The sequence below is a fragment of the Podarcis cretensis genome (genome assembly GCF_951804945.1).
Source record: "Podarcis cretensis genome assembly, chromosome: 7".
Taxonomy (NCBI): domain Eukaryota; kingdom Metazoa; phylum Chordata; class Lepidosauria; order Squamata; family Lacertidae; genus Podarcis; species Podarcis cretensis.
The window spans coordinates 54,061,607-54,133,695 of NC_137176.1; the positions used below are offsets into that span (position 1 = coordinate 54,061,607).

Genomic DNA, 72,089 nt, shown 5'->3' on the forward strand with positions numbered 1-72,089 from the left:
TAAAAATGTATTGAATAATAGACTTAATTTTCTTTGTGGAGGCTTTTAATAAATAAATAAGAAACACAAGCAATCCAAGCATGATGAGGGTTCTATGAGTTTGGGGGTGGGTTGTCAAGCTAGACATGCTGCTAATTGCCTCATTACTTACATGCATCCTAAGGATGAAGATTTCCTGTAGAAAAGAAAAAACAGAAGATAATGCAACAGGAAAAGACTCCTAGGGTGACCAAGTATAGATGGCTATATGCTGTACTGACAAATGGGAAGCAGAGGTTTAGGATGAGAAGCTCATCTGCTAAGCACAATAGGCAATGGCAGACATTGGGCTTTAAAATTTCAGCGATGCTCTGTGTGCCATCAAAATTCACACACACTCACCTCTCATCTTCCATTGTTCATCATTGTTGCAGCGCCCCCTCTCGGCTTGTGGGTGGACCAGTCACTCTCACCTAAATCTGCCTCTGCAAAAGGAAAAAGATGATATTCAGGTTTCCCCCTTCTGTTAGTGTTAATCTCAACTAGCCAAGAAGGGGGTAGATGGAGGTGTTGCTTAACTACCAAGCACAGTGGCATGACCTTCATGTAGGCAGCATGTCCTCTGATTAGCTGTGTCGTTTTGGGAGAGTTTTCTTCTGCATGTTTAGTTTTATTTCTTCCTGCTGGGAACAACACCTGTTCCTTTCGCCCCAAATTATACACAGTTTTTGTTCAGATTATTCAGTGAGGTGTTCTCAAGACTTGTCTCTCTGGACTTGGCTTGTGCTATTTATGCAACTTCATTAACAGGCCCTGAACCCCCCCCCCCCCCCCGCAGCTACTTTTCTTTAAAACTGTGACGTTAATTGCCTACATGAAATTAACATCACACCTAAATTGCTACGATGACACTGCTGTCATGATTTATGTTAATGGAAATGTGTGCTTCAAAGATAAGCACATATACACAGCAAACAAATATATGGAGACTTTGGCACCATTTCTTTAATTGCATTGTGGTATTGGCACCAAATTGTATCTTTGGCTTGTGGAAATAATAATTGAAGTAATGGATTGAGCTTTGGAGAAACTACCTGGGGGATTGCCTGTATCAGAAGAATGCAATATTTCTTATTTATTACTATAATTCATCACTATCTACACAGTAGACCATGCCAAAGGAAACATAGATAAAACAGAATTTTTAAAATGCAGATAGAATGCAAAGACTAGTTCAGGATGTGGGCTGTCTATGTAGGAGTAGGGGCATGTATTGCTGTTGTGGGGAGTTTTGCTTCTCTTTTAAACTTTCATACTTGAGGAAGCTACATCTGGGGGGGATGACCATCTGAAAGCCTACTGGTCATGTTCCTTCATCCTGGGAGAAGCTCAGAGAAAGAGAGTGCACATCGATGGCAGGTTGAGGACAAAATATGTCCACTCTGGCCCTCCCAATTCCTGGTTCCTATAGCATCCTATATAAATGCATGCTGTAGAACCAAACTGGGGAACTGCATAGGATGTTGGACTCCAAGTCCCATCAGCCACTGCCAGCCTGGCCAATATTCAGGAACGGTGCATGTTGTGGTTCACCAACATCTGGAGGTCTGTAAGTTCTCTGCCCTTGATCTAGGATACAGGGCTGTGACTTTGAAAGAAAGGGGGCCCCAGAGAAAGCAAAGACCAGAAAAGTCTGATAGCTAAAGTATGGGAGTGTGCAGTTGAACTGTGTCAAACTTCACATTTTCAGTAGCTAATAGTGTCTATGAAACTATCATCATAGTGGGGGACTGTGGGGATAAATTGACTAATAAATTGACTAATTGACTAATTGATCCTTTTAGATTTGTCAGCAGCCTTTGACATGGTCGATCATGATCTTCTGGACCACCGACTCACAGACGTGAGGATGCAGGGCATAGCCCGTAACTGGTTGTGCTCTTTTATCTCTGGTCGGGGACAGAGGGTGGCACTAGGGAGGGAAATGTCGTCGTGCCACTCCTTGGTGTGTGGAGTGCCACAGGGCGCAATTCTCTCCCCGATGCTTTTTAACATCTTTATGCGCCCCCTTGCCCAGATTATACGGAGCTTTGGGCTGGGCTGTCACCAATATGCTGATGACACTCAGCTCTATCTGCTGATGGATGGCCACACCGACTCGACCCCGAACACACTGACCAGATGCTTGGAAGCTGTGGCTGGATGGTTTCGTGGGAGCCGATTGAAACTAAATCCTTCAAAGACAGAGGTCCTATGGCTAGGTCGGGATGGTATGGGGGTGAGGGACCAACTGCCTTCTCTTGCGGGGGCCCATTTAGTGCCATTGCCTTCCGTTAAGAGTTTGGGTGTAATCCTTGATGCCTCCCTTTCCATGGAGGCGCAGGTTACAGCAACAGCTAAGGCGACATTTTTCCACCTTCGCCGCATCAAGCAGTTGGTCCCTTACCTTTCCCGCCCCGACTTGGCCACAGTGATCCATGCGACGGTCATCTCCAGGCTTGACTACTGTAATTCGCTCTACGCGGGGCTGCCCTTGAAGCTGTCCCAGAAACTCCAGCGGGTACAGAATGCTGCAGCGAGGCTCCTCACGGGGTCTCTGCCATGGGAGCATATTCACCCACTGCTTTTCAAGCTGCACTGGCTCCCAGTGGAGTACAGGGTCAGATTTAAGGTGCTGCTTTTGACCTTTAAAGCCCTTCACGGCCTAGGACCCTTGTACCTACGGGACCGCCTCTCCTGGTATGCCCCACGGAGAGCCTCAAGGTCCATAAATAACAACACCCTAGTGGTCTCTGGCCCTAAGGAAGTTAGATTGGCTTCAACCAGAGCCAGGACCTTTTCAACTCTGGCTCCGGCCTGGTGGAACGCTCTGCCTCATGAGACCAGGGTCCTGCAGGATCTGATTTCTTTCTGCAGGGCCTGTAAGACAGAGTTGTTCTGCCTGGCCTTTGGCTTAGAGCCAATTTGATTCCCTCCCTCCCTCTCTTTTTTTTTTCCCTTCTCCTGCGATGAGGCTACATTTTAATATTTTAATGTTCCATTATTTTAATGTTGTATTTTATTTTTGTTTTTAAGTTGTAATCATTCATCTTGTTTTTATTATTGCTTGTAAGCCGCTCTGAGCCCGGCCTAGGCTGGGGAGGGCGGGGTATAAATAAAAAAATATAATCATTATTATTATTAATAGACTTACAGGCAATAGCAGTGTTTAGCAGCTCATAAAATGGACCCAAAGGGTCATCTAATCCAACCCCTTACAGTGGAGGAATCCTAGCTAAATATTCCCTTACAGATGGCCATGCAACCTCTGATTAAAAACCTCCAATCAAGAAATGTTTTTCACCTTTTGAGGTAGTCTGTTCCACTGTCAAATAGCTCATACTTTTGGAAAGTTCTTCCTGATGTTTAGTCAGAATCTCCTTTATTGCAACTTGAAGCCATTGGTTTGAGTTCTACCCTCCAGAGCAGGAGAAAACTTCCTCCATCTTCCATGAGACAGCCCTTAAGATATCTGTAGATGGCTATCATATGACTTCTCGGTCTTCTCTTCACCTGGCTAAACATACCTAGCTCCCTCAACCGTTTGTTTTTGACACTTATACCCATCTTTCCTCCAAGGATCTCAAGGCAATGTACATGGATCCCCTCTCCAGTTTTATCCTCTCAACAACTCTGTAAGGAAGGTTCAACAAAGAAATGGTTTTTGGCCCAAGACCACACAGTGAAATACATCTGAAGACTTTGTAACTATGAGTGAATGTTGTATGCTTCTGCTTTAAAAAAATATTGTTTCAGCTGGAAGGAAATTAATTCCATATTGTGTTAAGCAGGTGCTTCTCAGGCTTTTGTTAAGAGTTTGAGTAACACAAACCCATTGATTAAATTCAAGATCCAGTGTAGATTGTGTCACCCATGCACATTTGTTTGTTTTCTTTCCAGATATACTGTGTAGATTTTATTTGCAGCCCCAAAGATCAAAATGCCACAAAATGCAAACATTCTGATCTCCCGTCTGTTAATGTCACTCTCTAAGCCTACTGCAAATAGTGGCTTTAAAGTTCAGTTTATAAAGAGTTTATAAAGACGGTCAACAGGCAGCCTGGGATTAGCAGTGCTTTTGTAGAATATCTTTGGCTCCAGGGAGATTAAAGTTCACCGAACACCATCAACAAAACTTATAGTAAAGAGATCCCCATCTTTTCTGGGGGGCTACTTTGATGTTTGTGTGTGAGAGAGAGGCATCTAATATCCTTTCTCCCTCGTTACAAGCTTGCAAAAAAAAATTTTTTTCAGCAAACACACACCACCATACAGAGCATATTCAAACACCACTGCACAGAGGGATCAATATAACACTCCCCACAAGATGTAGCAGTTATGGCCATCAACTCGGGTATCTTTAAAAGAGGATTGGGGATAAGTATGAAGAACAGGGCTATCTGTGACACCCAGAGCAAAACTCTTTTTGAGTTTTGAATTGGGTTTATCCTCTCTATGGTTGTTGCTGTTGTTGTTTAGTCATGTCTGACTCTTCGTGACCCCATGGACCAGAGCCCACCAGGCTCTATGGTTAGTTAGGAGCTAATCCAAATTCTTTCAGCACAAGTTAAAATCATACAGGTTAATCAACTGCTTCTGTTTCTGATCATACGAGTAGTCTTGTTAACAAAAGGAGATGCCCGTGGTGTCGTATACACAATTAGGCTCCAACGAGAAAAATTCTATCCGTGGCTTCATGCCAATAAATTTTCTTCCCTGAAAAGCTTAAATTAAGAAGCCAGCACCTTATTACTTTTTGTATTTGCTTTCTGAACTTTCTGTTTGTCTTTTATGAAAAGAATCCTGCAGATATGAACTTCTTAGAGCTAGTCATAGAAAGCTGAACTTCATTTTATTGTGTGGGACAGGAAGACGGGCAAAAACTTTGAGAGGAGTAGAAATGAAACTCACTCATCTTTATTATTGCCTGGTCCAATTTTCCTGTCAAAATGAGAAAGAAATTTACCTTGGAGAAATCAAATATCATTTGCCATGGTTCCCTGTAAGAAAGAAAAATTATTGTTCATGCCATACAATTCCTGAAAAGTTCAGCAACATAATTAATGTTTAATTTAGCTTCACAGCTATCCTTTAATTATACTTTTGAAAGGGATATTGGTTTGGACACTTGGTGGCTTTTGAGATCTCATATTATTCTGCACAGTGCTATTTCATACTTTGACAAGATACTATGTAATGTATTCTAAACATATATTGTCCCAAAAATGCAAGCAGTGCTATTCGTAAGGAAAATCAAAGTATGCACCTCTTTCAATGGGGGGGGGGGGATTGTACTGGGTTGATATACACCTTCCAGGATTATTAAATTAACATCTAAAAAGAGAGATGGACGTATCTACTAATTTTGGTTCTATCAGTTTCTCTTTCCCCCCTCAAAGTTAAATTTAGTTTTCCACAGTTCTGCAACAATTTGTGTGAGTGTGTGCTTTAAAAAAAATCCCATGAAAATTCACCAGAAAATTCACTTATAAATACATTTTGGTATAGCTTTGACTAATTTACACATTCTTGAAAAAAGTAACAGAATATAATGCATTTTGGTATGTTATTTTCACTAATATATCCATTTTTATGCACACTTTCCTTAATATATGTCTTTTTGCAAACACTATTTGGTTGGAGAATTGTATTGCAAAATTTGGATAAGTATGAATTTCAAAGGATAGCTATGTTTTATTTATCTATAGAAACATTTATAGAAATGTTTTATTTATTTATAGCAACATATAACACTATGTCATTTACAGTATATCCAGTTTACAGCAATAAAAACATTGAAAACAGTTAAAACTGTTTTGGTTTGCACATTGTTTTTGGAAAGTGAAAATCTGACAGATTCACCTGAATTGGATTTCTCTTCCATCCCTATCTAGAAGAAGAAGAAGGCATATGTGAAGTGCAAAAGAGCAGCAGTTTGATAATGGCATCTTGTAGCTGTCCCATAAAAAGGAAATGACCAAAGGACGGAGATTCCAGAGTAAACACCTAGAGCTGTATTCTTCTGGTGCCCCTCTGTGTAGATGGAAAGGTCTACAATCCAGCAGAACCTTCTATTGCTGGACCATGGATCTAGCAACCTTAGGCAATTCCTCTTCACCCAGGCACACTCCAAAACCACTTGCCATGTTGTTCCAAAGTATCCTTCACCCCACCAGAACAGCTCTGGGACTGAAGGCGAGAGAAGGAATTGCTGGAGATCATCTCAGGCCACTGACAGAAGGTTCTGCTGGATCAGAGGCCCTCCATCTGCCAAGGCACACCAATCGGGTACTAACACTTAGTGTTGAACCTACCTTGACTAGGTTATGGATCGGGATATAAGCAGCAAAAGAGCATGTCTATGGATCATTATCATAATATGGTTGACTTACGACAGGGGTTGCGTACTACAACCTCCACCATTCCTGACTGCATATGCTGTCAGGTGCTGACGGCAGCTGTAGTCTGCAATATCTGTAGGACACATGTTGACTACCCTGCCTTTTGAACCCCGTTTTGGTTTGATAACATGTTTTAATTAAGTATCCTATACCTTTCCAGCTACCTCGAAAAGCAGCCTGGAGGTTTCATTGATCTTCTTTCAGCAGTACATAAATGTCAGATGAAGGTTTGCTGAGACTGAATCATCTCTTCTTTAAGCTTTTAGCTATCAAATTTGGTGTTAAAAGCAATTAGCTGAAGGCAAAAAACGAAATGAAAAAGGGAGCTGAGGGCTGGATTTTTAGCAGTGCTTCACAGGAGAGGGAACACCATTATCTAATAGATTGAGATTGCTTAGGTTTCCAGACTAACACACATATAATTAAACAAGGAAAATAAATGTCATGTAAGTTGTAAAGTAACAAGTCGCAAATTAGAGATCCAATCTACAGGAACGAAACTCCCACTGATTTTAATGTGGCTGGATTGCCAAGAATTCAAAAATGAGCAAAAGCTCTTTTAGAACTATTCCCAGCAAACCGGGAGAGGGCAAGTCATAGGAAAAAGAGGCTGCTATGGCAGGGTGGATGGGCAGCAGAACAGTCTAGTGTTTGTAGATGAAGGCTGTTTCTCAGGGTCTCTTATTTTGTATGATATGGCAATATCCCAGCAAAGAAGAGGACATCATATATGGCCATTGTGGTGTGATGGTTGCATACAGGCCACTTGAAATCCAATGTGTTACAGATGTTGGAGACTGGCTAGAATTGAATGGATGGAGCTCCCATCCTTAAAGGACACCCAAAATAGGACTGAGTTGAAGTTTTATGGGCAGATGCTTTTGGTGCGATAGGCTGGAGAGGAAGGGGCAAGATCTTTTCCAAAGGACACGCCCCACCTTGCATTTTTTTCCTCATTGGTTTGCTGCATTTTGCAGCTGCTTACTGCTCTTATCACCAGCTGCTTCTGTGCATTTTTTCTTTTTCCTTTTTCCAATAAGGGACTATATAGCCAGTATGAGGTTGTTGCAACACCATGTAGCCAAGCAGATTTGACTATCACAGAAAACACATCTGAGTGAAAGCAATTCTTTCTCTCATGACTCTGGGAGAACATTTCCACCTTGTTCGGAAGGTTTGCAACCGTTTTGGATTACAACCACGTCAAACCTGGAAGTGCATGTCCCTTTTTTTTTATTATAACCCATTTTTTTGGGGGGGGGGGAGGCCCCGTTGGCGAAAGCACACCTTGGGTTCCAACCTGTTTTGGTTTACAACCAGACCTCTGAAATGGATTATGGTTGTAAACCAAGGTACCACTGTATATGCAATATACTTTATGGCTATGTAACACCTTAAGCCATAAGCAAGGAGCTCTCTCTCACACACACATGAAGCAAGCAGGATCAATCTTCCTTCACAGGAGCCAGTGGTGGGGTGGCAGAGGATTGGGCTCACACACTTCTGCAAGCAGGTGGGCAGAAGCAGGGGGCATTCTTCTTCCCCACCCAATTGCTGCCACTGCTCTTTCCCTACCCACCAGAAGTGTGCAAACTGCTTCAAACAGCCCTTTTGAGCAGGATTTAAATGTTGCTCATCAGATGGTGAGTAGAGATTAAATTCTGCTCCCTTGGCAACACAATCCTGCTCCCTTGTAAGAATGGTGCAGGCTGCCAAGGCAAGATTAAATCAAGCCCTGTCCTTCCACCCAGCAGCTGACATTACCAGTGATGTCAGCTGATGGGCATGTGAGCCTGCTTTGGAGGAAAGGCATGGTTGGCCAGATTGTACCCCACCGGGGGGCCAAGATTGGTCCATGGCTTGAAGGTCCCACCCCCCTGTGTTAGATGAGCAGTGTGTTCTCTATGGCTCCACACCTGGTTCTTACCCAGGTGCTGGGATTTTTTTCTTCAAGCATTTGAAACTTACTCCAGCTGCTATATCAGTGAAATTCAAAGCACTGCTCCACACACATTTCTGCTTTGCTCCTTCGCCCACAAACAGGGCCTCATCTGCCTTCTTGTATTTCAGCAATTATGATTAATGCATCAAAATTGTTGGTCAGGGAAATGTCACATACCTCCAATTAACCTGAGGATTCATCTCCAGGTTCAGCTAGAACAGCAGCCTCCATCTTACCTAAAATAGATATGCTAAGATTAAACACTACAATATTTTATTTTATATTATTTTTAAAGAAATCTGAATTAAAATGACATTTTGAAGAAGGGGAGAGGTTGCTGGTTTTAATCTGTCTCAGGTTTGAAAAGAATATCCATGTAACTGGGTGGTAAAAATACCAGAAAATATCACTTCCATAAATTACAGGTTGTATTGAGGAAAAGGTTGATGGAGATATTCTTACATTTTTGTGTGGGTGCTAAGAAGGATGGTTTTAATGTGCCGTGTCCCTTCCCCCAGCAAATTCATTTTTCAACAGCTTGAAGTGTCACAAATGTTTCTTATGTAGATATGATGAATGTAAGGGGGGGATCTATATATTCAAAAACATGGGTAAGTGTAATGGTTATGGGTGGGTTACTCGTGTGTAAACTGCCTCCACTTCAGTTAGATCGTTTGCTCAACCATGTTTAGGGTTAGAGCTCGCCCTCCGTGACCTGTTAGTCACTTGCAGAATCCGTCAGTGGGCGTTTCTTGAATCTCTTCCAGCATAAAAGCTGTTTGACCCCAAGTCTCCGCCTATGTTCCCTGCGTGGAACGCTTCTGCACAAGTAAGGGGACGGCAAGGGCGTGCCAGCGCTCTCTCCGCTGGCCTCGGTTGAAGGGTCTTGGAGCCCTGACACCGATTCCTCCATCTCCCTCTCCTCTCTATTGGTGTCACACCGAATTCCTTCCCCCCGACTGGTTCCCTCTCCGGCATCGCTCTGGAGCCCTGCCTCCGCTTTTCTCTCTGATGTCAGTTCCCTGACAGTAAGCTTGAAACATATAAGGGAAATAAGAAACAGCCTTACAAGAGTCAGGGATGGATGGCCTATGGGAATCCAACCTCTACCACCCTGCAAGCAAATTGTTCTGGTCCCCAAAGACCCCACCTATTTGGCAGTGGTGTCAAAAATATAACAAAACAGACACACTGCTGATGTTGGCAATGGATGTCCTGTGTGGTGCATGAAATGGGTACGGGTCCTTCGGCCAAAAAGGTGAGCAATCCCTGATCTCCAGTGACTGGCATCAGTTCTCCAATGTTTCAGAAGGAGCCTTTCTTGGATACGCCAGGGATTTAAGCTGCAGCCTATGTCACTAAGCTTTGGCCCACTGGCCCATTATTCTCGGTTTATGTGTGGTAGCTGCCACTGAATCTGCAATGTATACTTCAAGAAGCGAATCCCAGAATCAATTGCACCAGAATCTCTTGGAGCCAGAATCTCTAGAAACCAAATCCTAGGAGGAATGGTGTTATGGCTTGGTCTCTCCCACAAATGTGAGACGACTCTGGCTGTTAATTATTTCAGATTTATTGCTAAAACAACAAACTAGGATGGAGCTCCTCTACTCATTGTCCTCCCCAGAAGCTGGAGTTGTCTGGACTGAGCTCCTCCCCCTTCCTCAGCACGGAAGCCCCCACCTTCTCTTCGGTATCTTTCCCTTGTCTCGGCCACTTTTGATTTGGGAGAGAATGCTTCCTGCATTCCAATGTCTGACTCACTATTGGAGCTTTCACCCAACTGCCTGTCACTCTGGCCCTGTCTTTCTTCTCCCCTTTGTTCAGAGCTCAGATTACAGCTGCTGTCCCCCTCCTCTTTGACTTCCGCTGCTAACTGTCCTCTCCCTATGCCTGCTTCTTCTCCACCTGTCAGCATCTGAGCTTCGCTGACAAATGTATGTGTAGCCTGGAAAAGAGAAGCCGATGGGGCTACACCATAGTGGCCTTCAGCTATCCAAAAATGGAAGATGGTAAAGATTTGTTCTCTGTTGCTGCAGAGGGCAGGGCTACACAAAAGGCGGCTCCAGACAGTGAGGAGGCAGCTTTCAGGTGAACATTCTGCTAAACTTTAGGAGAAACATCCTGATGGCAAGAGCTGTGGGATCTCCTTTGCTTGAGATATTTAAGGAGAGCATGGAGGACCACCTGGCAGCAGTGTCATAGCTGCATCTTGCATTGCAGTTCTTGCACTGAGCAGATGGATAGAGCAGATGACTTCCAAGTCCTCTTCCAACTCCATGATTGTATGTGACTTGTGACAATGTAAATGCTCTTTTTGTTTATTCACCGCTTTTAAATCCTGCCTTTCCTCCAAGGAGCTGAAGGTGGCATACTGTATATAGTTCTCTCCCCCCCCATACTTTTTTTATTCTTAGCCCTATGAGGTAGGTTAGGCTGTGAATGAGTGATTGGCCCAATATCATTCAGTGGGCTTCATGGCTGAGCAATGAGCTGAACCTGGGTCTCCCCAGTTCTTGGCAGGCACTCTGACCACTATCCATAGAACCTCATAGGTAAATAGTTTCTACTGACTCTGGAAGTAAGGTACTTTCCTTTAAAATGTGGAGCATTCACCTTGAGTTTTTTGTCCAGCTCATGACAAGAAGTGCTATAATTTCTAGCATGACACACAGCATTGTAAATCCAGAATTCTTGGTTCTGCTGCAGATTGAAAGATTCATAGATGGAGCGTAAATCCCCTGTCAATATACTTGAAATGGATATTTTTCTTCTTCTGATTTATCTAACTACAGTATTATTGGGTTCACGGTGAGCCCCATAATTTATTCGTAAGAAGATACAGAAAATCTGTTTGACACAAGAGGTAATCCATCAGTCACTGAACCATCCATCTATAGCCACACTTTGTAGGTTAACATTCTGGCAGGAGACCTGAACCCCAAGAAATGTCAAATCAATGACAGATGGCCTGAACTTTACAGTGTCCTGATGGTGTATACCCCCTTAAAGTGAAAAGTTCTCATACTATCACAGGGTTTCAGGATCACAGCCAAAACAGTGTTCCATGTTACCATTTCTGAGGTGCTCCAATGATCAAAGGCATCTCTGCACTGCAAAATGCCCTAACCAGAATTTGTGTAGTCTTACAGCACAATACACACCCTAGATCTACCAGGATGAGCTAGTTATAGGTGGTCTCCATCTAAACTGGCTGAAGTTCCCATAATGCTTTTGGTTGGCATGCATATCTATGGTATGACAAGGTTAAGATTAATAGGGCTTTCAAGAACCATATTGTCAGAAAAGCAGTGTTTAATGTCTGGACAAAATACAAAGACTTATTGGAAAATAAAACTCCAAGGTGGCTCTCACCATTGGAAGCTAAGGCCCGCAAAAGACTCAATATGGAGGCCAATTGGCCGAAGTATTGGGAAATATTAGAAAAAGATGGAGATAACTGGAAATTGCAGAGTATGGAAAAAATGAGAGACAAAGTGCGAGATTGGTTACATTACGCTCAGATTAAAGAAGTTTTCAAACTTGATAAAAAGTTAGGATTCCAGGTGGAAAAATCGAAGTTGGAAACAGAATTGTTAGAACCTAAGACTAAGGTACTTTCAAGAATGTATAACTTGCTGTTAAAATGGAACACACAAGATGAAACGGTTAAATCGGCTATGATAAAGTGGGCACAGGACATTGGGTACAATATCATGTTTGAAGACTGGGAAAGGTTGTGGACCGTTGGGCTGAATTTCACTGCATGTAATGCTTTGAAAGAAAATGTTATGAAAATGATATATAGATGGTACATGACCCCAGTCAAACTTGCAAAAATATACCACTTGTCTGATAATAAGTGCTGGAAATGTAAAGAAAATGAAGGAACTTTCTTTCACCTCTGGTGGACCTGCCCTAGAGTGAAGGCTTTCTGGGAAATGATATATAATGAGCTGAAAAAGGTATTCAAGTATACCTTTCCTAAGAAACCAGAGGCCTTCCTTCTGGGTATCGTCGGCCAGAGGGTGTTAAAGAAGGATCGAACATTTTTTATGTATGCAACAACAGCAGCAAGGATACTCGTTGCCAAGCACTGGAAAACCCAAGATTTACCCACACTGGAAGAATGGCAGATGCAACTGATAGATTATATGGAACTGGCTGAGATGACTGGCAGAATCCGAGACCTGGGAGAGGAGATGGTAGAAGAAGACTGGAAGGAATTCAAGACCTGCCTACAGAAACATTGTAAATTGTATGAATGTTAAGAAGGATGCCAGATTGGAATGTAATTTGGCACCATTAAGCTAGATGAATTGAAGTATGAAGATAAGCTAAATTGAAGAAAAGATAAATTTTGGATAATTTTCAGGCTAAATTTAAACTTTATAGATTTGAACAAAAGTTATCTAAAAATAGAGATATAATATTGGAAAAATAGATAATAAGAATGGAAATAAGGGGATAAATTGCTGGTTAGATATTTATAAATCAGGAACGCAGGAGCGGGAGATGTGAGGGAGTCCAAAGAAGTTAAGAAAATATGTAATGATATGTGTTATTTTGTTTCTTTCTTTATTTGTATGGTAATCAAAAAGTCTTTAATAAATATCTTGAAAGTAAAAAAAATAAAAAAAAATAAAAAAACTGGCTGAAGTTCCCCACCCATGCTCAGCTGAACCAAGGCTTGAGTAAGTCCTTAAAAGGGTGTGTACCAGGGGCAAGACAGGTAAGCAGCAGACTTGCAGCTTTTTCAAATTCCTTTCAGCTTGGTAAAATGGCCTTAGCAATCCAGCAAAATGTATGCTGCCTAAAGTATGTAAATCAGACTCTGATTTAATGGTGTGCTTTCCCTGTGCCAGATTGGGCCAACTCAGCCGACAATAGTCCTAAAGAGAAAGGCTTAATTTGATATAATTAGCTCTGCTACCTTCTAACACACACACTGCAGGGTACCCTCTCAACAAGATTGGTAATAATATATATATATGAATTGAATTTGGAATAGGGACAAATTGGAATAGGTTCTGCTGGCTTCCTGCAGTTAGGGTTGGTCTGCCTATCTCCAGTGCTCTTACTATTAAGTGAGGTAGTTCACACTGATAGTTTTTTGACCTATTACTATCCTGTAGCTGCCAAAGGGCTGGTGGATGAAGTTTTCCTCCATGGAATAATAAAGTACTCTTTATTGAGAATCAAGGGCAAACATGTAGTTCCTTCCTCTCTGCAATCAGCCCCTTTGCTCTTCATAAGTTGGCAGGCTGGGTGTCTGCAGCAGGGAGGTTTCTATATACTTGGAGAGGCTTCCTTCATTAATTAGAACCATGATCTTCCAGGGTCTGAAGTTCTAAGAAGCAGAGCATTTGCTTTTCATGCAAAAGGTCTCCGGTTCCATCCCCAGCATCTCCAGAAAGGACTGGGAATGTCCCCTGCCTGAAATCCCAGATAGACAATGTTGAGCTAGATGGATCAGTGGTTTGACTCAGTAGGAAGCAGCTTCTGTGTGCCTAAAAGGCTCCCCAGTGCAGATGGCTACCTTCCAAAGATGTGGTAGGCATAGGTAAGTTCCCTCCACCACCTCTACTGTAAATTCCGGGACACCATCTTCCGGATTTTTCTTGAGAGAGAATGGTGGCCATTTTAGACACCATCATCTTGTGTGATTTCACACTGCCATTTCCCCCTGAAAAAGTGCTTTTTCGCACAAAGCTCCCCAAAACCCATGTTTTGGGGTGCCATGTGAGATTGTGGCCCCCTAAAAAGCACATTTTTTCAGGGGGGAATCACAGCGAGATGACAGCATCCAAAATGGCTGCTGTACTCTTGTGAGATAAAAAGGGATGTTCAGATTTTTTCAGATAACTGCAGGGTATGAGATTGTTGACATATTGTTAAGGAATAGATGAGGCCAATGTCTCAGCCCCCACTATCCTATCCTCCTCTTCGCCAACATCATCCAGCCCAGCTGACAAGACAGATGTGGTGATTATTAATCAGCTATCAGAAATAATGTCATTTGACCCATTTGCACTTGAATCCGTGTAAGGAGCATTGTGTATTAAAAAGGAGGCTTTGCTAAGAGACTCTGTAAATTAACTTCTCTGTTAGGATACCTTGTAGACCCAGAGTCAACAAAGCGACTATGATACAAAAATGTCTTTCTTTATATGAGTCCCTGTTAGCTGCAAAAACACCTGCCACTGGTTTCCAACCCTGGATTTTTGAACACAAAATGTATAAGAGAATTTCAGATTGCAGATGCTGGTATTTATTTCAGCCTTGAGTAAGGCAGACAGTGCCATGATCAGAAGACAAAAATTGTAATTCTCACCGCTGTCACATCAATTTGATTTTAGTCCTTCGTTGCATTTTCAGCAATGTGCTTCCATACCCCTCTAGCTGTCAAGGATTTAGTTTAGATGAGGTTCAGATGATACGTGATTGGTTATGAAACAATACATGAGTGGGGAATATGTCACCAACAGAAATGAAATGTGATTCTCTAATACTGCAGACTATGATATCTGCATTTCACTTCCACATATGCAAAATTTTCACTGTTACTTTTTGATGCTTTGGTTCTCAAATTCTGGTTATCCCCACTCGCATCTTTCTTGCACAATAAGAAATTGTTTATTTTTAAATGTTATTTTACCCCAAATATTCATTCTCACCAGAGGGGGCTAAATGCACAGACACCGAAGAGGAAGAGGGTTTTTTCATTCATATTGCTTTCAAATGTACAATATTAATAACCTCAATAGGATGTGAGTCCCTTTCATTGGTACAGGCCCCAGCAACAGAAAGAGATTTAGCGAGAGTAAAAGTGAAGAGCCTTGAACTTACGGCACCCAGTCGTGGTGAAGCCAGTTCCCCTGCTCTTTTTTGGGTCCTGAATTGAATTCCTTTTTTAAAAAAATAAAATAAAATAGTTTTTGAGATTTTTATGTTGCACTTCTGCTTTTCTGATCCTGATTTTCAGGAACCTGGGGCTCTCCAGATGATGTTGCACTGTATTTCCTTTTATCTGTGTTCACTGGTCACGTTGGCTAGGGCCGATAGGAGTTGGAGGCAAACAACACTGGGAGGACCACAGGCTCCTCAACCCTAGCATACATGAAGGTACCCATTGAAGTAAAAGGAGAAGCCATTTTGAGTATGGGTTCTGCATCAGACCCAAGATAGGCACGTGGCTTGTAATCAAAGACAATGGGAGAAGAATGTGCACTGCATTTTTTAATTATTTCTTTGGTTTGACTTCTAACATCTGTTATTTATTTGACTTTTATTATTGGTACTCATAGCAAATGGTCCCAAGGCAGGTCACAAAATATAACAATTAAAAAATCATAAAGTACAATTAAAGTAATAAAATGGAATAAACCACAAAAACCACCCATATCAGTATAACAAAGGCAAGTATTCAACACTGCAGTCTTCTGATTGTTCCATCAGCTTGCCAGAGAGAACAATCCACCCTCTCTTCCACCTGCACATTGTTGGGAGGGGGGATGTCTCCTGACCCTGAAGAGCAGATTTGAGGGACTTGCAGGGAGTGTACAGGGGGTGGAGAGAGTCCCATTGTGCTTTCAGAAGTTTCTGTGCTGGCTTCCACTAGCATGCTGGGTTAGTTGAATCCAGGTGTTCTTTCAAATAAAAATATGAACACTGATAACTGTGGGCTAAATAAGAATAACACTCAAACACAATCTAATAAAAAAGAGCAGCTAATTTTGTTTCCAGAGAACAGGTCTTCAAATGAGGAAATGATATATTTGTAATTGACATTTTTTTAAAAATTGCTTTCTGCCTTTTTATCCCTCTTTTGTATCTCCAAATTGTGTTGAACATTTTAATTATATCCTGCTATGCTTCTAGATGTAACAGTTACATTTCCCTTCTTCAGATGGGTAATTGAATCAGCGTTGTTTGTAAGGTAGCAGCAAACTGCTATTGAATTCTGTGAACCTGAGAAGAGCCTGGCTGGACCTTCACTTCCCATCATCGCTGACCACTGGCTATGGGACTGGTGGGCATTCCAACATCACCTGGAGGACTGCAGGTTCACCATCCCTGCTGCATTCCAGCTGCTGTTTCTTCACACACGTTTTCTCAGCATTGTTACCTGGGAACAGAGGGCGGAAATGCATTGAATGACGGTCTTCTTTTTTTAATTCCAAGGTTTTCGTGTTTTCTTCACCAAATCAATGACATCCATGTCACCAAAGTATCTCAGAACACTTAATTACTATAACAGAGAAACAATGTAGTATCATGTATAGTCTTGAGAAGTTACAAATTGGAAAGGCATTATTTAAAAATATTGAAAGTGTTTACAAAATGTAATGCATAAAGCACGAAATCATAAAGCTTGTTTTGTTTTGTTTTGTTTTGTTTTGTTTTGTTTTGTTTTGTTTTGTTTTGTTTTGTTTTGTTTTGTTTTGTTTTGTTTTGTCTTGGCTTGGCTTATTATGGACATGTTTAGAACTGCATTTAGAGAAACTCATGTATAGATACCAACATTTGGACTAGAGATCAATGTTACCCTTTTAGGAGAAGACAACCAGTCAAATTAATTAAGCAAGCTCTAAAGGATGAATCAACCCAGTTAGATTTTCCAGGGTATAACAGAGAGAAGAGCCTTACAAATATGTCCGCAAGAAAGAGCTGCCTGCAATATTGTTGCCCAGCATGCCTGCCAATGCATGCCTACAGTGGTAGTAGTGCCTAATATGACTAAGTAGGGTGGAAGGGAGGGAGCCCAAAGAGTAGGTGAAGCCAGAGCCAATGGCAGGCAGGACCACTAATTCCAGTCATGCCCCCTTTCCTACTGAGTTCTGCAAGAGAAGCACCAAGGAGAAGAAAGTTGGTAGGTGGTTCCCCACCCCCTCAACTGGTTGTAAGTAAGAAGGCAGGCAGGGGCTGGCTGAGGTCAGAAAAGTTGGTGCAGCAACACTCTATTTGCACCAATAGGCCAGCCTCCACTGTGTGCCAATTAAAAGGCAGGCATTTCTGTCCCTCCCTGGGTTTGCCACAGTCAGTACTGTTTCTGTTCCACTGCAGTTAAGCTTACACTAAAACTTACGTTATTAGCCTCACTATCTGCTACAGATAATTAATTAATTCCAGTGGAAAGGAAACATCAAAAACAATGCAGTAAACAATGTAATTATTGATGTAACATTTGTGAACTAAAAGCATAGTGAATGCCAGTCATTGGTCCACTTAGGCCAGTGCTGTGGACAGTGAGTGTTGTGGACTGAGGGTTTCAGACTGGAGTCTTTTCCAGCCCTGAAAGGAGATGCTGGGGATTGAACCTGGAACATTTTGCATGCAAAGCAGATGCGCTATCCCTGAGCTATGGCCCCTCCAGGGCATTCTTCAGAGCCCTACATAGCTTTGGCCCTGTATAGCTGAAGGAGCATCTCCAACCCCAGTTCTGAGGGCCTTTTGGTGGTTCCCTCACTGCGAGAAGTGAAATTACAGGGGGCCAGGCAGAAGGCCTTTTTGGTAGTCGCACCTTCCCTGTGGAATGCCGTCCTGGCAGATGTCCAAGAGTTAACAACTATATAATTTTTCTCAGACATCTGAAGGCATCTGAAACAACAAGACCAGTGACAATCAGTTCTTCTCCAGGGAGGTTCATGAAACCAACATAGTGCTATCTCTTCATCTGTTTGCTGAGATTCATCACAAATAGCAGCATCTGTTTCATGCTAGCTTTTGCTCTGGACTGTAAGACATTGTGGAAAATTCATCACTTTTGTATACCACTATTATATCTGCAAAGACTTGGGCCCATATAAGACAACCCCTGAAAATGGCTGCTACAATCATGCAAATCACAGCACTAAAAAAACTGCACTTGTCGTTCTCACAAGTGGTGCCACTGCATGAGCACTTCTGGACCATAAAACCAATGGTGGTCCTTCTGTAGCACGGAAGTGATTACAGTGGTACCTCTGCTTAAGAACTTAATTCATTCTGGAGGTCCGTTCTTAACCTGCAACTGTTCTTAACCTGAGGTACCATTTTAGCTAATGGGGCCTCCTGCTGCCGCCACGCGATTTCTGTTCTCATCCTGAAGCAAAGTTCTTAACCCGAGGTACTATTTCTGGGTTAGCGGAGTCTGTAACCTGAAGTGTCTGTAACCTGAGGTGTCTGTAACCCAAAATACCACCGTATGTCCCCCAAGTCAGGCATCGGTTTAGGCAGCAATTGCCATAATTTCATATGTATATATGTCTGCATTATCTATCCTGTGATTGTCTAGGTAAAACACTAGCAAATATTGTAAGTGCAACTTGATTCACAGGCCTTTAAATAATACTTGGATGCAAGATGATAACACATTTTTTTGGCAGTGCTCTATCTGTAAGTTGTATTTTTTAAAAAAACACTATTCGAGCCAACATTTCATTAGCTGAAACAAAAAAACAAACAGGTCCAGGGTGAAGATATTTATATATTTGCAAATGCACTTTTTAGAATTTTTGCCATAGGCTAAGCTGCAGATTGCAGATGTTCAAACTATTCAGGAAATTTATTCCCGAAGGACAATTTCTAGCACATGCTAAAACCAGTCAAGCTGAGAAATAAGAAAACTGAACAAAATGCCAAATGATATGTCATTTTTCAATAGAAGGAAAATACTTTCATATGCCTTCAAAAAATCACATACCATGAAGAAGACATAAACTGTAAGACAGCTATAAGGAACTTGTGGCCCTCCAGATGTTGTTGAACTCCACTTCCCATCACCCCCAGCCAGCATGGTCAATGGGCAGAAATGCTGGGAATTGTAGTCCAGAATCATCTCAAGGGCCACAGGTTCTCTTCCCTGCTGTAGGAATTGTCTAAGGAATGAAGAGCTGAGGCATAATATTTTGTGGGTGTTAAGTGTAAAGGGGGGGAAATATTAACTTTTAAAAGGATCAGCAATGATCCAAAGTTCTGGTTGGATTGTCTTTAAGCCAGGCCTATGTACACAGCACCAGTGCAGATATTTCAAAGGTTTGGAATTTGCTCAGACCTCAGGAACAGCTGCAAACACCTATTTGCATTATGACACAGTCACATACCTGCATAAATATATACATAGATATGTACTTCTATTTCTTTCTCCAGTATTGTTTAATTTGATAATTTGAGCTACCGGTAGTTTTTCAAGAGTATTCCAGAAGTCAGTGAAATTACTCCTAAATATATTTTGGTTTTTACACTGATATTCAGCGCTAGTAAATCCTTGGAACTGATATTGGAAGTAAAATTATGGCTATAATAAAAGTAGATGGCTACAGAATTGTTTAGCTATATGTGGAATATATGTAAAATGAATTATAAATAGTAATTGTTAAACCCTCTGGGTATACATTAACATGAATGATATATTTGTATAAAAGTTAGTATTATTTTACAATGTTGGGAACTTTCTAAAATATCCCTTTTTAATTAACTTGAATTGGAATTATGTACCATGGTCTATTTAATTTTAGCCAACAAAATCTATTTTTAAGAAAGAGCTAGTAAACTCTTTATTTCTTTTAAAGTTTAGCTGTTCTAGTCAAATTGTAGCATCAAATGCTACAATTTAGACCCAGAATATAGATCTCACTTTGGGTAATCTAGACAATAGCTAAATGGTGCAGAGCATGCTTCTATCTCCCCATTTTTGAAATTATAATGATTGTACTGAGACTCTTTTAAAAAATGTATTTGTGATATTGCCTCCTCATGGTATTGCATTATTGGGCCTTCTGAATACAGAATTAAGACCACGTCATTGCTGATGTCAGTCCAGAAAATTGCTTGGGATAAGGAACAAAGCTGTTGAATACAGATTGTGCCTGCATGCTACTCTCAAAACATGGAAACCCCCTGAGGAAAAGATTATGAGAAAACACAATGTTCTAAGAAAAGCCTTCTTAAAATGCTCATTTTAAATACCCGAGATTGCAGAAGAGGATGAGGGAAGGGTAGTCAGAGGTGGTTTACACTGCAAGCTAAATTAAGAGAAGGAAGAGAAGGGGGAAACTAACAGAGCCAGAAGAGGAGGGTGCAAATAAAGGGTGTGATTTTCATAGAGAGCAGACCTTCCAAGTGTCCCTATATTACAGGGATGCTCTGATTTTGAGAAGCCATCCCGGTTTCTGATTTGATCCCGGAATGTCCCACTTTTCCTATTTCCATTAGAGAAATGTTGGAGGGTATGGAGTTATCCGACCCCTGAGTTATCTGAAGGCAATCCTGTATAGGGAAGTTTTTTTAATGCTTATGTTTTATATATGTTGGAAGCTGGCAAGAGTGGCTGAGGCAACCCAGTAAGATGTGTGGGGTATAAATACTAAAATTATCATTATGGAATGGGACGTCTCTGTTTTCAATGGAGAAATGTTGGAGGGTACAAGAAAGGCAGAGATAATTGCCCATTACATCATGAGCCTCTGAAAAGGAGAAGGAAGGAGTTTAAAATGAACAGGATCATTCAGACAGGAAAAGAAATGGACGTGCCGAGTTGGGATGGAAGGATCTGTTCATTTCAGTTCTCCTTTTTCCAATCTAAAATTCATTTATGCACCAATTTGCCCTTTTAAAAAATCCTCATGAAAATTCATCAACATTTTTGTAAGAATTTCTCCTAATAACCCCTCCCCCCAGTTTTGATTCATCTATACATTTTTGTAAGCATTTCCTTAATATAATGCAGGAACCAAGGGACTGTTCTTTGTGACAAGGAGGCGAACAGGAGAGAAAGAAGGTAAGAGGAGGGACTTCATTCCTGTCACCATCTCCAGCTGCCCCCTCCCTCTGGCTAGCCTTGCACCTGCTGAGACTCTCACCATGGGGCAAGCCAGCCCCAGCACCCAAGAGCAGCAGTAATCTTGTGTCCTCCACACTGCACTCAATTTACATCTCCAGGCAGCTGCAGCAGCTACAAAGCAGAGACAGGACCAATGCTGCTACAATTGTTTTAACTGTTTTTAACTTATGTGGTGTTTTTGTTGTTTGTTTGTTTTAACTGAGGGAGGGAGATGTGTCTGGGAGGAGAGAAGCTGGGGAGAGCAGCAGGACCCCAGTTACAGTGGTTCAGGGTAGGGGCCGTATGGTGTGGCAGGTGGAACAGGCCGGGTAGGCCGGGTAAGGGGCACACAGCACAGGCAGCATGGGGAACTGTGGTTGTCCTCTCAGTCAACCCTCATGTCTGTGGCTGCTGTTGCTGAATGCTGGGTTGGCTCTGAGTAAGACCTCTCTCATTCATGATCTGATTATGGATGAGGAGGTTGATCTGATCCATATCACTGAAACGGGAGGGTGAGCAGGGTGGAGTTGGTCTCAGCCAGCTGTGCCCACATGGGTATTCAGCAGGGGTCAGCAAACGTTTTCAGCAGGGGGCTGGTCCACTGTCCCTCAGACCTTGTGGGGGGCCAGACTATAAAAAATAAATGAACTAATCCCTATGCCCCACAAATAACCCAGAGATGCATTTTAATTAAAAGGACACATTCTACTCATGCAAAAACATGCTGATTCCCAGACCATGCATGGGCCAGATTGAGAAGGCGATTGGGCCGGATCCGGCCCCTGGGCCTTAGTTTGCCTACCCATGCAGTACAGCATTAGGGCAGACCTGAGGGCCAGGGAGGGGAAGTTGCTGTGGTCTATAGATATTCTCTCTCTCTCTCTCTCTCCATAGGCTCTCTGTCCAGTTTTGGGTGGATCTAGAGTGTGGGTTCCTGGCACTCAGGATAGATTAGGGATTTTGCCCGCCTCACTGCCTGGCAGTCTCCCTGCCTGAGCTGACAGAGCTGGTACGGAGGCAGTGTTGAGGACTCCCAGATTGCTGGTTTTAGGGGCCTTCAACATCCATGCCAAGGCCATTGGTTCTGGGGCAGATCAGGACTTCATGGCTGCCATGACATCTATGGGGATGTCCCAACATGTCATCAGCCCAGCGCATGTGGTAGACCACACTCTGGACCTTGTTTTCTCAACTGAACAGGAAGGTGGGGATCTGAAAGTGGGGTTATTGTCATCATTTCCAGACTTCACCTCTAGAGGTGCACTCCATTGTCTCTTGAGACAGATGGATCCCAACAACAGTTTGGAAGGTGAACTACACTACAAACTTCAGTTACATGCAAATTTTGGCTGTGTTTAAGTTCTCCTATTGTTTTAGAATGTGCAAATTTAATAGATTTGCCTTTGAATGCCAACTGAATCATATTTCTCCCCCAGCCCTAGTGCCAAGTAACTGTTCAAATCACCAGTGCCAACCCAATACTCAAGCCTGGCTCACACTGCACCAGGCTGTTATTTTTATTCATTTCTTTTTAATTGCATCATCATTCTATGAAACTCAATGAAACAAGCCTGGTTGCATGTTGAAGGCTTTTTTACAGGGGAAACTCACAGGAACTCAGTTTTAGCACTTTTCAGGTATGCACTATTGCCATTCTAGAGAACAAGGGAGTTGTTCATGGTGAGTTCTGGCACCTCCTTTTCTAGAAAAAAATAGCACTGAAATAGCCCTGTGAGGTAGTCAGGCTGAGAAATTGTAGCTGCCACAAGATCACTCAGTGAGCCCCATGGCTGGGTAGAAGTTTGAATACGGTTTTACCTGGCCCCAGCCTGACACTGTAATGAACAACTGCAGTGACTAGGAGCTCTCAGGAAGAGGTTTTTATCAGCCCTACAATCTGAAGTTCTTGATCTGGAAATGACAAAAATGCACATGGTGGGTCATTGCCTTCTCTACTATGAAAACAGGAGTGGCCAGCCTGTAGCTTTCCAGATGTTCCTGGACTACAACTCCCATCATCCCTGACCATAAACTAAGAGAGATTATTTTAGTTCTCTCTCCTTCTCCCCAGTATTATTTCTTCCTAACTGACATGACCAGAATCTTTCCCTTTTACTATATCTTTTTCCACAGCTTAACTCATTTCAAAGTCCTGCATGCCACTGGCAGAATAAAGAACCATATTTTAGTTTGCAAAACAGTTGAAAGTCTTTCTTCATTGGGAAAGAAGGGTAGTTTTTGATTTAGAATGTGATGAACAACACTGATTCCAGTAGAACTTTATTGCTGGAATATAAATAATACAAATGCAAAATGCAAAACTGTCCCCTTTATCAGCTGTGCTTGTCCAGGCAGCAATGGAAAATTGCCTAGGCAACATGTGCAACTGTTGAAAGTTAAACACAGCAGGGTTTAAAATAAAATAAACTTTAACAAAGCTCAATTGCAGAAGAACAAGTCAACCCTTTCATCATTAAACTGACCACAGTGTCAAAATATCTTAAAAACACAATTAAAGCACTTCTCATATGTTCAGTGGTGTGTGCATATGCAAAAGATTGCAGATGCAGTCAGTCTTCTCAGCTTCCTTTTGTGGATGTGATCAAAAATTTTATTTCTATGGGAAGAGTTGTACACAAATTGTTTATGTATTTCTATGCTGCTTAATGCCAGAATAAGTTTACAAAATATAAGAACCAGTTACACAGAGAGTAAAATATAAACATTCATAATTAAAACACACAATAAAACAACCCCATTAAAACAACAGAGCAATTACAACTGGAGACTCAGGTGGAGAGATCAAGGAAATGCCTGTGGAAGCAGATGCATCTTCAGGATCTTGACGTATATTCACCTGAATTCATGGAAGTTAGGGATATTATTATTATTATTATTATTATTATTATTATTATTATTATTATTTATTAGATTTATATACCACCTTTCATTGAAAGATCTCAGAGTGGTTCACAAGTTTAAAAATGCAAGATAAAAACACAAATGGTTAAAGCAAAAACAACAAAACAATACCCCCCCCTCTCACAAACACATTTATAAGGCTGTAGAATATTAATTAGCCAAAGGCCCGGTTGAAGAGGAACATTTTCGCCTGGTGCCTAAAGATACATACTGAAGGGGCAGCATATGTGGTTGACTCTTCCTCACCCTGTGAAAAGTGCAGCGTAAATCATGTGGTTGTGAGAATATCAATAATCACATCAGAGAAGTAAAACATTTCAATTGAAGGCGCTGACTGATTGGTAATTGTAAAAAAGGTAAAGGTAAAGGACCCCTGACAGTTAAGTACAGTCACAGACGACTCTGGGGTTGCGGCGCTCATCTCGTTTTACAGGCTGAGGGAGCTGGCATTTGTCCACGGACAGTTTTTCCAGGTCATGTGGCCAGCATGACTAAGCCGCTTCTGGCGAAACCAGAGCAGTGCACGGAAACAGCGTTTACCTTCCCACCAGAGCAGTACCTATTTATCTACTTCCACCTCTTCTTCTTCTTCTTCTTCTTCTTCTTCTTCTTCTTCTTCTTCTTCTTCTTCTGTGTGCTTTCAAACTGCTAGGGTGGCAGGAGCTGGGACCAAGCAACGGGACCTCACCTTGTCGCAGGGATTTGAACCACCAACCTTCAGATCAGCAAGCCCAAGAGGCTCAGTGGTCTTCCAAAGTTGAAAAGCATGAATAAATTGAACAGAATGATCCATGCCCACAGAAATAAAAAGGTAAAGGGACCCCTGACCATTAGGTCCAGTCGTGGCCGACTCTGGGGTTGCAGCCCTCATCTCGCTTTATTGGCCGAGGGGGCCGGTGTACAGCTTCCGGGTCATGTGGCCAGCATGACTATGCTGCTTCTGGCGAACCAGAGCAGCGCACGGAAACACAGTTTACCTTCTTGCCAGAGCGGTACCTATTTATCTACTTGCACTTTGACGTGCTTTCGAACTGCTAGGTTGGCAGGAGCAGGGACCAAGCAACAGGAGCTCACCCCGTCACGGGGATTCAAACCGCCAACCTTCTGATTGGCAAGTCCTAGGCTCTGTGGTTTAACCCACAGTGCCACCTGCGTCCCAGCCCACAGAAATACTCACATAAAAAAGGGTGTGAGGTTTTCTGTCTGTCTGTCTGTCTTTTTGCAAGAAACCAAGCCCAGAGCAAATGCCAAAGCCTCTCTCTGAAAGCCTGGAGAACTGTTGCCCATTAGTGTCAACAATACTGAGTTAGATGGACCTGTGGGGTTGACTCAGTATAAGGCAGCTTCTTATCTTCCTGATAAAAATTGCGGTTTTACCTCCTAAAAAGATGCTGATCCATCTGAGAATATCTTCCATGCATGACGCTTGTTTCTGAACTAGGCATTTGACTTTACAAACAACATCAGGAATTGAAAAGGAAAGAAAACCACACGGCAACAACTACAAGCTATAACTTTTCTGTCTCATGAGTGTTGCATGTTTGCTTCTCCATTTTCATCTGATGCTGCATTATGAACATCTTCTTTTCAGAGCTTCTGAATGGACTTGTCGCCACTTTATCATCCATATTATCTGCTGCCCTTTGTACTTTTGTACAACTCTTTTCTTTGTAAAGATGATATTTATTTATTTCCTTTACCAATGAAAGATTGAGAATGGAAATCAGGATGAATATGATTTGGTGTTTTTTCTCCCCTCTCTCTATTGTATTCCCTTCAAAAGATGATGGATATCTTCTGTTTACCATGGAAACATCTCTTTCAACACTGGAACCAGATTGTGAGTGACATGAAGGGCTTTGTTCCTTGTTCAATGAATTTCAGGATATTTCTTTATATATATATATATATATATATATATATATATATATATATTTATATATGATATTTATTGGTGTTTCAAAAAGTTACAAGAATAAAAAAAAGAAAGAAAAAGAAAAACAGAAAATACAAAATACAGAAAAAAATAAAAACAATTAAAAACAAATCCATCTTTCCATATCTTATCTATCATTTGCTTGTTTCCTTGACCTCCTCACACCTCCCTTTTTTGTATTCTAGTTCATTAGTTGTTTCAGCAAATCCTTTCCTTCTTTGTTTTTATCTTACTAATTTATCTTAATATATTGTAACTTTACATTCTGACCTGTTAACAATCCATTTTTACTTAATCCTTTATAACATTACTGCTAAAACCACATAGCTTCATTCCAGCATCCTTCTAACATTCCTTAATTTTACAATGTTTCTGTAGATAGACTTTAAATTTCTTCCAGTCTTCTTCTACCGACTCTTCTCCCTGGTCTCGGATTCTGCCAGTCATTTCCGCCAGTTCCATGTAATCCATCACCTTCATCTGCCATTCTTCCTGGGTGGGTAGATCTTGTGTCTTCCAATACTTTGCAATAAGTATCCTTGCTGCTGTTGTAGCATACATAAAAAAATTTCTATCCTTCTTTGGCACCAATTGGCCGACCATGCCCAGGAGAAAGGCTGAATTTCAGGATATTTCAACAACCTTGCCATTGGACAGGTGGTTATGAGTGTGGGTTTAATCATGGTTTCTCCCATTAATTTTTTTAAGGCATTATTTGTTTAGAATTCTCAGTTCTCAGACCAGCCTACTAGTCTGGTTTGCATGATTATTCCCCCCCCCCCAGCTATTTGCTTCCCTCACTAAGAGTTTTGGTGCCCTGCAAGGGTGCTCTTGGAAAATTCTCTCCTTCCAAGTGTCCCTTGGACCATTGGTATACTGTGCTGATAATGCATAACATAATGACTGCAACAAAATTGAGCAGAATAGAAGGGTTCTATTCTACTATTACCTCTTCCAGGTTATTCCATTCCATTCCCACTCCCCCAGATTTTTTCCATTCTACACCATGTAAGCATTTAGTATTTTGATTTCTTTTCCCCTGTATTAGAAGCCTACCTTACTTTCTCCCATGTTATATATCTAATGTGTCAGTCCTGCAGGGCTCTCAGGCTGCTTAACTTTTATTTTTGCTGAAGAATGGCCTTGGAGTCTGAAGCTTTAGCTCACTGGTTCTTCTGCATTCCAAAGAAAATGCATTGCAAAAGTATGGCACAGGAAAAGGTGAAATTAGTTTAGCACCTGGCAAAGTTGCTGAATACTATTAGTGTCATTCCAGTAGTAAAAAAGAAAGAAAAAGAAACCCACAACTTATTTGAAAAACTGCATATGAGGAAAAACAGCTACCCAAACTGCATGTGAAAAAATATATAATGAAATGTTCACTTTCCCAATGTCTTCACAAGTGTCATATAAAAAAACAGAGGCAATGCATCATCAGTGATTTGTTTGTTCTATCTCTGTAGGGAAAAAATCAGTTCCCACAACCATCTACTTTATCCTTTGGTGAATTTTTAATTGTCAAAAGCAAAACAAAAAATATTATTTGTGCTTAGCACTAAAGAAATAGGAAAGGAAACATAAAATGCCACCAGATTCATTTCTGCAATTTACGATATATGTTTTGAAAATCTTGGCTCCTAATTAAGTCTAGCAGTCAGTGCAGTCATTTGGAACAGTGGTCCTGGATTTTTATTCCCAGTGCTGACAATGACACTGTCTGGGGTTGTATTAATTTATTACCATCTGTCTTCTAGCTTGGAGTGCCAGTATTCTTATCTTATCTGTACTGATAGTTGGGAGTTTTACAGACTGGTGAATAGTCTGAATTATCAAGAGACTGTGGAAAGTGTGGAGGGAGAAAGAAATAGAAAGCATTTATTTTGATTGTTGATGTGATCACGTTTCCCTTCTGCTTTATATGAATGTGAAAATGGAATGCTTGACTAGATGGACCTTTGGCATGTTCCAAAAGAGCTATTATATGTTTCTTGTCTGAGATTGAAACTAGGTTAGTACATAAATGGGTTTTCTTTTGGCTTCCTCTCACATGGGAAGTATCCTCTCTGACTTCATCACCTTCTGAAGATGTCACTACTTAATGTATGCCCACAGTTCCTTAAAATCCACTCCTTTGTGATGAGAGGAAAGGCAAAAAGTGCCTCTGTTTACTTGAAAGCCTTGGCAAGTAGCCAACTCGGAAACTGATATTCAGAAACATTAACAAAGAATTGAAATTAATACTGCCGCAAAGCCATACTTTGATTTGATTCCAGAGCGCACAGCTGCTACATCCACAGATCAAACCAATGCAAAATTAAACTGTGCACAAAAAGAGAATAAATTAGTTCGAAACAGTGTGCAGTGACTGTGACTTCCAGGGAGAAGATAGTAATTCCTAATTACAAGAAATAGCAATGTAATATCATTCATAGCAAACAACATAATTAGTTGAGCATGGGGGCGATCGAGTTCCATTCTTCACAGCCTCCTCCTGACCTTCTGTGATTTTCTCCTCCATCTTGCAGTTTGTCAAATTCCTTTGGGATCTGGGGTGGGTCTCCTCCCAAGCCAGGAGATCTCCAGAGTGCTCCCCATTTTATGATGTTTTGTGTATATGGGTGTGTGTGTGTGTAAATAGGGAGTTACCTGATTTTTCCATAAATATCTCCTACTATATAGTTTCTATGTTACCACATCACTTCTGCTTGGCCATCTCTGTCAGGTTAAACCTGTCCACTACATTTGACTTCTTTGACAGTCTCTTTTTACAGAGTCAGGGATTGGTGAAAGGAACCCCAAAAACCCATTTAACACAAGCCCAATCTCAATGAAAAAAAATTCCAACTGTAAAAGTAAGAACGAAAACAAAACAAAACACTCTTTTAGTTCATAGATGTAGCTTGCAAAAACTTCAGATTCAGCAGCCAACTCACAAAAATGCTGCCAATTGGTGCTAATGATTTAACTCTAGAATAGACTTGCAGAAACCACAAAAATATATTTAAAAGTGCCAGTGACCTTCTTCATAAAAGCATTTGCAGCTAATGAGCCACATCCTAAAGGATTCTCTCGATTGCTTTGCTGATTGCATTTTGACCTTGCTTTTCATATGTTCCTGCTCGGGGGATGGTAGTACGCAATAAACCCATTTCCCCCTCTCTCTTTCCTTCAAAAAAATTGCACTTAGCTGTGAAGGGGAATTGTCATTATATATAAAAAGCACACCACATTTTCTTTCTTTTCTTTTTTACGAATACTCCCTACATTACCAAAGACATTGTGGTGTTCATCCACAATAACAGTAGCAAGCCTATATAAAAAGCACTACTGTCTTATGGTGAACAATATTTTGTGGGTGAGGATCTCGCTTCCACCTTCAGAACACAAAATATATCCAGTCCCTTCAGCCATTCCTCATAAAGCTTGGTTTCTAGACCCTTGATCATCTTACTCACTCTCCTCTGCACATATTCCAGCTTGTCAATATCCCTCTAAAATTGTGGTGCCCAGAACTGGACACAGTATTCCAAGTGTGGTCTGACCAAGACATAATAGAATGGCACTATTATTTCGCTTGATCTAGACTGTGGCCTAGGTCCAGGTCACAATTCCATTTCTCCCTGTCCATGCTTTCATATTAGAGATAAGTCACGTGAAAATGGCTGTTCTATGTCAGATTGCATTATCACCAGAAACATTACATTTATCACTAGAAATTCAGAAGTAGTGGCAATTCCAATTCCTTCAAAACCCTTAAGTTTCTCAGACTTAAGGAACTGTAACTGAAAGTTTTCTAGGGCTTAGCCTGCCAGCAAAATATATGGCAATTGATGTTTTCTATGTGCAACGTTGGTTAAGGGTTATGGCAGATAAATAGTTGCTTTATTGCTTCCAGGGATGACAATTCCACAGCTGCTGCATGCCAAGGCTTTTGTAAATCTAAAGGGAGCAGTTCAAGTCCTGTAGGTTTTAGAGCCACCAATAAATTTTGAATAATACTAGTCTACTTGTGTTCTTGTGATTCAGAGTGGCCCTCCTTACTTAGGAAGACCTGAGACCATGGCTTTATGAATTTTACCCTGTTAAATTCTATCAAGATTTCAGTGACAAAGACCTAATCAGCACATTTTGGATTAAATAAAAATGACATGGAGAAATCTAATATAAACACAGTAAGTTAATATTATCATCCCTGTAGTGTGCCTTGGGAAAAGGGGTTTAACCTAAGAAATAGTGATTTCTCTGGAGCCTATGTGGGGCTCAAATTCACAGTCACAGAAACAAGAGCCTTCCTTTGAACCAGAAGTTCTGATAGCTCTCAGATACAGATGGTTGGATCCTGACAAGCACATGATGAATGGTAAAGATGGAATTTCGAATTCTTCCTGGGTAGCTAAAGTTGAAACCAAAAGCAAGTTTCTGAGGTGAGTGTCTTCTGTCAGAACATTCAAAAATGCACACATATAAATATCTTTTCATAATAGGAGGGGTCGGCAGGCCTTTTCAGCCATTCGTTTTCCATATTATCCATTTACAAAATGTATGTGTACTACTTTTCAACATTTGCTTCCAAGGCAATTTACAGTAGAAAACGAAAAACACCACAATCATAAAGCTACCTAATTTTAATACTTTATTAAAAGAAACAACAAGAGAAAGAAGACTGCAGCTCTAGGGGCTCTGGGAGGACATTGCAAGGACCATAGGATACAACAAGTCTCTCACTTTTACAGAGAGGGAGATTCAACATCAGATCCCACCTCTCCACCACTCATGGAAACATTGGTGGGTCTATCCCTACTGAAATCAGAGTGCTAATGTCAGTAAACCCCGAAAAAGGTGTGGTTCTGGGCAGTGCTTTTTTTAAAAAAAAATGTTTAGGGGTACTTTCCTACTCATATTAAAATACTGCCCCTCAATGAGGCCAAACTTAGATTCACAAAATGTTTAGGGGTATATGTACCCCTGCGCACCCCAGAAAAAAGCACTGGATCTGGGAGAAGGTGTGGAACTGTTAGATCCATAGCCTTCTCAATATCACTCCCCTCCTCAGACCCCTCCCAAAACCTGCAATAAATGTCCCCTGGGAAACAAAGTGAGGAAAGCAAAGGGTTTAAAAAAGAAAAGAAAGCAAACTGAGCAGAAGAGTGCAAGACCACTGTTTTGGAATTATTTTCACCTTGCAGGTGAGAGCCTGGCAGGACTTTACATGAGGCAGTTAAACTGCTTTTGGTTCTGTCCCCCCTCCCCAAGACATTGGGGTTGCAGTCTAAGTGGATGATCCCTTACTCTAGCATGGCTTGCTATAGGATCTGCTTCCATTCAGCCACCGTGGATGTTCATTAGTTATAAGCCCCGTCTAGCAACAAAATCTGTTGTTAGTATTGCATCAAAGCAATGCTATTCTCTAGTGTGAGATAACACACATTGCCATTCTGCTGTTATGAATAACAGATGCAAAAGTGGCTTCTTCACAAAGCGTATGGTTTTCTAGTCCCCCAGAGCAGCTGAGGCACAAAGCTTCATTTTGCAACCTTCTATTTTTCAGTCTGCTTATATTTACAGGGTTGTTTTCTCTGCCTTTTCTCTCTAGGCTAAAGCTGTGGCACAGTTGTTCCATTTTGCAAGTCATTGGTTTGCGTATGTCGGGGAAGGAGCCATCACTGCCCTGAAACATTTCCTTTGCAAGGAGATGCGGTAGGTAGCAGGTGTCTTCAGGGGTGTCTTCAGCCCCCTCAATATCTGTTGGTGGGGGAGGGGGTCCTCTCAGTGTTGAGGAGGCAGAGGAAGCCAAGCATGGAGCCGAGTGTGGCATGGGTTCCTCCTGAGTGTGGGAGAGGAGGAGCCACCGTATGCAGTGCTACTGCACCGAATGTATAAAATCTATTAACAGACTGGCATTTTGCCAAGAAAAAGAATAACCCTAAACTCAGTTGAACAGGAATGCAATGCCAGAGTCTGACTCAAGAGTGAGGCATTCTTAAGTCCACTGATTTCAAGGACGTTGGGGTTCTCCTAAGGGTTTCAGGCACCTCCACTGGGTACCTCTAAGCAGAACTTCCTTCAAGGAAGAGCAACTTCTGATGGTGGCCCAGGGGAGAACTTCTGTGGTGATAAGCCAAAAGATGGAACTTTGGGAGAACAGAACTCTGTTTTCATTGCTTTGAGGTATTTATGTGCATCATGCCATGTATGTAAAACCATTATATACACAATTAAGAGAGAATATTGTGTTGTTTGATGTCTTAGAGTTCTGTGCTATTTGTCTCTGAATGCCCTTTGCTGTGTAAGTCCCTCCTAAGACCCTGAATAAAAAGTTTGGAATACACATAAAATTAATAGTTTAAATCTTGTAAAAGAGTTACACAAACTTTGCACATTGGCATTCACCACTCAAAAATATGATAATAAAAAAATGTGGTACATAATTATTTTCTAATAGAAGTTACTATTGATGTCAGGACCATTGCAAATGATGGTTCTATGCTCATGGAATGTGCTTCCATCCTGCAGGGTAGACAATCTGATATTTGTGTTTCTGTTTGTCATTGACAAGATGAAGGCTGCAACTGAATGCTAGGATTTGAGCAACCATGAAGCCTAAGCAGCACAAAGCAATGTGTCCCATATGAGGTGGCAAAAATGTGGGATGCTCCTATACTTTATTACGTGTGTAATAAAGAATTATAAATAACGACAACAGATAATCACTAGCATCTATCTTTATGCCATTTCATTGTCACATGAATGGGGGAGAGTGGGCGTTGAGAGTTTTGTTTTTTTCAAATGAAAGTGCTTGTCCGCTCTAGAGCTCGCTAGCTCGTGTACAGTCACAGGCTACAACTTATTATTACAGTCACCTACAATATAGATAAATATAGCAGTGGGATGCAAATGGAGACAGGTAGGAGGAGAGGTGAATGGTTTCAAACACAGACCCTTGCTCTCCATCTGATGGGTCATCTTTTGACCATTCATCTCCTCTTTACAGATACTAACCCACTTCATATCCTCCCAAAATGAGGAAGGAATAAAAATCATACATTCTATTCCCATTCCATCTGTACAGCTCTGTGGAGCATATTAAATAAGGAACCTGTGGCTTTCCAGGTGTTGTTGAACCACAACTCCATCAGCCCCAGGGCAGCATAGCAAGTGGACAGGGATGATGAGAACTGTATTTCAGTAACATCTCACATGTAAGCCACCCCTACATTAAGGTATGGCAATCAGCAAAGTAATCATTGTAAAAGCTTTGTGGAAGGGGCAGATGATGCTTCTAGCCAGAATGCAGTGTGTCTAATTCAATGCTCACAAAGTTACTGAAAGATATTTGTACAAGGGCATATCCAGCTGTAAAAACCCTTCAAAAACAAGCTACAGTCTTAGTTGCCCAGCCTTCCTTAATTTAGTCAGACTTCGCAAGCTCTCGTTTTGCTTAGTACATAGCCATGTTTTTACTAGAAATAGACAGAACTCTCCGGGTCTATAATAGAAAAGGTCTGTAATGGAAAAGCAAACCCCCACACCCCCCACCACACCCCCCACCATGCAAATTTCTGCCAAATGTTCTGGCATCCATTATTTTGGATTCTACAGTCAAATATGCTATTGACCTCTGAAGGGAACGGATGAGAACCAGCATTTCTGAAGTATCTGTGATGTCACAGACCTTGCTCCATGTCTACAGATCCAAAATGGTGAGGTGATATACCTGTAGTAGGGGATTCATATGCAGAAGGCTCCAGTTTCAAGTCCTGTTGTCTTCAGGGCCTAAAACCCCGGAGAACAGTTGTCAATGTTGAGAATTGTTAGGAGTTATTAGGAGACCCTATTCCCTCACAGAATTACAATTCCCTGAGTTCCCTTTGAAGAGGGATTGACTGCTAAACAATTCTGGAAATTGTAGCTCTGGGGAATAGGAGTCTCCTAACAAATCTCAGCACCCTTAACACACTACAGCTCCCAGAAACCTTTGGGAGAAGCCATTACTGTTTGAAGTTATGGCATAGCACTTTAAATGTTTTGTGTGAATGTGGCCTTAGAAACCTCCCCTTCCCACACACTCCAATAATCTCTCATTACTCACCTACCCCTGATATCCATGACAGTAATTAGTTTAAGAAAGAGAAGAGGCATAGCTGCATGCTATGCAATATGTGTAACTTGTTATTTGATCATGATTTATAGTGTTTAAATTTTATGCAATTTCTCCCATAATCTAAGAACTTAACTTAGGAAAAGTGAAAAAATTTGGATGATAAATGCTTTGACAAAAATTAAATGTGCCTCTGTCATCAAACCTTTATGCAAGAAGTTATTTTTACTAGATTTTGCTCTAGATGATTGATAGTCTTTCTCAAGAATTCCATATTAGTGAAAAGCATACTGTGTCACTCTCACAATCAGTAGGCAGATATATTTTTGGGGTTTTGAACAAAAAAAGGACTAATCATCATGATGCAGAATATATATGTTACTATATTTGTAATTTAAAAAAAAAGAAAGTAAAAGAAAACCACACTGAAGCACTTTTTGTGGTAGACAGACACAAATACAAGAGTCAGGGACCATGCAGTGATCTTGCAGATCGAGAAAGCTTGCATTGCAGACAGACATATGCAAACAGTCCACAATTATGTTACTCGCAAAAAGCCTAGCTGGAATAAATTATACACATTTATACAGTATATTTTGGTTGAAACATTTTTTGTGGCTTTGCTGCATGTCAATTTAGAAATTTAATGGTGAAATAGAACAAGTGGGGTGGGATGACAATGACACTGGGAAGGCTCCTAGAGCAGCCTTCTCCAACCTGATACCTTCCTGTTTTGGACTATAACTCTCATTAGCTCTAGCCAGCAGGGCAGAGTGGAGAAGGCAACTTTAAATTCATTAGATTGCATTGCAATGAGAAGCAGTCTCATTGGTTCCTGTAACCCATACCCAGGAGTCCTCTGGTTTCAGAGCCTGTAGCAGAAGGACACCATAAATCTGAGTACTGTATATAATAAAATTGTAAGAATATCATCACACTGCAGTTCATGTGGCCATCGACAGGTGGCCAAGTGAACTACAGCATGATGACAGAACCTGGGTGGCCCAGCCAGGTGCAGCAAACAAGCAAGTAGGTGGAGCAGAGCCCATGTGAGCTACCGAAGGACAGGCAGGACAGGCAGAACAAGTCGGGTCAGCTCCCCAGCAACTGTCCGGCCCTGCTGCCATTGTGTACCTCACAATGATGCTGCCTCAGCCCTGTCAAAGGCCATGGAATGAAGCAGCAGCAGACTGTCCTGCCTGTTCATCTAAAGCTCACCTGGGCTGTTGTTTGGGTGATCTGTAAGGGGAGGGGGTGCACAATTTAGGCAATCTGTGAGGTAAGAAGGCAAATGGTTTGGCCAACCTGTGAAGAGAGGAGTTGGTGAGCAAAGTGAGCAGGCATGACAGCTCATTGTATGCTAAGATGAAGCCGGTGTCTTACTTTTTAGACATATGATTCACACCAGAGGACACCAACCTTTGAGAGGCCATGGGCATGTTTGTGAACAAGGCACACTGTTGTGGGTACCACACACACCACAAAAAGCACACAACCTATTCAGTTGGCTACAATAGAATGCTGCTTTCAAGCTTAGTTTCAATGAGGGGAAGGCTGGGTACTCTGTGGACACCAGGAAAGGCTTCTGTGTGGCCGTATGGGTGTCCATGTTGGCAACCTCTAATTTAAACATTCATGTTTGGGCACAATGCTTCAGTTCTGGAACTCCCAAAAGGCCACCAGAACCCAATATTACCATCTTTGAAATAATGGTGGTGATGATTTTTTTTTTTTTATTTAAAAAAACCTTTATTTTGGCAAACTTTAGTAGTATCATGGACTGATTTATTTACAGCCTTGTTTTGGATTTTGACAGAGTTTTTATGGTTATTTAAGCTAATTAATTAATTACCTTAATTAATTAGGTAAAGGTAAAGGTAAAGGTACCCCTGCCCGTACGGGCCAGTCTTGACAGACTCTGGGGTTGTGCGCCCATCTCACTTAAGAGGCCAGGGGCCAGCGCTGTCCGGAGACACTTCCGGGTCACGTGGCCAGCGTGACAAAGCTGCATCTGGCGAGCCAGAGCCGCACACGGAAACGCCGTTTACCTTCCCACCAGTAAGTGGTCCCTATTTATCTACTTGCACCCGAGGGTGCTTTCGAACTGCTAGGTTGGCAGGCGCTGAGACCGAGCAGCGGGAGCGCACCCCGCCGCGGGGATTCGAACCGCCGACCTTTCGATCGGCAAGCCCTAGGCGCTGAGGCTTTTACCCACAGCGCCACCCGCGTCCCTCCTTAATTAATTACATCAAGCTAATTACCTTGATGGTATAATTATTAAAGTAAGTGTCTGAAATACCAGGTCAGCCTATTTATGTATTTAGTGCAATGCTGTCCACTCTGCCTGGCACCAGCTTTCCAGAAACTTCAGCAGGGGGTCCTTAAAAACCACCTGCTGCCTGCTGCCTGCTGCCTGGTCCTTTTAACTGGAGATACCAGTGATTGAACTGGGGGTCTTCTCTTTGCAAAGCTTGTGCACCACCTCCAAGCCATGGCTCCTCCCTGTTAACACCTTGGGTTTCTTAGAAGATAGGGGTATAAGTTTTATAAAGAAATAAAATTTACACAGTCTTCCATTTGCAGTAATTATATGACAAGCTCATCCTATAGCGTTCCCTCAGGATTAAAAACTATAAATTACATATAGTAGAAGTGCTGGAAGTTTCAGTTGATCAGTTTATCAAGCCCAAATGTAATCAACATATAAAGCAGAGGTGGGGGACATGTAGTCCCCCCCAGATGTTGTTAGACCAATTCCCATCAATCCCCAGCTAGCCTGGCCAATAGTCAAGGACTATATGAGTTGGATCTGGAGAATCACAGGTTTCTCACTCCTAATATAAAACACGATTGTGTAAATTAACCCAAAGCAGCTCCCAGATGTTTGCAGTAGAATGCTGGATTCCCTAATTTCCTACATGGTTCACACACTTATCAGAAAATGCTTCTTACTCAAAGAATATAAGGAAATTTTGGCTTAGAATTGAGACTGTTCATTGTAACACAGTACAGTAAAACAAGATTTTTGCACGAGATCTTTGAACGGTAAAAATCCTTACCCCCCCCCCTTATTTTTTTACAGCAATCTCTGAAAACCACATGCTAGCATCCATATGGATCCTAAGTAAGAGCATCAAGGAGTCATAAGCGGAAAATATCATCCTTCCCTTCCTATAAAGAGATCAGCATTGTGAAGAAGTTTGCTGTCTTTTGCCAAGAATGGATATTGTGCTATGTACAAAGATCTGTTCTTAATATGATCCAAAAACTAATCATCAGTAAACATGGCTGATGGAACCCTCATTATCAGCAACTGCCCGTTCAGACTATGAGAAAGCTTACACAATATCAAATAGGTCTATTATTGTCCATTTCACACTGCGGTGGTTATTTGAGTTAGTCCAAGATCATTGGATTCCTCTCTTCCAGGAGGACAGTAAGATGACATTTCCACGACTAGTCATACTGGCTTGTTTGTACCATCAGCCTCCCTGGAATAAGCAGGATCTTGAACGGTGTTTCTGACTCTGCTGGTGCTTTGTCTGTCCGTCTTCATCTTAAAAGGAAAGCAGAAATCTTTGAAACACCGTTTGAAGTTTTCATCCAGGAAAGCATACAGGATGGGATTTAGGCTGCTATTGGTGTAGCCCAAAGCTATGCAGAAATAATAGCTGGAAATGGCGGCAGTGCTGTGTGACACGTCCCCAAGGGCCTCGACCAAGACAAAAATGTGGATTGGGGTCCAGCAGATAATGAAAACTGCAACCACGACAAGAACAAGTCGAGTGATGCGACGGAGGTTTCGGTCTTTCTCTCGAGATCCAGAGAGGAGCCGCACACTCTTCAAGCGCAGAATCATCAGAGTATAGCAGATGACTATGATTAACACCGGAATAACAAACGCAAAGACAAAGACACAGATTTTCATAAAGGTGTCCCACCAGGCATAATCTTCATCTGGGAACTGCAAAGAGCACTCTGTACTGCCTGTGTCTGTAAATGAAAAAGCCAACAAGAAGGAAACACAGGAACAGATTAAACTAACAGTTTAACAGTGGGTTGTTTGTTTTTAAGTATGCATGTCATGACAATTCCAAAATAATGTTAAAAAAACTGAAGGAGAGTCTCCTCCCCCAGCATCAGCCCGGACACTGAAATCCAGCACCAAAGACCTTCTGGCAGTTCCCTCACTGAGAGAAGTGAGGTTGCAGGGAACTAGGCAGAGGGCCTTTTCAGTAGTGGTGCCCACCCTGTGGAACACCCTCCCATCAGATGTCAAACTTTTGACTTTTAGAAGACCAGATGTCTTTTAGAAGGCAGCCCTATTCAAGGAATTTTTTAATGGCTGGTGTTTTAATCTGTTTTTAATATTTTGTTGGGAGCTGCCAATGGTGACTGGTGCAACCCAGTCAGATGGGTGACATATAAATACTGTAATAAAGTTGTTGCTGTTGTTGTTGTTGTTGTTGTTGTTACCACTAATGTGATTTCAAGACTTTCCACTTTGCACTGTTAGGGTCAGGTGTTCCTAACTGGGTCTTCACTTTCTAAGTGCAGTCTCTTATCCTCTGTGCATTCTGTAGTTTGCTCAACTTTGCTTTGTGATGTTAGTGCTGATCTGAGAGGGTGAACTTTCATGTGCCCTTACAAATGTATTTCAAACAGAGAGTTTATTGTCTCTACCTGAAGGCGATTCTGTATCTCTCTAATGAACTGGAGCTCTTTCAATTATGGTGGTTAGACAGAGATGTAGCTTTTAGAAGGGTTGTTCTGTAAGTAATGAGGAAGAACAGCTGAGAGTGGGAATGCATGATTTACAGAGATGAGAAATTCATGATGCCGAAGAACAAATATTCTACAGAGTAATATCATGCTTCAACCCACTCAACTGAACCAATGGTCTTAACAGGCTTTGCTCCTCCACAACAAATTGTGCTTTTTGCATTCTTGAAATTAAATTGACAAGAAAAACACTGAAAGCATGGAAGGTGCTGAAAAATCATACATGGAGTAGTTGGCCCTGTGTGAGAGAGAGGGGGTGGGGGTGGGGAGAGAGTGTGTGTGTCTATCTCAGAAACAAGCCACAACCCTCACTGCCTCTGTTCCATGAGTGCTCTTGACTGTCTGGAATGTATCTGTGAAGTGGGACAGTGTCTCTAGCTTACCTGAATGAAGAGATGGGTGTGGGTATAGAAATCTCAGGCTTTTGTATTGGCTGGAATGTAGCCTACTGTGCAAAAGTAAGACTCACATCCTTTTATCCACCCACTTTGCCTCTGACCATGCTCACCACAGTCAGCCGGCAGCCCCTGAAAGCTTAGCTAGAAGGGAACATGACCATTGGGCTAAGAAAGGTTCTGCACCTTGGAGCTAGTGTAAATTACACTGAGGACAAGGTTCAGGCTGTGCACACACCATACATTTAAAGCACCCTCCCCCCTCAAAAAAAAAGAATCCTGGAAACCATAGTTTACCACTCAGAGAGCTACAATTCTCAACACCTTTAACAAACTACAGTTCCCAGGATTTTTTTTTAGGAGCGTGTGCCATAATTGTATAGTGTGTATGTGACCTTAGTTTGGATCCCTCTTTGGGCCTCTGGAAAGTGGATTGCTTTTCCTCAGACCACTTTGGGCCAGAACTGCTTAGACTCAGGTCCAAAGTGGAGGCCTGCTTCAGAAATTCAGGGCTTCCTCTGTCCTCCCACAGTCTACCATGAACATGGGGAATTGAACCAATAGTGGGTTGTTGTTTTTTGCAGAATTTGTTGAGATTAGAAACTATGAGTCTTCTTGTTTGCTGCTGCTTGTTTATACTGTTTTACTGTTTTTAGTGTACTCTTCTCTGATCTCCTTAGGGAGGGAGAGTGGGATATAAATTATTGTAAATAATAATCACACTTTCTGGCATAGAAACCCCTTCTGATTGGATGAACCCTGCCAGTGGCATAGAATCATAGAATCATAGAATTATAGAGTTGGAAGAGACCACAAGGGCCATCGAGTCCAACCCCCTGCCAAGCAGGAAACACCATCAGAGCACTCCTGACATATGGTCGTCAAGCCTCTGCTTAAAGACCTCCAAAGAAGGAGACTCCACCACACTCCTTGGCAGCAAATTCCACTGTCGAACAGCTCTTACTGTCAGGAAGTTCTTCCTAATGTTTAGGTGGAATCTTTTTTCTTGTAGTTTGGAACCATTGCTCCGTGTCCGCTTGTGCTATGGCACCGTGTAAGGGGATTTTTTAAAAATCTGGGGAGGATCAATTCACTTTCCCCCTGCACTTTTGGGGACTGTATGAGGATAGCATAGGTTACAAAAGCACCCAAGGTAAGTAGCATGCAGTTTTTTAGGATAGGTGAAATTGTTAGGTGTTACGATGAATGGACACATGGGCTAAAAAACATCAAATCCTGAAACCATACATGTCAACATAGTTTGACTGACTTCAAGCAACCACTGCAGAGTGACTCACCTGCTAAGAGTACCAATGGGTTAATAGTGATTATATTTCGTAGCATAATATCATGTACTTTTCATTCTAAGTGCTTCTGAATTTTAATCTAATGGTTATCACATAATTATTCACTGCATATTAACAAGGCTCAATTGTGGCTGTGCTTTTCACACACAAAGTTCCAGGTACATAATTTAACAGATGTGAACCAATGCATTTGGATCCTTTGCAATATCTGGTCTCATTCAGCTCATTCATCACTGCAGGGCCCATGAAAAATACACCATCAGCTTGAGGGATTCAACCAGTTTGCAGATTTCTGTTGCATGCAATTGATTCATATGGATGACGTTTCTGTGAGAACGCGTGGTTGCCAGACTGCTATGTATGTTACAATTTCGTATATGAATCAGGGTGGGCTATCTTTTCTTTCACACAGGAAAGTAACAACTATGAATAATATTTTGCATTTATGTAGTACAGTTTTGTAAAAATTCTGCATAGATGTGTGTGTGTGTGTGTGTGTGTGTGTGTGTGTGTGTGTGTCATCTCAGCAATCATTAATACCAATTGTAGTATTATTCTCATATTGTTAAAGGGGTAGGAGCTGCGATTTTCCTAATACTGTAAGTGAAACTTGTCAAAGTCCATCTACTGAGTTTGTGAAGGCAAGTTTTAAACCAGTGAATTCCTAATGGGAAAGGGCCATAATAGAGCATCTGCTTTGCTTACAGAGAGTCCCAGTTCCAATCCTCGGCATTTCCAGGTGGGACTGGGAATGTCCTTTGTCTGAAATGCTGGAAAGTCACTGCCAGTCAGTGCAGAGTCTACAATGACTGGCTGCAGCACTCCATAATTTGAATCAATAAGGAGCTAGATGGACTAATGGGACAAAGCAGCTTCCTTTGTCCCTACAATCACCATCACTGACCTACACTAGCTTTCAAGTATTGGAGGCTAGATTATTTTGCAGTTACAACCATGATCACTAGAAATCCATCTTTTGAAAAAAGGAAAAGGAGCAGTTTTGAGGATTCTAGTAAGAACAAGCCAAGTGCATAAAAGCAGCTGGTATTCAAAAGTTAATTGTGTTAGTCGTCTCTATGCTTTTAAAAAAAGTTTATTATTGAGCAGGAACAAATCACCGGCAAAGAACAGAGCTCACACTCACCTTCCCTGACTTTGGTACCTCCGAGGACAATGGCTGATATGCCAACTGATGAAGATAAGAGCCAGATACATATGTTGATGATCTTTGCCTTCAGGGGAGTACGGAAGTCTAGAGCCTTCACCGGGTGACACACAGCAATGTATCGATCAACACTCATCATGGTCAGCGTGAATATGCTGGTAAACATGTTATAGTAGTCAATGGAAATAACTATTTTACACAGCACATCCCCAAATGGCCACGAGTTCATTAAGTACTCAGTACTTTGGAAAGGCATTGTGGTGGTTACTAGGGCATCTGCTAGGGCCAGATTAAAAATGTAGATATTGGTTGCTGTCTTCATCTTTGTGTACCTGCAAAACAAGAAGAATTTTCATTATGTCACCCCATAAGTCAGTTTAGTTTTGAGAATGCTTTGAAAGAAACGTTTAACTTCGAGGTGAATTTAAATGGGGGGGGGCACTTTTCACTGAAGGTTTCCCAGACACCCAAAGTACTCCCCCTCCTTTAAGTTACTTTTGTGTATGTGATGATGGTGCACTAACAGGGGTGAAAATGTTTCCCTATTAGGATTAGAACCTTTGGTTCTCCAGATGTTGGACTTCACTCCCACTCTGGGCTAGGCCAAGACATTTTGCTGCTTGATGCAAAGGACAAAACTGCAGCTTCGAATATCACAATTCAATCTACAAAAGCATTCTGGATTGGCAGTTGAACACTAGTTGTGTCTGTAAAATAGTGGGATGTAAGCAATGTACTTCTCGGCTAACATGTTGCCCATGTTTTATAATTAAACTGCTGAAATTCCCTTACAAGGACTTAGTTATATTTTCAATGGTGGTGGCTTGTCACTGAGAAACTGAGAAACCACTCTAGGATTAACATTATCCAAGTGATGCACAACCATTTGGCAAATTGCTTTAGCTGAAAAGTTAACAGGAAAACTGAAGGCTATGAAGGTTAAAAATATATAACCCTTTGTTTTGTTTTATTTCATATCTTAACAGTTTACTTATATAGCTCAGTTAGTAGAGCATGAGACTCTTAATCTCAAGGTCATGGGTTCAAGCCCCACATTGGGCAAAAGATCCTATGATTCCTCCATCAAGCCATGGCAACCTATAGGAAGACTATAAGTTAATATACTGGATTTCATAATGAAAAATATGGCAGCCAATGTACTGTGATTCTGTTTTGTTTTGATATTTTTTATTTGTATGTTCAGAAACCTTTCAATTAAAACATGTATTTATGTATTTATTTATAAATAAAAACACTTATGGGGTACTTTACCACAATGGGAGAAAGCGAGATAGTGTGTGAAGGGCAGGCACACACACCGTTCTATCTTCTGATTATTCATCCCCATCCCCAACCCACCAAGCATCTGCTGCCTGAGGCAACTGCCTCATTTTACCTAATGGTAGGTCTGGCCCTGTTCCCATTGTAACCCAATAGCCATGCTAGCTGGGGTTGATGGGAGCTAGAGTCCAACAACATCTAGTGGGCCACAGTTTTCCCATCACTGATCTATGAGAAAGAAACAGAGCACTGCATTTCCAGTGCAAGTGGGCAATGTTCCCAGAAGCAGTTTCATTGTTTGGTTCAGCACTGCATAAGAAATACATGTTCCTGTTTTCCCTTTCCTACTAACCCCCCTGAATAAGGACAATGCCTCTTTATTTTCCCTCAGAGATGATGCTATATAGTCATATCTGAGTGCCTACATTGCCATATTTTAGCCTTGAGACAAAGGCATTAAGTCATTTGTTTAGTTAGAATCTGGGAGTGGGTGGAGAATGAACCCTTCTAAGAAAAGCAAGGATGCTGTATTGCTTAATTACAGTTTTGCATTCTTCTGTGTGTGTTTCTTCCAATGTGTAAATTGCTGTATTGATTGTTGGCTTTATGCTAATTTCTCCTTTGGGTGTAAGTATCATGCAGCAAGAGAGAATAAAATAGTACTGGAGAAAAATTCAAGGGAAGAAAATAGCAGTTGTGGGAGCAATTGCGGGAGGGCAAAGACAAATTTATTTGGATTTTTCAGGCGACATTTCACATCTTCTGCAAGCCCACTTTTTACATTTTTCCTTTTTTTGCAAAAGAAAACTTGGAGCAGTTTTCAGTAGGCTACTGTTTTCAGACAGAAATAGTAGCATTTGCCAAGGCTTGTAGTCTATATATTTTATTTCACCCTTTAACTGATTTATTGCTGCAATGCTGTGTTAGCAATTAAGTTTTACTTGCCAGCAGCAGAACTTAATTCATGAGCAATTTTAATTAGATTATGCAAATTAGTCAAGCCATCATAAAGTTGCTAGATTTAGTTTCATGAAATAAGATCCAACAACAGCTAAATGAGGGTATAATTTTTTCAGCGGATGACAAGTAACGCCCCCTAGTGTTTCCATTCTTTTCAGGAACCTTAGTTGTTTTTTTGGCCAAGTGAGTGGTTGCCATCGATCTGTCAGCCTTTAGCAACATTCAGCACTACTGTACTGCCGTAAGACAAAATACTTAATGGACTGAATAGCTGAATACTGCCAGCTCTTTATATTACAAAACGTCACACATGCAAACAGTAGCATGATAATCACTGTGAATGTATACATATGTAGGGCTTTTCCTAGTACTGGTGAAGTGGTGAATTATGAAATTCAGTCAATCTTCAGAACAATCCCCAAGCCATACCCTCATAGCCATGTCCCTTATAAGACTCTAGAACAAAAATGAATTTTTGACCAATTCAGACGTTATAACTTCAGTACCAACCCAGGTTACAGATTGCCTCCACTGGTGAATTTGCAGTAACTTCAAAGCCCCACTTGGCTCTTACATTCAGCACAGCTTGAACTCAAGCCATGCCACAAAGGAGAAATGGTTCTCCTAACATCATGGTGACATCAAGTGAATGACACCTGGCCAGCCCTGTCCGCCCATCAGTGGGGGAGAGGGGAGAGCCCAGGAATTTGCCTGCTAGCTGCAAAGAGTCCCCACACTCCTGCTTCTGATCTTCCATATTTTGGACAATTCAAAATATTTTGGGCCCTGAGGCACAGACATGTTTACATATGGACATACACACCATTGTAGTTACTAGTTATATATTAACATAGCAGAAACACTGACTTAAGGTTGTGATGGTGTAACAAAATTGCTACGCTCTTGTAACTTTACGACACTATTGTTATTTGAAGTCATAGTTGGGTCAAGGATTTAGTTGCAAGCCTATCCTGTGTCATTTGGCAAGCATAATTTAGAGTAGCATTTCAGTGTTAAACTCTTTCATTCCACTTGTACTAGTTGAAACATGTGCAATTACACTGTCACCACCTCTATGAAAAATGGCTACATTTGAATTTTGTTAAAGTAGCAATACTTGAATAAGTCACAACTTACTTCCCCCATTGATTTCCATTAGGCTTCTATGATCTCTTTGCAGCTGTATTCTTAAAATTTGTATTGCTAGTCTGCAGATGGTATCATGCAGTAGCTGGCAACAACAATCTGCACAAAATCTGAAGTCATATATATGCAGTTTTCACAGATAATCAGGGTTGCAAATTGCAGCTGTTTGCCTTGATTAAAACTACTGTATATATTAAATGTTGCTATGATTAACACTAATGTTTAAGGACTGCAATTGCTCACTCAAATTAGCCTTTAAGTCAACATCTGGAAAACATACTACTAAATGACTGTTCATAAAAGAACATCTTTAAAAGAGGCAGCCAAGCATTTGCCCAAGAAACCCAAGGACTTGCAAACTGGAAAATTAAAGGATTTCATTCACTTGCGACTGAAGCTTATGACCAGTAGTGGGTGCTGTGGCTGCAGCACCTACCTGACCTTCAGCCAGCCGCACCACTGCTGCTTACTGGGCAATAGAGGGGAGGGGGGCAAGGTTGGCATAGTGCAAACTCACCAGGAAGAACACCGGATTGACTGTGTAAATATGTTTGCACTGTGCCACTGTACTCTACCTCTGTACTCTACCTCCGAATAAGCAGAAATGACATAACTAGCTGGAGGTCAGTTGAGCGGCACTGTCCAATCATGTCACCTGCTGCTACCAATGACAAGAAATGGTTAAGCAGGAAAAGTTTATTACCTGTTTTAAACCAGTTTCTAATCCAGATGTGATCTCCCATCTATCACACCACAAAGCTTTCTTAGGAGCTTTTGATGACAGACAAACTACTGAATGCAGCATCTCACTTCTTTTTTTGTCACAGGGTGGGATGGGAGAGAAATTTGATTCAGTTCACATTTAAGAGCATCCTTACTTAATTCTCACTTTCCAGAACAATATACAAACCAAAACACAAACAGATTTCCCAAGTCTCACCCATTCAAATTTTGCAATGAAAGTTCTCAAGTGAACAAACCTGTACAAAACTCAAAGAAGTCTGCATATAAATGCATGTGTTGGTGAAAATAACATACCATATGCCTTATATTAGGGAAATTTCTTTACAAACGTGTATATTTTGGGAAACTGTGTGTGCGTCTGTGCAGGAAAATGCTGATAAATTTTCATTAGAACCTTTAAAAAAAATTGCAATCTGATGTGGAAATGTGGGGAACTGACCTTAAGACTGGACAAATGAGGAACCAAAATGGACCTATTGTCCCATCCATACTCACAATACAACAGCTCAAAAGAAATGTACTTTTACATTCCAGTCATGCCTTTTCTTCTTCTGTTTGGTTGCTTCAGGCAATAGAAGTCAATGTGATAGGTTATGGTTTGTTTTTTTCATTAACACCAGCCCCCACATCTAATCCAACACAAAGCGCTATGGATAAGTATTGACTTAATAAGTGAGCTCTAATTCTTGCATTGCCAAATTAAGGCTCAAAGATGCAGCAAGAAAAAAAATGGATATTGACTCTACTCTTTAATCTCAGGTGCAAGAAACTTCTTTTTAAATGAGAATTCCAGAAAGAATATTGATCTTTGAATGGTCTCTTCTGAGGACCTAACTAGATGTTATGAGGAGGAAATCTGGCAGCCGTTATCTTATGTTTCCTGGGAACAACTAACTTGAGAAACACATGATGGGACAGCAGCATGTTCCCCACCCATGCTTCACTTTAACTCCTGCTGCCTCGAGTGTGATGGTAAATGTTGGATATGATGATGTCTTGTCAGGTATTTCATTTCCTAGATGTTAATTAGGAGACTTGTTAGGAGAGAGTGGCAGCCACAGTTCTGCTGATATCTACACATCGGAAAGCCCAAAGATGTGAGACAGTTTGTCCCCTGCTGTCGACCAAATAGGGCTTGGGTATGAATCCCAAGGATATGGACCCTAGAGAGAAGAGGAGAAGGGGAGGTGCATCCTTCCCACTGTCCAGAGCCAAGTCACCCAACTAAGCACCCAAAATTTATTGCACCGACTGCTATAGACTCCTTTAGTCATTAGCCTCTATGCAGTTAACACCACATGGACAGAAGAAGGAATGTCTGTGTGGAGGAACCCTGGTGGAGGAACACATAACCTCTCCCCATGAATCATGCTGGGTTCCAGCTCACAAACTGCATACATTTAGCAGGTTTGTGCCCAAAGCATAGATAGAATGGGGATGAGGGACCTTTGTTTGGCAGCAGATGTATGTGAGGATGTAATAGCCTACATCCATGCCATACCATTAAACCACTCTTATACCCCTCTGGCAGTCATGGCTTCTCAAGAATCTTGCCATCATCTTAAAACTGTTGTGGCAGGCTTTTAACCTGACATTCAGCCTTTCCACACTCCCTCTTTTCCCACTGCTTTCTCCTAGGGGAAAGAGCTCTTTAATAATAATAATAATAATAAATTTTATTTATATCCCGCCCTCCCCAGCCGAAGCCGGGCTCAGGGCGGCTAACAACATTAAAACAGTGTGACATTATAAAACATTATAAAAATGAATTAAAATCAAAATTCATGGCAACCATAAACTAAAGCTTTGTAAAGATTGCCAGAGGAGGGGGTCAGGCTGCGCCCTGACCAAATGCCAGGTGGAACAGCTCTGTCTTGCAGGCCCTGCGGAAAGATGTCAAGTCCTGCAGGGCCCTTGTCTCTTGTGACAGAGCGTTCCACCAGGTTGGAGCCGCAGCCGAAAAAGCCCTGGCTCTAGTTGAGGCCAGCCTAACCTCTCTGAGGCCTGGGACCCTCAAGGTGTTTTTATTTGAAGATCGTAAGTTCCTCTGTGGGGCATACCAGGAGAGGCGGTCCCGTAGGTACGAGGGCCCTAGGCCGTATAGGGCTTTGAAGGTTAAAACCAGCACCTTAAACCTGATCCTGTACTCCACCGGGAGCCAGTGCAGCTGGTATAGCACCGGATGAATGTGATCTCTAAGCGAAGACCCCGTAAGGAGTCTCGCTGCGGCATTCTGCACCCGCTGGAGTTTCTGGGTCAGTCTCAAGGGCAGCCCCACGTAGAGCGAGTTACAATAATCCAGTCTGGAGGTGACCGTCGCGTGGATCACAGTGGCTAGGTCAGGGCGAGAGAGGTAAGGAGCCAACTGCTTAGCTTGGCGGAGATGAAAAAATGCCGCCTTTGTTGTAGCTGCAATCTGTGCCTCCATGGAGAGGGAGGAATCGAAGATTACACCCAAACTCTTAACGGACGGTGCTGGCACTAATTGCACCCCCGCAAGAGATGGGAGTTGCCCCCTCAGTCCCATGTCGTCCCGTCCCAGCCAGAGGACCTCTGTCTTCGAAGGATTTAACTTCAGCCGGCTCCCACGTAACCATCCAGCCACAGCCTCCAAGCATCTGATCAGTGTGTCTGGGGCCGAGTCCGGGTGGCCGTCCATCAACAAATAGAGTTGGGTGTCATCAGCATACTGATGGCAGCCCAGCCCAAAACTCCGGACAAGCTGGGCGAGGGGGCGCATAAAGATGTTAAAAAGCATCGGGGAGAGTATTGCACCCTGAGGCACACCACACACCAAGGAGTGGCGGGATGACAATTCCCCCCCAAGCGCCACCCTCTGTCCCCGACCAGAGAGAAACGAGCGCAGCCATTGAAGGACTGTGCCCTGGATCCCCACGTCGGCAAGGCGGTGGTCCAGGAGTTCGTGATCGACCATGTCGAAGGCTGCTGACAGGTCTAGAAGAATCAGCAGCCCCAACCCGCCTCGATCCAGCTGCCTGCGGAGATCATCTGTTAGGGCGACCAGAGCCGTCTCGGTCCCGTGACCAGCGCGGAAGCCGGACTGGAATGGATCCAGAGCTGATGTTTCATCCAGAAACCTACCAAGCTGTTCAGCAACCGCTCTCTCAATCACCTTACCCAGGAATGGAAGATTCGAAACCGGGTGGTAATTGGATAGATCCAAGGGATCTAATGATGTTTTCTTTAAGAGCGGGCGCACCACTGCCTCCTTCAGTTCCCCTGGGAATGTCCCGGTGCCAAGGGACAGATTGATGATATCCCCCAGGGGGGCCCGCACCTCTTCTGGACACGCTCTAATCAGCCAGGACGGGCACGGGTCGAGAGGACAGGTGGTGGGCTTTCCAGCTCGGAGGAATCTGTCTACATCAGTTGGGGATATCCAGTCAAAGTGGTCCAATACTGAACCCGAGGACAGTCGAGGGGCCTCCAGTTCCTTTATTGTATCCAAATTGGCAGGGAGGTCATGGCGGAGCAACAAGACCTTCTCCGCAAAAAAGCTCGCAAATGCCTCACAGCTGTGTGTCAAATTGTTATTTAAATTTGGCTGTCCTTCGAGGGACGTTAAAGACCGAATTATACTAAATAATTGCGCCGGGCGAGAGCTAGCGGATGCAATGGAGGCCGAGAAGTAGGACTTTTTAGCGGCCTTCACTGCCATCTCATAGGTTTTCATAAAAACCCTATAAGATGTTCTTGAGGCTCCGTCACGGGCACCCCGCCATACTCGCTCTAGCCGTCTGAGGTCCCGCTTCATTTTCCGGAGCTCCTCGGTAAACCAGGGAGCCCGGTTTCTGCGGGGTCGCAGAGGGCGCTTAGGTGCGATCTCATTGATGGCTGCCAGGAGCTGGGTATTCCAGGCCTCAACAAGCTCAGTCAATGAGTCGCCAGGGGGAGAAAGGTCCCGCAAGGCTTGACGGAATCTATCAGGGTCCATCAGCCTCTGCGGGCGAGCCCAAATTGGCTCGCCACCCAAGCAGGGTGGGGGTGGAACGTCAATCCTGGCTTTCAGAGCATAGTGATCAGACCATGGCACCTTCATCGAAGGAAACATGATCACATCTATACCGACGCCAAAGATCAAATCCAGCGTGTGGCCTGCTAGATGTGTGGGGCCCGAAACAAACTGGGAGAGCCCTAGTGTCGCCATGGAAGACACCAGGTCCAGAGCCTGTGAGGAGGGAGTGGCATCAGCATGGATGTTGAAGTCCCCCAATACCAATAGGTTAGGGAACTCCAAGGCCCAGCCGGCCACCGCCTCCAGCAGGCCTGACAGGGTGGCTGCTGGTGCGCTAGGTGGCCGGTACACCAGCCAGACAGCCAAGCTCACCTCGGAGCCCCACACTAGGCCAACACATTCAATGCCGGGGATCGATGGCGATGGTAGAGCCCTGAAAGAACAATCTTCCCGGATTAATAACGCCACCCCTCCCCCCCGGCCCACAGTCCATGACTGGTGAAGGACGGAGAAACCCGGGGGCGCCATCTCTCGTAGGGTAACAGTATCCCCTTCGCGCACCCAGGTCTCAGTCACACATGCCAGGTCAACCCCCTGCGAGGTGAAGAAATCTCGCAGGGTGGCGGTTTTGTTGCCTATAGACCTGGCATTGCACAACACCAGTGACGGAGGTGAGTAATCCTTGCTCACCCTACCCTCGTCTCTCGGGATGGGGCGCAGATTGGAAGGGGTACGAGCATATCTGTATCTCGATCCCCTTCGCCTATGACATCTGCCCCCACCGCCATACCTCCCTCGCCCCTCCACAGTAGGAATCCCAAGCCTCATACTTGCCTCCATTTACAGAATATAAAAGCAAACAAACAAAAACAATTACATGAAAACAAAACCAATCCCCACCCCACTCCCCAACCACCCCACCCCAACCCAAAATAAATCAAAACAAAATAAAAGTACATGGATAAAAACCACCGCTTATGGTGGTACAACAAAGCAAAAAAATAAAAACAGTTTAAAACATATCAGAACACTTCCAACAACCGCTGCAGCAGCACCAGTGTCCCCGAGGCTGCGGCGGTGGTGAGCGTGGGCCCCGCCCCCTGGCCTGGTGGAGAGTGGGCCTGCAGGGGGAAGAGCCCTCCCCACAAACGCACGGCAAAGCGGCAGCAGCGATGTTCCGAGGCCTCCGTGGAGCCTTATATGCTGAGGTGGAGTCTGGGGCCCGCCCCCAGGCCCAAGGTGGAGAATGGGCTTGCAGGGGGAGCGGTCCTCCCCAAGACTCACCGGCAAAGCGGCAGCAGCAGTGTCCCGGGCCTCCTTGGAGTCCTTCACGTTGAGGGGGAGTATGGGCCCGTCCCCAAGCCCAAGATGGAGAATGGGCCTGCAGGGGGAAGAGCCCTCCCCACAAACACACGGCAGAGTGGCAGCAGCGATGTTCCGAGGCCTCCGTGGAGCCTTATATGCTGAGGTGGAGTCTGGGGCCCGCCCCCAGGCCCAAGGTGGAGAATGGGCTTGCAGGGGGAGCGGTCCTCCCCAAGACTCACTGGCAAAGCGGCAGCAGCAGTGTCCCGGGCCTCCTTGGAGTCCTTCACGCTCTTTAGTATTCAACTAGACCAAACAGCAATTCATATTTTCTCCATATTGACATTTGCTCTGATTTATTGCCAAAGAGTGGGTTTCCCCAGGGAAAGTGGTGTGGCAAGGGCAAAATCTCTCGGATCCATGCATAGAAAGAGGAAGAGAAGTGGACAACCCACTCCGATCCATGCTTTCTAGGCAAGGGACAAGCGAGTATGAACAAGCATCCATACATTGAGGACCATCTGCCTAGTTTTTCTGTTCCTTGAAATAGAACAGAAATACGTATCTGCGGAACTTCCTTGCATTGAATCATTTTATTATTTTAAGGCTGGTTTTTTGTTTTTTAAATGCTTTTGTTAGCTGCCTTAGTGCTACTAGTGATGTAGAAAGATGGGATATAAATTTCTTTTTAAAAAGTACCGAGGCATTCCATATGACCTTTTATATGCACTAGAACATATGAATTAGACTATATGGATTTGACCAGTCAGGCTGGATTAGACCAATCCAGGAGTTGCCTGTGGTGGGTTTTGTTGTGTATCATTTCAGACATACTTTGTATTAGTACTTCTGTTTGAAAAACATAGCTCTTCTACATATCCATATGTAAATGTTAATAGGCAGGGTTATATCACTCATTTGAGTTAATAAAAAGTTAGAACTATGAATAGTACCCTGTGCAGATTGTTATACCACAAGACATGGATAACCAAGCAGTGCCCTCCTGATGTTTTGAACTAAAATTCTGCTGAGCCCCCCTCAATATGGCCAGAGGTCAAGGATGCTGGGAGTTGTAGTCTAAAACTTCTGGAGGACACCTGCAATAAGGAATCATATGGAAGATCTCTTAATCCTGGTTAGTTTCTTTAACGGTTGTTTAACACTACTACACACACAGTGTGGTAGAAGTGTATTTTCCCTATATTTTTAATATATTCTTCTAGATGAAATGGGCATTCTAATGGCAATCCCATGCAAACTCCACTGGTGATTGCGAGTGTGGAACCCTGTATTGATATTTTTCCAGCAGAAATTTAGGCAGAAGCGGCAGAGAAACAGAAGTATATTTTTCCTCCCCTCTCATTGGGATTGTATCCATACTGCAAGATATCTGCAAAAATGTTTCTTGTAAAGACCATTTTTTTAACGCAGAAAATTATTCAAATCACTGGAGGCTTGTTAGATAATTAGGGAAAGTGGCTAATTTGGAGTCTGATGACAGTCATCTGCTCTTCCATTTAACTGGCATCCTGGGGCAATGGGCATCAGTACATTGAGGGAGTGACTTCAGAATTACTGCTGGGGTCACATCATTCTTATGGGAGCCATTACTAGTTGACAATGGCATCACAGTGGCAAATCCAAAAGGCTGAAGTTCTGTTTCCATTAGATGATGAAATTAGTGCCTATTCCCTCTCCTTACAAAAAAAAAGGCCTGCAACATTTCCAATGAACATCCTACTGTGACAAAAATATGTTAAAATAACAAAGGCTTTTCTTGCACGTATGATTTCCAGAGTTAGAAAATACGTTGTATTTCTAAAGTTAGAAAAGGCATTAGAAAAGTGCTGTTTATTTTAAACCCAGTCTTGTTTCCTATAGAAATTGAGTCTCTAGCCCCGCAGAGATCCAGTTGGGTTCAGTTACCGAAAATGGTACAGTAAGACCTATATACAAACTCCTGAAATTTATGACAGGAGAAGGGAAGTGACATGAAGAGACAGCTGATTAGAAAAGAGGAAATGCTCAAGAAATAGAATCCAATTAGGAACGAGACTCAGGAACCTAGAGAAAAGGAGCTGAGTCCACAGAAACTGTATGTTCACCTAAGGTGTACAGTTGTTACCCTAGGTGCTCACAGGTCTCCTGACATTATACTAGGCGGACAAAGATTACACACTCCCGACCCTGACTGCATCACAAGCACAAAACAAGGACTCAACAAGGTAAATCCAGGCTACACGTCAAGGTGCATGCCTAACACATACATCTGCAGCATATTATTAAGATACTACATGTTTAGAAGAATTTTCAGAAAGCATTTGTCCATTTTTCAGATGGGGAACTCTGAAAAGCCATTAGTGAAGACATGGCACAAAACCCATTCAAAGAAAGAAAAAGGAAAGGAAAGAAACACTGAAGGAAGTGAACTAACTTAGCCATCATGCTAAGAACCATTTCAAGGACTTCAGTAATTAGCAGTGAGATCCTATACAAGTTACTCCAGAGAAGTAAGCCCCATGTCAATGTACATAGAGTTGTAGCCAGTCAAAGTAATTAGGCACCTGAAAAATCATTTTTCTGTTGCACACAATCATTCTTTCCGCAAACAAACAGAAATGTATACCTTTTCATAGAGACACCCGCTCCCATATGAATACAGAGAAACTCAGTATATAATGCCCCCTTCCACACAGGCACAAAGAAAGCTTTTCTATCTTACAGTCCTCATTCAAAATGCATTAGAAATTGTTTGTATAATTTAGAAGTTTATAAGATCCAGTGTTTCCCCTCACATTAATTTTGTGAAATACACATTTTCCCACTAAAACATCCATTTATTGTGCTGATTTGGAAGCACTTCCTCTGGAGGACGCAATGAATTGTTAATGTTCTGCAAGTGTCTGAATTTTATTATTCAATATTGTTCACTGTTTGTAATTTTTGCTTTGTTTTCTCCACCCCCTTTTTACCTGTCTGGCTTGCTGAGCACTGATCAGACCCCCCCCCCAAAAAAAAACCCCAACATGATTTAGCACCAAATATTTCGAACTGTGGGATTTGAGCAGCTGGAAAGGATGCTGCCAATGATTTTGATCACAGTATGAAGCACACCAGAAGTTTAGTACAGAAAACTGACGGCTTCCAAAACTGGTAAAATATTTTTTTAAAAAATATGGTGAAAAAGCAGATGGCCCAAAGATAAATGACTAGGAGATCTGCTACCAACTCTCTCTGGATGGTAAATTTAAGAAAGCTATTGAAAACTCTAGTTTTGATTTGAGAAGCAGTGCTGGGAGAAAAGATATTTAAGATATTCCACTCCCAACACCATTGTCTCCATCTCAATTTTCCCCATCCTGAAGCTCCTATTAGCTCTGCTGGGGGGGACTGGGGCAATTCAGTTAATTGTATGCTGCCTGCGTTTTTCTTTTCACATTACAGCTACCATTAGCTTTGGGGGAGGGCATTTTCGATCAGGGAAGTGGCATGTGTTGCAAGATTAATCCCACTTCTACAGCATCAGGGCTTCAATCACAATCAAGGCTCACAGCAGATGTTTGAAAGAAAAAAAAGAGCAGTCAAGAAAATTGATCAAAGATTACCTGTAGTGTATCTATCCCCCCCACCAAAAAACACCCATCAAGTATCCTGTAAAAAAAAGATCTGTAATTTTATGTGCACTTATATGATAGTTCATGCTATTCATACTCAGAGTATTGAAATCAATTGCATCTCTCTCTCTCATACACACACACAAGAGAGAGAGAGAGAGAGAGAGAGAGAGAGAGAGAGAGAGAGTCTGTGTGTGTAGTTCCCCACCCTCCACTGTTACGACCCCATCCTCCACCCCATCCTCTGAGTGCAGTGTTCATATATGAATGATTCCCACAAGCTCAACAGAATACCTATCCCCTCATCATTCACCACACATGTTCTCTTCTACTCCTTCCCTCCACTCAGCACAAGCTACTCATGCCTTGGTGCATAAGCAATTTGTATCGAACCTAGAAAGAGGACTGGGTGGGAAACTCAGAAACCCCAGTCAGGTGTCCTCCCTCAAACTTTTCCCATCAGGGGAGGCAGAGCCCTTGCCTGTTGAGTGGCCTCCCTGCTGTAGAAGTTCAGAACCCAACCTTTGGAGTCAGACCATTAGGAAGGTTATGTAGCGAGCACAGCCTTGCTCTCCCTTCTTCACTGGATGAGAAAGGACGCTTGGATAGAACTACAGTGACCTCACATTTACCTCAATGGCATTTTGTGCTGCCTGCACATCTACTCACATGCAGGGAGTGGGGGTAAAACAGGGCTCTGTTAGGCCTGGTGGGGGAATCTTTTCTTCCAAAGCTCCTATACCCATGTTATACTGCTGAGACATCTGATGGGGGTGGGTGGGAGGGAGAGTAACAACTTCTATATAGATTAAAAAATGATAATAAATAATGACACTGTTTCATTTGGAAAACAAAAAAGGAAAATATTATAAATACTAGATCTACTGGCAGTTAAAGTGTATGTGTATTATATAATGTTAGCAATAATATAGACCACATTAACTGTGTCTTATCCCTGGAGGGAGCTCTGCTCACATATTTCCACAGTGCTTTCCAGCACTGATAGGTATTCAGATGTTTAACTTTCAAGCCCATGTTCTGCTTCAGTTTTCACTTTTATTCTTACAACCAAATGAAGACTCACATTTAAAACAGTCCCATCTGTGTCTACAAAGCAGTTTCCCCCTGTGTTGGGTTAGCACAGTAAACCAGTAAACTGTGAAGGGAAATTTCTTGAATTAGTAATGCCACATAAATGAGGGGTTTCTGCCATCCCTCCCACCCTGCCATTTGCAAGCACCAATCCAGCATCTGTAGTTTGGTCCTGGCACTCAAATAGCCCTCAGTAAGGAAGCATCTTAGAACTCAAGCAGCCCAAGGGACACAACCATCAAGACACAACCATCAAGAAACAGAGAGCTTTTCCCCTTACATGAAACATTATAACATGGCAGACCATTGATCCACCAAGTGCAGTATTGTGTATGCTAACTGACAGCTGCTCTCAATGGTTCCAGCATGAAGTCTCCCCAGTCCTACCTGGAGTTGCTGGGAACTGAACCTGGGATCTTCTGCATGCAAAGTAGATGCTCTACCTACCACTAAGCTATGACCCTTCCTATTTTCCCTTAGTTCCCTTTAGTTATGTAGCTTTCCCCCTACAATGACAGTTAAAAGACCCACCAAAATCCTTACCTTATGATGACAAACATGACCAAAGAGTTGCCAACCAAGCCGACCACAAAGACCATGGAGTAGACTGCAGTGATGATTATGGGAATAGCTGGGGAGATGTTGGTGTCATTCTGCTGTAAGTCCTCATAAGCACCACTACTATTGTTGCCATATTCTGCCCAGTCCACAAGCCAGCTGCTGCTACTGCTGCTAGGTAGTGGGCAAGGTCCTGGGGAGCAGGTAGGGCCCGGCTCCTCACGAAAAATATACACTGGGGATTCCATGGAGGGTTTCACCTCCAGCCCAGGTAGAGAAGAGGAGACAGGAGCAGATGAATACACTGGAAAGAGAAGAGTGAAATTAAAAGAGTGCAATTAATAGAGACATCACTAAATATGATAAAGGTGTCATTGGAACAGTCCTAAACTCCTTCTTAAACATTGTTTTTAATATAAAAGGAAAGAACAGTATTGGGAAAAGGAAAGCATGAAGTGGCAGAGGACGTTCATAAAACCTGGACTCAAGAACATCACTACCTAGCAAAGTAATAAACGAATCCAGGTTCCCTACTGCACCAAAGTGCTTTTGAATTGAACTCATTTAGTCCTCTAGAAAGCAACGAGAGAAAACTTGATAGACCCCACATACTTCAGATACTAGGTTAGAGAAGAGATTCAAAATCATTGAAGTGTTTGAAACTCCTTTGGACTTTTAAAATACTAGGTAGCACCAAAAACTTGATGAGTTTTCCAGATAAGTTTTAACCCCTCTTAGATTGAGGTACACTGCATCGTTGGCTCAGGACCCGAGATACATTTCAGTTTGCTTTCATTTCATCAGTAATTTTTTGCATATCCAGACAAGGGATTCTTTCCTCTTAGGTAAAATTAAAAGGGGATCAATTTCCTTTTAAAGTCAGTTTTCTCAAAACAGGTAGAGGGTACAGAATGCATTTCAATAAAATAAAAATCATAAATAAAACGAGAGAAACAGAACAGAAAGTACATTACCTTTTTGTAAAATTCAATGAAAGCAGTAGGATCTGCCAGGAGATATTTTCAGAATTTGAAAAGCATCCTCTCCTTTTCTCTCGTGATGACTGTTATCTTGGGAATCTGGAGGGTTCACATGCCCTGGGAATGAAAGATAGCCAGGATGCCAAGACAGATCACAGGTATTAGCTCCAAGACTGCAGAAGCTGTAACTGCAGCCTGCACTTTACCTTTGTACAAGCAGTCTCTCACTCACACTCTGTCTCCCACTACACAGCTCAGTATATGCCGGCAGTCCTTGCACACATTCTCCTCCAAGCTCACATGACTTTTCTCTAAACACCACTTGGGAAGAATAAGGCAGCCAGTCCTGCAGCACCTAGGAGATTTTTTAAATACCACCCTACAAGTTGCTCTCCCACCCTATCCCAGCCTTTCCCCCAGGTTTTAAAATGCTTAAGCAATCATATTTCCTCTGTGTTAATTATATAAAAGACAGCAGAAAGAACATCTGTGATAAAGCAAATCTGACTGCCCACTTGATACATGTTGAATGCATTCAGGATTGTTCTCACATTGTGTCCCCTGTTTCATTAAATCCATACAAAGAAGGGGGCAGAGAATGCTCTCTCCTATGATGCTGCAGAAAGGATAAAACAGAACCGCATTAGAATATGTTAGATACATTGCATATCATTTAAATGCATTATGGATCTACAGCCAACAACTCCATTTATATGAGATAGTGATTTTGTCATTTATTCACATTGTATTGCAAGTAGATTTGTAAGAAGGAGGAGGAGGAGGAGGAGGAGGAGGAGGAGGAGAAAATTTGGCACCCTTTATCTGTTTGCTTTATTTATATAACAGCTCAGTGAAGAAAACTTCTGTCCCAACAACAGTGGAGAAGGTGTGACTCTGCAAGTGTTGATGGGTTCCAATATCCATCAACTGCAGGCAGCCCAGCCAATGGTCAAGGACAATGCAGGTTGGAGCCCAGCCACACCTGGCTGGCCACAGGTGTCCCATCTCTACTTTTCAGCAATCCTAGGGTGCATGAAAGAATACCCTCGTAAGTCAACAGTTGTCAAGCTTTGTTGTCATGAATGTCAATAAGTCAAGATGGGCAGGGGGAGAGATTGGCTTAAGCCTATCAAGAAGTTTGACCAATATCTGTGCCCTTAAGGAGAAAAGTAAGAAAGAGCAGAAGCACAACATTACTGTGGGCCTCAGTTCAGACTGAGGCCATGGGAATCTAATGCTATCTCAGGGACAGCCTAAGGCAATCACACTGGATGGTACTAAACCACCAAAGGCTGTGAAATTGAGGGAGCCATTGCCTCCTGATGGGACTTCCCCAGGACTTCTCCAGGATTCCACAAGGAGAGGCATTGATAGATGCATTTTAAAACCATCCATTTGACAGCCTGACACATCCTCCCCCCCAGCCTGGTTTATGAGCATCAGGGCCCCCTGAGCTCCAGGAATGTGTGGTCTCCTATAAAAACACAAGGCACAATCTCCATTGCACCAGACAGTGCCACTCTGCTTGTGTGAAGCTCCCAGTTATCCCTTTGATTGATAGGATACTCATGTAATGTACCCAGCACCACACAAAAGCTAGGAACAGAGATGAGGAGTTTTAAGTTAAGCCTCCTGATACTCTAGTTTTCTTGTTTTATAGAAAGTATAAAAACTGACTTAAGAGGAAGGAAAATGTGCAGGCAATCTTCTACCCAAAGTGTAATGCAGCCTAAGGTGCTCAACTATTAGTATCACCAAATCCTGACCACAGAAAACACTCTGAGGTTCCTATCACATTTCCCACCACTAATCTACATCATCTATTTATATTTCACCTGGAGTACTGGATGCCTGGGTTAGCAGGAAAGGGGTAAGTCAATATAAAACTTCTGTTTCAGCCATACAAACATGAAAGTTGTAGTAGGGCACTGTGAGAGCAGAGAGGCAATTACTTATTTTGTAGCAACTGCCCTTTCTTTTACATAGAACATGGACAGATAGACCAAGTACTAGTGCATGCTGCTATGCTGCTACTGCTCCATGCAGCTTTCCGGGGAGAGCAATTCAGCTTGTGCTAGTCCTCTGCTAGAGAAAAAATCTGACAAGTTGTGGACCTACCAAGGGTGAGGTGCCTTCCTTGCCTTGCGAGACTTCAAGAAATTGCAGTTTCCACTTCATCAACCAGGGGCCCAACTCACAGTCAAGATGGCCAATTAAGGCCCTAGATGATTGGGTATCAGGACAGACAGCAGCTGTTTGGATACTTAGCTATTATTAATTTGGGGAAATAGATTCATGAATTGTGGATGAATAGACTTGAATGTGTATCCTAGAGGCCTTTTCATCAATATTCACTGGCAGGATCCCAAAAACCAAAAGCATCCATCATCACAGGAGCAATTATTTGGCTTATACTCCTAGGCAATGGTGATGTTTTCCAATGTGATTTCCTTCTAATTGGGAACATGGGAAAACCTCAGTAAGAAAAGAAAAGAAAACCCAAGTACTTTGGTTTCTTTTTATTGTAGGGATGTGAAAGCTGTGGCTCTCCATATGTTGTTAGACTCCAGTTCCCATCAGCCTTAGTCAGCTTAGCCAATGGTCAAAGTGGATGGGAGCTGCAGTCACAGAGTAGTCAGACTATGGGGAGTTGGAAGGGATCCCCCAAAGAGATCTCTGATTTTATCCATTTCACATTGTCTCCATCACACAGAATCCACTTAAACAAGCAAGATGAGCATAGATCTTCTCCACACCAGGAGACCCAGTACCAAGCATCAGCAGCAATGATGAGGGAAATCTTCATGACAAAGGCAATACACACAAACAGGAAGGAAGGAAGGAATTGTATTTCTTTAAACCAATGCTTATCACCACAGTGAGCAGAACATTAATAGAGTTAGGGCTAATCCACCCTTCCAATTGCCACATGGCTAGAAAGCATGGCTCCGAGTGGTTTTCCCCTTGTCCCGCTTCTTTCCCAGGGAAAACCTGCTCTTCAGTTCTAAATCAGTACAAACGTCAATCTGCAGAAAAACCAAACTGAGCACTAAAGAGTGATTTTCCCTGGGGAAAAGCAGCGGAACAAGAGGAAGTGTGAATGAGCCCTTAGTTAAACAAAAACATCTCAATTTATTTCAAAGTCATAACAATTAGAATATCCCCAGCCACATGGAGATTCTTTGATCCCCAAATGTTGCAGAACAATTTTCTATCTTCTTGCAGATGCAAACAAGGTGGCTCTATATCAGGGTAGGGGGACCTTTCTTCAGGCCAAAGGACACATTTTCTCATGTGTCCAGGAGTCACATGCCTGTGATGGACAGGGCCAGAAGAAAAAGGAGCCAAAGGTTCTGACTCAGTAGGCTATGGTTCAGCCATGCAAAAGCCAGTGGTTTCTACACAGATACCCTTCTCTCTATCCGGGCGAGCATCACAGCTGAAGACCACACTGTAGCCATGAAAATGCACTCAATGGGAGTGTGCAGCAGGCCTAATAGGGGCATGTCCTGGATAAAACACAAGGAGATTGGAGAGCCACATTTCTCCCTAGGCATGAAGTTCTCTACCTGTGCCCTATCTGTTTTAAACTTCTCAAGATCTAATAACACAGAGAAGTCTTAAAACAAAAAAAGACCCATCAAGAAATTTGGTGAGAATTTAAGGTAGAAACATTTCCCCTAGAACTGAAATAAAACAAGCAATTAAAAACACAATGGACCGTGTCTTTTAGGAAGTGCTCTTGGCAAGGCCAGACTTTAAATAGATCATTCACTAAATGGCCATTTGGCACCAAGTATGCCAAGAAAGTGCACAGAAGTCGAAAGGACTGCTCAAAGTACGGAAAGCTCAATTATGCAAATATGACTCCAGGGTATGGGTAAATTTAATGATCCTGTACCACAGAGAAACTTACAATTTAGACACATCACCCATGTCAGGCTGTATGTCAAACTCTTTGATCCAGCTCTTAATCCTACCCACAGCTGAAGTCACTGAGACGGCTCTTAATTAATGATGGGTCAGCAGGTAATTAAGGACAGCATCTTCACATTTCTTCCAGCCATGCATGCTATCCTTAGTGATATATAATATTTTGGGGAGTAGTCTGTCACTTTTTATATGCAGTAACTTCTTATAGGAAAAATACCCTTTCATATACAAAACTTAGTTGAACTCAACAGGTGTATCTCTGACCTTTTGAAGATCAATATGCACTATCATATAGTTAAATATGGTAGCATTAATGATGATAATAATAATAATAATAATAATAATAATAATAATAATAATACATTTTTATTTATAACTCGACCATTTGGCTGAATTGCCCCAGCCATTCTGGGCAGCTTCCATCACATATAAAAACATAATAAAACACCAGACATTAATAGTAACAATCTGATCCAATATTAAAAAGTCACAATAACTTTAAAATAAGCAACTTATATCAAATAAAGAAATGTTCAACAATCCATTAGTATCTAATAGTAAACAGTAAAATTAAACATCAGCAAATAATAATTAAACATTATGATAAAGAATTACTAATCTATGATCAATAAAAACAGCAAATCACAATGCATAAAATACCACAAAACATACAAAACCATGTATGAGATGAATTTCATTGTTTTGGGTACACTTGAAAAGCATTGGCAAAATCTGGTTTTATGCAGGCCATGGTCTACTTAGACCCACATCTTAGCTGAATTCTTATTATGAGAAGCAACCCTCTAGGCCAGTGAAAGCTGTATGGTTTTAGCACTTTGGCATCTGCCACCCTGAGCTCCTTTGGGAGGAAAGGTAGGATAGAAATATCCGTTGTCGTCATCTTTAGATCAGTTAGGACCGTTAGCAATTACATCTCCCGAATAAATGCCCAAGCTTCACAAAGAACATTGGCCTGAATGTGAGCATGCAGAATCTGAAAAGGGAGCTCACAGCCATTTTGCTCCTCTGTTGCTTTTTGTTGCCATGCTGCACTGACGAAGCCAAGGCGTCACATGTCTCCTGAACCCAAGTTCATGGTTAAACTCCTTATCATCATCATCATCATCATTTGAATTTATATACCGCCCTATACCCAGAGGCTCTTCAGACAAAACTCAAGTTGTAACCAAGAACAAACCATGGCCGTAACTCATGATTAGTCTAGAGAGAGCAAAAGGGACCAGGGAGGAAGAAAGGGCTGAATTCAAGCTTTGACACAGTGTGACATGCAAAGCAGGTCAAAGCCTAGGACTAAAAGTGTCCTTCTTTGGAGGTCTTTAAGCAGAGGCTTGACAACCATATGTCAGGAGTGCTCTGATGGTGTTTCCTGCTTGGCAGGGGGTTGGACTCGATGGCCCTTGTGGTCTCTTCCAACTCTATGATTCTATGATTCTATGATTCTAATAGGTGCAGTATATTAGCCTACAGTCAATCTTGCAAGAAAGTGAAGAGGCCTGAATGCAGAGTACAAAATGGTACTTATGAACCTAGTTTACATTTCAAAACTTAATTTATTACAGTTCCTTGTAACTATATTATTTAGATAAATTCTGAAGCTAGCAGAACTGCATTTATTTGAAACAGGATTCTTATTTACTTTGAATGCTTTTGGGGGGAAATTAAGCCATACTCTTACTGTACCTAGTAGAGACTTAGTATTATTCTATCATTCAGCAGGGATAGTCTGAATGTCCAGGAAAAAATAAAGGATTTCTGCAGACCTGATCTGTGCTGCATCCCTTTCTCAGTGAAGGGCGGTGAGGGATCCAATATGTGAAATCTTTCTAAGTGAAAGCAGAAAGACAGTAGCATTTGAGGTAAAAGGCATTTATGTCTTGAGGATGTTGTACAAAACCATCCTTTGTTCTGACAACAATATTACACCAAGGACCATCCATCCTCTATAACCAGTGGGTATGTCTCAGGTTTCTGAAGAAACATTTTTCTATGATGCTTAGAAATTACAAGGGCTTATGAATTATACCCTCTAGTCTGACCAACTAGAGATTTTCTTTATTGTTCCCAAGTGCACAATGAATGGAGACAGAGAATTTTGATCTCTCTTAGATTTTTATTCAGGTCCTTTCCCATGTCCGCCTGGGAAGCACAGAATCAACGGACAATTGTTTCCTGTTGTTTCCAGCTTGGCTTCACCTTCATTGTGTGTGTTTGTTTATATTGCATCCTTCAAAGAGAATTTATCCGGAAGCTTACACAACCATGAATGGGGGTAGGGGGTTCTTTTGAGTTAGAATGTTTATCTATGGAAAATACATAAAGAAATCATTTTATTTTGGAGGCAAAATGCCTCTAACTACCAGTTGCTGAGAATAACAAGTGTGAGAGACTCAGTGTTGTACTCAGGTCTTGCCTGTATGCTTCTCATCTGGTTGGACACTGAGAACAGGATGTGGGACTAAATGGGTCTTTGACCTGATGCAGCCTGGCTTTCCCTATGCTCTAATCATAAATTACAAATACTGCAATAAGAATCATAATTACACCAGAGAATGCAGAAGAAAACCAAGTTAGAGTCCATGGTGTGGTTTTAAGTTCTCTAAAACATAGGGGGAATTAAAAAAAACAAATCTTTGCCTGGAGCTGGGGAGGGGGGAGAGACAACTTACAGTGCAATCCTAACTACGTCTCCTCAGAAGTTGGTCCTATTGGATTAAATGGCAACAGGGGTTATTATTGCAGACTTAAGCACCAGGAAGGCCTCCCTTAGGAGAGCACTGCATAAGCAGAATGCCATTACCTGGAAGGCTTTTTTGCCAGTTGCCACCCAGTGCACTTCATTTGCTGGGGACACCTGGAGAAGACATTCTGATTATGATCTAACCTACCCAGGGGCTACTTACAAGACTTATGTTCTATGAAGGGTGACTGAAAAGGAGAAGCACAGGCCACAAAGCATACAAGTAAGCCACCACCAGCCAAAAAAAGTCTGTTTTATTTTTTAAAATTAAATTAGACTAAATAAAAAGGTAAATGTTGTATATTTTAAACTGCCATGAAAGCCTTGGCAGTCACACTCGTGTAGTCTGAGAGAGAAGGTGCCGACTGCTCACAGCTATACTTGGACCAAGCTACTCAGAGCTGTCCATGGTCCTGCAACTTCTGGCCAGACTCACTGTGCTCTTTCTCCGTGGGCTCCAATATCAGCCCAGAACATGTCCCACATTCATTTCTGTGTTTCATCAAAAACTACTGTTGTTGTTTTCACATGCTACACCTTAGGAAAGTACAGCCATCTTTCTACTCTGAGTGGAATACAGAAGCCATTAATACAGTAAGTATTTGTATATTCTTTAAAAGTCATATTATCATTTATTATTTACATAGTACCAGCAGGGGCTTAGAATCAAGATACGGGATGCGGGTTGTGCTGTGGTCTAAACCACTGAGCCTCTTGGGCTTGCCAATCAGAAGTTCAGCAGTTCGAATCCCCATGATGGAGTGAGCTCCTTTTGCTCTGTCCCAGCTCCTACCAACCTAGCAGTTCGAAAGCACACCAGTGCAAGTAGATACAGTGGTACCTCGGGTTGCATATGCTTCAGGTTACATACGCTCCATGTTACAGACTCCGCTAACCCAGAAATAGTACCTCAGGTTAAGAACTTTGCTTCAGGATGAGAACAGAAATTGTGTGGTGGCGGCGCTGCGGCAGCAGGAGGTCTCATTAGCTTCAGGTTAAGAACAGTTTCAGGTTAAGAACAGACCTCCAGAACGAATTAAGTACATAACCAGAGGTACCACTGTAAATAGGTACTGCTGTGGCGGAAAGGTAAATGGCGTTTCCGTGCGCTCTGTTTTCCATCACAGTGTTCCGTTGCACCAGAAGTGGTTTAGTCTTGCTGGCCACATGACCTGGAAAGCTGTCTATGGACAAATGTTGGTTCCCTCAACCTGAAAGCCAGATGAGCGCTGCAACCCCATAGTCACCTTCGACTGGACTTAACCATCCAGGGGTCCTTTACTTTTACATTCTTCTTTTTTTAGAGTCAAGATACTGGCACAAAGGAGATGATACTTTGTCAAATAAATATATGCATACATCTTTGCATACATGCATAGCCTGCTTTCATTTCTGATGCACCTGGGCACTTCTAGAGTGTCTGTTAATATCTCATGATCCAACAAAGAAAGATAGATCCAATAATGGAAGGATCTGTTTTAAACCTTTCATGCAGCCCTTGTTGCTAAGGGAACCTAGCTTTCCTGCCTATACAGATTCACAAATGCTGCTTGCCTGTGGGGAATCTGGCTCAGGCAATTCATTGCAACTAGGGCATGCAAAAACAGGGTGGAGGGGTGCTATGTAAAATCTGTGGGGGTGACATTCATATAATTAGATCTGGGCACTGCATACATCAGGCATTGAAAATGCAACATCCAGGGTTTAAAGTTCAGTCCCAAAGGGCCTCGTCATGGTGATTATAAATTAAAACAATACAATGATCCGTAACGCATCTTTCCTGGCTGCTTTCCCTTTTATAATCAACCACAGCCTTTTCTACTCTTTTCTGATACAATTATCCTTTCCTACAGCAGAAATATAATGCCCTAGAGCTTTTCAGGACACTGATGACTTGAACCTAAAGTATATTTTTGGGACCTGGCACAGCAAGTTCACATGAAGCGCCTCACACTTCAGTGAATACTTGAGAGGAAAATGAGATTGTGCATGCTAGCTGCACATCCTGAACATCATTGGTGAGTCACACACTCCAAAGAAGCACAAAGGAGCCCCGTGAGCACCAATGTATATGCATAAGGCTCCTTCACTCAAGTGGGACCTCTGATTGGTCTATGGGCATATACATCTGCCAAATGAAAATTACTTCATCACTTACAAAAGAAAAGAAGAACTGTGCAGGATCAGGCCAAAGCCTCATCTAGTCCAGCATCCTCTTCTCACAGTGGCCAACCAGTTGCCTTTGGGAAGTCCAAAAGCAGGAACTGCAACTGATGGTGGACTCTGCTTTATGAAAGTTCATTCCATAAAAACTTCATGAGGCTTGCATCTTAAGTAATTCAGCTATCTACCCCATCAGCACAAGGCTTCATAATTTCGGGGAATGGGTTCCTTATGAATTCAGCACTCAAAAGTTTGTTATAAAGGAGGAAACCAAGATCATTTTGTCAGCACTAAGAACAGGAGTCACAGGAGAACACTTTTTTCATTTTTGTATTTTTCCTGCTGGTGGTAGAAAAGATTCCTTTCCTTCCTTCTATCATTATGATTTCTGTCTGCTAAAGGTGCACTCTACTGAATTATTGAAGATGCTGCAGGTATATAGGAGGCATCAATCTGTCATCTTCTGATGGGCTCTTCTTTCCACATTTCAGCAACAACACCTGCTTTTTTCAACAAAGTTTGCATCGATTACTAACTTTTCAGCGTAACTTTTATAATCATCAAAGATTATCTCTGTTTTATCAAAGACACTCCAGGAAGCCAGTAGCAGGTCAGACTGAGTAAAGTTTAAGCTTCTTCCCCCATGCCCCACCCATTATACAAAATATTTTCAACAACTGTGTCCTCTGATAAGCTGCATGCCCTGCAGTGAACCAGATGAAAAAGCATGCTGCATTGCCCTGAAAATTTCATATTGGAGATTAATATGAAAGCTTGCTATCTTAGCCTTTCACTCAGCACAGTCTGACTGATGCTACTATTATTCATGCACGGTTTTCTTATATTTGTTAGACGTTGCTTTGAAAGAATACTCTGCCTACTGGTTCTGCTATTTCTGACCTGGTATTATCCATCTTTGCTTGAGTTGTTTTAAGGGCACATCAATCAGAACATCTTTTTCAATGGCAACCGAGGAAATTATTCCAGCATGCAAGGGCTAATCACTCATTTCCTCACAAATTTATACCAAATACATCGAGGTGGGACAGGAAGTTTCCTGCTGGCTCCATTTCCAACACTGGTACACCCACACATTTACGCACGCACGCACACACACGTGCACACATACACTCCCCAACCCTAACCTCTATGCATCTGGGGTTTTTAGTCACATAGAGAACCTATATGCCCACAGCTGTACATATGTTGGCATCCTTTTCAGAGGCTGTCAGGGTCATGAACAGGAGCCAGGATGCAGAACCAGTGGACTCAGTCCCACTTCCCCCTTTCCAATGTATGGTCTGAAAGCACCTCAGTTCATCAACTTGCTGAAGCTAAGTATGTTTGAGTCTGGTCAGTGCCTGGATGGGAGAAAGGCAGGATATAAATAAGCGCTCTTGCGCTCTCTCTCGCTCGCTCTCTCTCTCTCTCTCTCTCTCTCACACACACACCCCTCTCTCATCCAAGCAAAGACACTGTGCCTATCTAGAGAGGAAGTGTGTCATAGTGGTTAGAGTGTTGAGCTAGGACCTGGGACACCAGGTTTCAAATTATGGCCACTCAGCCATAATGTTGGGCCAGTCACATTCCCAGCTTAACCTACCTCACAGGGTTGTTTTGAGAATAAAAATATGGAGGAAGAGGAAAACCATGCACACCATTCTTGGAGGAAAAGTGGGATATAAACATAAATAAATAAGGGGGATCTCTCCCCATCCTGGCAGAAGCCATGTGAGCATACCACAGGGGTGTTCCAGATTAGGGAGAGATTTATTTAAGGAACAGCAAACATTTTGTTATTGGAGGTTTGGTATGCATCTTGACATTTTGATTGTAACACCATCTCAGACTGTACAACTTTTACTCGTGGAAAGTAGTTTTTGTGAAAAGTTTTAAAATGTGGTTTTTATAAATTTTTAATGTGCACTTTTTATTTTTGTTTTTTGCAATGGCTGTAAAAATAAGAATGGGTCCAGCTATCTTCTAAAAATCTGTCAATTGCTAGCAGTATATTTATGAAAAAGTAAGTTATTGATTAAATAGTTTTACATCAGCTTAGACACTACTGCTGACAGCTAGCATCTCATCCAGTTTAAGGCATGACCCAAGCATTCATTTTAGCAATAAGTTAGAAATCACTGTAGGTTTTTCTCTCCCCATCTAAAAACTCAATGCACATTACATTTCACTCCAAGGGGGGGAACAGTGATATTTGTTTTGCTATATGTCAATTTATACCTATGATTAGGCATTATTACCACTCCTGTAGGATTCCTTAAAGCAGAAGGATTGAGATCTACTAGTGATGTGAAGAGGGTCGGAAATAATTTTTGACCAGCTGTTTAACCATGGCAGCAACAAAACGGTCCTCTTTCTCCCCATCTCCCCCCAAAATTGCAATGCTAAAATGAAGAAAGCTTTTGGGAGAGGCAACCAGGAGTAAATTTTTAGGTACTCACCATCAGTTCAGTTCTGATACTCAAAACAAGTTCCTGGGCTCAGAGGGGAGTATCCAATTAAGTGCTTCTAAGGCCACATCCACAGCATATATTTAAAGCGCTATGATACCACGGTGCTCTGTGTCCATTACCCACCACCTGTCATGCATCTTCTCAAACTCATGGTCTTGTGGCACATGCACAGAGCTGTTGCCACACCACAAATGGTGTCAGGGACAGGCAGGAGTCAGAAGGGTGGGCAGAGGAAGCGAGGGGACGGGGACAGGAGGATGATCTAGGGGAAGGGCCAGTGATTTGTGTGGTTCCATAGAAGCCAACTCCTAGGGACTGAGGTCCTAGGGGTTGAAACCCCCCCCCCCATAAAATATTTGAGCCCCTCCCCCAGTTGATGAGCATTGCCATTCAAACAGTGTGTGTCCACTGCATCTTTTGATTGATTATGTGAGGTGGAGCTTACCTGCCCCCCCCCCATATTTTATTCAAGTTGGCACCTCTGTGTGGAGAGCCTGTGTGGTATGGTGGTTAAGAACGATAGACTCGTAATCTGGTGAACCAGGTTCGCGTCTCCGCTCCTCCACATGCAGCTGCTGGGTGACCTTGGGCTAGTCACACTTCTCTGAAGTCTCTCAGCCCCACTCACCTCACAGAGTGTTTGTTGTGGGGTAGGAAGGGAAAGGAGAATGTTAGCTGCTTTGAGACTCCTTAAAGGGAGTGAAAGGCAGGATATCAAATCCAAACTCCTCCTCCTCTTCCTACTCTTCTTCTTCTTCTTCTTCTTCTTCTTCTTCTTCTTCTTCTTCTTCTTCTTTTCTTCTTCTTCCATGCCACCCATGAGGCAAGAGAAAGAGAAAGAGTCCACACAGTTAGAGATGGGAGAAGAAGAGGCAGGAAAAGAGATGCAGGAAGGTACAGACTTGCAAGAGACAGTTCGAAAGAGAGTTGAGCTATTAGAATTTCCTCTGCCTTTCTCCCCTGCTATCTCCAAGAACAAGGAGGGGCTTTAAGCAACAGGAGCAGCTGAAGTTGCCCCACAGGAGGGCTTGTCCACACTTCCACTTGTGCCATGCCTAAAAAGCCCAGGTCTGAGCAGTTTTCCCCTTGCACTGCTCTTTTCCAAGAGACCTGCTCTACAGTGATAGATCGGAACAAAGCAGCAATCCAGATGAAAGCCAAACTGCTGTTTGCTGTGACTGAGTGGGGGGAAGCAGCAGGACAAAAGGAAGTGTGGCTAAGCCCAAGAAGTCACTGGTTGCTTGTGCACACAGCTTCAGAAGAGGGGGTTTAAGTGTGCTGATGGCAGGGTGGCCGTGCTGTTGCTCCAACTATCCAGGTCAGAACACAAGTCTGAAGAAGGTGATGCCTAGCAAGCTATTTATCAGGAGTGGCATATGTAATTCTCACACCTTAGGCACTGATGTAATCAATAGGTAAAAGGTAGAGGACCCCTGGACAGTTAAGTCCAGTCAAAGGTGATTATGGGGTTGTGGCGCTCATCTCACTTTCAGGCCAAGGAAGATGGCTTTTGTCCACAGACAGCTTTCTGGGTCATGTGGCCAGCAGGACTAAACCGCTTCTGGTGCAACAGAACACTGTGATGGAAACCAGAGTGCATGGAAACACTGCTTACCTTCCCGTTACAAGAGTACCTATTTATCTACTTGCACTGGCATGCTTTCGAACTGCTAGGTTGGCAGGAGCTGGGGCAGAGCAACGGGAGCTCACCTTGTCATGGGGATTTGAACTGCTGTCCTTCTGATCAGCAAGCCCAAGAGGTTCAGTGGTTTAGACCACAGCGCCGCCCGCATCCCTTTGCCAATAAAGAGCTCATCATCCAATTGTGTGTCCTCATTGGGGGCTGGGTGTGCTCAGAACAAGTGGCATGAATTTCCTCCTTCCCTGAAGTGCTGAAGAAGAGTGGGCAGTATGATGGGCCACTGCAGTGCCATCACCCTCTGCTGCCTACCAAGAAGGTACTGGAGGCTCGCAGGGTCAGTCCTGAACTTGCCACTGCCCTGCCCTGTTCATTTAAGCACCAGTGATGTCACTGGCAGGGGAGTAGTTGCACAGCACCTAATTAGAATCTCCTCTGACATCAGCCACTAATGGTGCTGAAGTGTCTCCATTTAATCAGCTCTTAAACTGCTCCAGCCTAGTCTTTATAGTTTAAAGTTCTGCAGAGCCAGATAAAGGCAAAGTAGAAAGATCTATATCAGAATATGCCATCTGGTTTATATATGTCTCATAGTAGTGCCATCTTCCTTATCACTAAGAAGAATGAAAAATGGCATATTGTGCTTAGAGTTAATCAGTGTTATGAAATGAGGTACAATGTGTGACTTTTTCTTTTTTTTACAAAGCATTGTTTGGGAAGATAAATGCTATCTGAGCAGTGCAGTTGCCCTATCCTTAAAAAAAAAAGCATAATGTGCTTTATTGAGCAGTTTATCATGCAGCAGTTACATCTGAATAGCATAACCATATGTCTGATGCATCCAGTTTTGGCTGCCTTTTTATAAACAATAAAATGGATCATTAAGTATTTATTCTGAATTAAGTTGGGTGCACCTTACTGCTTGGCGTCCCTAGATGAATAACGTAACTGTGGCCCAGATAATTTAATAGTGATGGTGGCCGAGCATGGAAACATTTATTTTGTAGCTTACTGTGCATGTGACAAATTCTAAGCAACTTGCATAAATCTTAAAGTTATTGAATGGGATATTTGCAAAAGGTCAAAAGACATTGCAGGGTGGGAAATGAAGGTGGGTGAGGGGGGTTCTGCAGATTAGAAGGTACTCTCACTGACATCATTAGTAGTACTGCACAAGCACTGCACATCATAAAACTAGATGTTGATTAAATACAGATTATAACTTCCTGGTAATAATGAGAATAATGATCCTTTGACCAGTCTACCTTGCATGGTTAACATCCTGCCTTTGAACTGTGGAATTATGGAGGATTTGTTTAGAAAGGAACTATCAGATATGAATTCTTGCAGATTTGCAAAGAGGGAACTTGCTGACCCTATGCCCATTAACTGTACCACTTTTCTTTATGAAGTGGATAGCTCTGATGTTGCTATGATCTCTTAGGAAGCTGCTACACATCAGGTAAGATTGTTTGCCCATCTATCCCAGGATTTTCTTCTCTGATAGATAGCATCACTCCAAGGTCTTAGATAGAGGTCTTTCCCCATCACTTGTTACCGTACGCTTTTAACTTGAGAGAACAGGGATTGAAACTGGGACCCTCTGCTGAAGATCATTTGGACTCTTTCCAACAGATCTTAAAGACAAGAGCACAAAGTTCCCATTGGGAAATACAGTTGGCACGCTATGTACGGACTGGTGCT

General features: G+C 42.4%; 1 protein-coding gene across 1 annotated transcript; it reads right to left on the bottom strand.

Annotated features, from left to right (window-relative positions):
• Positions 1-36,177: 36,177 nt before the first annotated feature.
• OPRK1 (opioid receptor kappa 1) lies at positions 36,178-57,968 on the bottom strand. Its single transcript, XM_079983355.1, has 4 exons — positions 57,416-57,968; positions 56,427-56,745; positions 41,748-42,100; positions 36,178-38,112 (listed from the first exon to the last, which is right to left on the bottom strand). The coding sequence occupies exons 2-4, from the start codon at positions 56,687-56,689 to the stop codon at positions 37,580-37,582; spliced, it is 1,149 nt and encodes a 382-aa protein (XP_079839481.1). The 5' UTR covers positions 56,690-56,745; positions 57,416-57,968; the 3' UTR covers positions 36,178-37,579.
• Positions 57,969-72,089: the final 14,121 nt, after the last annotated feature.

Bases quoted from the DNA above. Each gene is read 5' to 3' on its own strand.
- OPRK1 (XM_079983355.1), bottom strand. From the start codon at position 56,689: ATGGAATCCCCAGTGTATATTTTTCGTGAGGAGCCGGGCCCTACCTGC. The intron at 42,101-56,426 runs GTAAGGATTTTG...CTTGTTTTGCAG, and splicing joins GTCATGTTTGTCATCATAAG to GTACACAAAGATGAAGACAG. The intron at 38,113-41,747 runs GTGAGTGTGAGC...TTTCATTTACAG, and splicing joins AGGTACCAAAGTCAGGGAAG to ACACAGGCAGTACAGAGTGC.